The sequence below is a fragment of the Telopea speciosissima genome, chromosome 5, assembly GCF_018873765.1.
Source record: "Telopea speciosissima isolate NSW1024214 ecotype Mountain lineage chromosome 5, Tspe_v1, whole genome shotgun sequence".
Classification (NCBI taxonomy): Eukaryota; Viridiplantae; Streptophyta; class Magnoliopsida; order Proteales; family Proteaceae; genus Telopea; species Telopea speciosissima.
Window position 1 is genome coordinate 43403546 of NC_057920.1, and position 60948 is coordinate 43464493.

Genomic DNA, 60948 nt, shown 5'->3' on the forward strand with positions numbered 1-60948 from the left:
CGAAAGTTTGAAATCATCCAAGAGGGCGAAGGCCTACTCTCGAAGGGTCAACTCTACCGAGGTACCAAGCAAGAAAGTGAGAACTAGTCAAGTCATCTCCTCTGGTGACGACCTAGTCGAAATCCATTCCTCACACGATGATGCCTTGGTAGTAACAATGCAGGTGGAAAACTTCGATGTGAAAAGGATTCTCATTGATAATGGAAGTTCTGTAAACATACTTTTCATAGAAGCCTACGATCAGATGAAGCTGAGCAAAGAAAGATTGAAGAAGGTGGACTAGCCCTATAAGGTTTCACGGGGGCAACCGTAAATGTAGAGGGTTCAATCGACTTACCACTCACGGCAGGAACTAGAGACCAATAAACCACTATAATGGTCACATTTCTAGTGGTCGACGTGCCCTCTGTTTATAATAAAATTCTTGGACGAGTGGGGCTCAACGTACTGAAGGCAGTGCCGTCTAAGCCCCACCTAAAGATGAAGTTCCCCACCAGCGACGGAGTTGGTGAATGCAAAGGAGACCAGCAAGTGTCATAGAACTGCTATGTGACTGCTCTACGGGGAAAAGAGAAACCAGGTGAGGTACTCCCTATCGAAGATCTTAGGGATGGGAATACCTAAAGCCAAGCAGCTGAGGATCTAGACCTTATTGGTATCACAAAGGGAGACGACACCAGACAAGTCAAGATTGGGTCGCACCTCCAAGGCACCTAACGTGATGAGATGATAAATTTCCTACAGACAAACTCGAACATCTTTGCCTGGTTCGTTACAAATATGCCCGGGATCCCCTGGAGTGTAATCGAACACAAGCTAAGGTGTCGACATGACTAGAAAACCAGTGCGACAGAAGGGAAGGAACTTCACCCCCGAGCTACAATTGAAGATCAAGGAGGAAGTTAAAAAATTATTGGAAGTCGGGTTCATCAAGGAAATCGAGTATCCCGAGTGGCTTGCAAACGTGGTCATGGTACCCAAGGTAAAAGGAAAGTGGAGGATATGTATTAACTACACCGACCTCAATAAAGCCTACTCAAAAGACACTTACCCACTGCCAAGGATAGACCAGTTGATAGACGCCACTACGGGCCATGAGCTGTTGTCATTTATGGATGCCTATTCGGGATACAATCAGATCAAGATGCATGGGGAAGACATCCCAAAAATGGCATTCTGGACTGGTGATAACCAATACTGCTACAGGGTTATGTCGTTCAGATTGAAGAATGCGGCAGCCACCTATAAATGGCTGGTGAACAAGATCTTCAAAGACCAAATCGGCGAAACATAGAGGTGTGTGTAGACAATATGCTAGTGAAGAGCATGGAGCGAGAAAAGCATATAAGTGATCTTGAAGAAGCCTTTTAGGTCCTGAGAAGATACAACATGAAACTGAACCCCTCAAAATGTGCCTTTGGAGTCACCTCGGGTAAGTTCCTAGGGTCCATGGTGTCGAAGCGGGGGATTGAAACAAATCCCGCCAAGATTGAGGCAATCCAAGGAATGACTTCCCCCAGACAATCAACGAAGTGCAAGAGCTAATAAGGTGCGTCGCCGCACTGGGCTGATTCATGTCCAAATTGACTAACAAGTGTCTACTGTTCTTCAAGACCTTGAAGCATTCCAAGCAATTTTAGTGGATAAATGAATGGAAGGAAGCCTTTCAACAACTCAAAGAATACCTGTCATCACCACCAATGCTGGCAAAGCCCGAGGCAGGGGAAGAACTGCAGTTATACCTGGCGGTCTCCCCAGTGGCAATAAGTGCGGTTCTCATCCTAGAAGAGAAGAAAAGCCAAAGACTAGTGTACTATGTCAGCCAAGTACTGTTGGATGCAGAAACGAGATACCAGAAGGTGGAGAAAGTTGCTTATGCACTTGTCATGGCCGCTCGAAAACTCCACCCATACTTCTAGGCGCATACTATTATGGTACAAATAGATCAACTGCTACAGAAGATCCTACAAAAGCTAGAACTCTCTGGTACATTGGTGAACTAGGCAATAGAACTAGGTGAGTTTGACATCCACTACAAACCAAGGACCGCCATCAAATCCCAGGCATTGGCAGACTTTGTGGTCGAAAGCACTCTCCCAGAGAAAGGAGGAGAGGAGGAGGAACAAATAGCATCCTGGACCCTCTTCGTCGACAGGGCATCAAATTCTTAAGGAAGCGGAGCAAGGCTAATTCTGACCAGCCCAGAAGAGTTCAATGTAGAATACGCCCTACGATTTGTCGTCCCAGCATCCAACAACGAGGCAGAATATGAGGCATTACTCGCAGGGATGAGACTGGCCAAGTTGCTAATGGTCAAAAGTTAATCGCCTGTAGTGATTCGCAGCTTGTTGTAAGATAGGTGAATGGGGAATATGAGGCCAAGGAACCCAAAATGGCTGGATACTTGAAAATGGTGAAAGAAATAATAGTCGATTTTAAAGAAGTTCAAGTCCGCCAGATCTGCAGGGAAGAAAATGTAAGCACCGATACTTTGTCTGAATTGGCAACATCCTACTTTACTCACTTAGCGCGAATGGTTTATGTCAAAGTGCTGCCACATCCAAGCATTGAATAAGGGTCAGCGGACCTTCTGCGCTGACCTACTGATCGCAGAAGAGCCATGCTGGATGGATCCAATCATCAACTATCTACAGGGGGCACCCTACCAGAGGATAAGGAAGAAGAGAAAAGGATATGGGTCCGAGCAGCCCATTACACGTTGATAGATGGAAACCTGTACAAGAGGGGCCACATAATGCCCTACCTTAGATGCCCAAGACCATCCGAAGCTGAATACGCCTTGCGAGAGGTACATGAAGGGATTTGTGGGCAACATCTAGGGGGGAGAGACCTGGCGCAGAAGATTATAAGGCATGGTTACCACTGGCAACACCTGTTACGACACGCAATGGAGTTTGTCAGGAAGTGCGTGAAGTGCCAAATGTATGCACCAGTGTCACACAAGCCCGCAACTCAACTGAGGTCGATTGCCAACCCGATACCCATTGCTATTGGGGGAATGGACATCCTCGGCCCTTTTCCTGTAGCATCTCAGCAGCAAAAGTTCGTAGTAGTTATGATTGACTATTTTACGAAATGGATAGAGGCCGAATTACTAGCTATCATCACCAAGAAGAACATGATGAAATTTTTTTGGGAGTCGGTGATATACAGATTCGGCATATCCCAGGCATTGGTGACCAACAATGGTAAGCAATTTAATAATGCTGACTTCAACGACTTCTACAAGACCTATGAAATTGAGCACAAAAATAACTCGGTTGGATACCCACAAGCGAATGGCCAAACTGAAGTAACAAAAAAGGACAATCCTTGATAGGATCCAGAAGAATTTGGATGACGCCAAAGGGCTTTGGGCAGAAGAGTTACTCAGCATCTTATGGGCTTACAGGATGACCAGTCACGCTGCTACAAGAGAAACACCATTCAGGCTCACATATGGCATAAAAGCAGTGATTCCAGTAGAAGTCGGGCACCCCTCGCCCTTGGTAGCACACTACACTGAGGAAGCAAACAATGAAGATTTGCAGGCGAACCTAGATACCATGGAAGACGTGCGTGAAGGAACCCAGCTCAGAATGATGGCATATCAACAAAGGGTGGACAAGCATTACAACTCTCGTGTCAAAGATAGATTTTTTCAGCCTAACGACCTTATACTAAAAAAGATAGAGGTTTCTGAACCAAGGCATCAAGGAAAGCTCGCGCCCAACTGGAAAGGACCCTATAGAGTTACCAAAGTAATCAAGCCAGGTACTTACCACTTGGAAACTCTGAGGGGAAGGAGATACCCTATTCCTGGAACTCGGATAACCTTAGGAAGTACTACCAGTAGCAGCTCAGAGATTGTCCAGCCACTCAACCTAAAACTATTTCTTATTTGTATTTTTCTTTTCGTTCAAGTGGTTGTTTTCGGACCAATGCACATGCTTGCATGCCTATCTTATCCCTTAAGTAAAGCAAATTGATCATTGTTCCCATCATTGTCAGAATGTGTAGTGTAAATACGCCGAGCTGTCACCCCGGCTAAAGTCCTCAAAAGGGCAGAACACGCTGAGAGGTCACCCCGGCTAAGCCCTCGAATGGCAGAACATGCCGAGGGTCACCCCGACTAAACCCTCGAACAAGCAAAACACGCCGAAGGGTCACCTTGGCTAAGCCCTCAAATAAGCAAGGCACACCAAGAGGTCACCCCGGTTAAACCCTCGAACGGGTAAAACAAGCCAAGGGGTCAACCCGGCTAAACCCTCGAACGGGCAGGACACATCGAGAGGGCACCCCGGCTAAGCCCTTGAATGGGCAGAACACGTCGAGAAGACACCCCGGCTACATCCTCAATCAAACAAAGCGTACCAAAGAGCGTAAAGAAGCAAGCATAGCCATATAAAGGACGAAATAAATACCCACGCACAAAGAGCGAAACAAAAAATTCCATTGATCAAGGTCTATGTCTACTACAACCCCCTGTGTAATTACTATCACGGCACCACTGCCCAGATAGAAGTCGCCATACAAGGTGATGTTAACGCACTGCTCATTTACTACAGTCAACTTCGCGATGTCGCTGAAAGGTACAACCCAACACTCCCACTGCTCGAATGAACCCTAGAGCCCCAGTCAACAACCATATGGAATTCCTGGCCTACCTATCATCCACGCTGTATTCCATCGGACCCCTCCGTGTGCGAGATGGACCTTGCGACACTCTCGCGATCTATGCAACAATGACAAGCACAATGAATTACTATGGTTATGCTGAAGCCCAGAACCCAACTCAAAGGCATTATAGCCGATTAATTGAAGCATGTTGCGCAAGCCATATCATGCCAGCCCCAATCGATATGAACAATGTCTGGGTCGTGTTGGACCGAATGTCGTGTCCCAATTGAGATGAGCTTGATTGATGGGAGTTGACATTGTCTACCAGTGTCACTGAGAATGAAGCTAGTCAAAGCACTCATTCTTGTCGATCCCGTTAATGAGGAGTTCCCTTTCCAGCACATCGGCCTCACTCTTGAGTACGTCGACGATGTGGATGTCGCTACTCGCTACTGCCCTTGCCGATTGCAGCCTGGGAATGCACCGAGCAGGTCTGCCAAGTCACACCCAGCCTCGTGAACGGCCAGATTACGCTAAGCAGGTCTGCCCAACCACGCCCAGCGTCGCAGACAGCCAGAACGTGTCGAGCAGGTTTGCACAGCAACGCCAAGCGCCGCGGATGGCCAGAACCAACCTAGAAGATCTGCCCAGCCAGACGCCTAGAACCAGCGGAGCAGATCTGCCCGGCTAGACACCCAAATGGGCAGGACCAGACGAGCAGACCAATAGCCAGGAAAAAAAAAAGAGGAGAGAGAAAAAATCCACCCGATCAGGGTCAGACTAGAACACAACATATGTCAAAAAACCTGTCATTTCGAAGATCTCGACGAGCCCTACACAACTCACTACTTATGACACTGATGTACGAGCTTTTTAGGCCATCTGGGTGCGTTTCGAGGCCGAAACGGCCCTCCGAAGATTTCCCACACCACTTTCTGGCCAAGATTAAGCTTCAAAAGGGAAGAGGATCACTCCCCAGGGCCCCTAAGGCGCCCCGCAGAGTGGGGGCATCTGTTATACCAAATAACGGTCCACCAACAAGAAGACACGTGGAGGGAGACTTGGGTCATACGACTCCCTGCAGTATGCTCCATACTCCTCGTTGGACTATAATTACTGACACAGCTATAACAAGAAACAATCCCATAACTTGGGGGACACGGAACCCAACCAAACGGTCAGGTGAGAGACGTACTGAAACAAGAATCACCACTGCCTCGGTAACCCAAACCCTATAAATAGAGGGAGGGGGACCACAAAGAGGTACGTTCACTTTTCAAGCTCAGACTCTTTCAATACCCTTCTCGTATTGTTCTACCCAACTGACATTGGCATCGAAGAGTCCCCCCTTGAAGTCCGCTCTGGGTCTCTTCAGTGTCCTTTGCCTTTTGCAGGTCTCCATGTCATCCAGCTACATCCAACAACAACACATAGGATCTTTCTTCCTCTATTTAATATCATTGTGTATTTTATCTTTATTTTTAAAAAATTACAGCATGACATGTGATCAGTTTTGAATGTTTATTATCTTATAAATATACCAAATAACAGGGGAACTTGTTTAGGTGGAATAGGGTACCTATCGATTTCCTTTGATCGTAACCTGACTCAAATCCAATCTTTTAATCGTACCAATTCGAATGGAGTTACATATGTATAATGTGTCCTATACCCTAGGTGGTGATTCTCTATTCATTCTTCCCCAAGAGTATGAGATTTTCACAATGACAAGTTACCGTTTCACCCATTGCCATGGATTACATTTTAAAATTTTTCATACCTCTAATATCTATTGTTAAATAAAACTAATCATTCTTTCGCCGTAGTTGATATTTTTGGTTTACATGTTGCTCAAGAGAGAGAGAGAATACTTAATAAAATAATTAAATACTTCAACACTGAGTTTTTCTTCAGCCACTGTAAATGAAAATTCATATAGATTTCAGACATGCGTAGAAAAGTATCAAAAATATATTTTAGGGAACATACTAAAATCAAACCCTATGGATTTTTATCAAAAAATAAAAATAAAAAACCTATAAGAGTTGGTAAAACTTACGATAATGTGGTGAACCTTCTCCCCACGTGGTGACAAAAAACTTTATCCAACAATTCATTAGCCATAATCCAGAATGTTGATTTTGGGATCTAGAGCTCCAATGGCCCAGTTGCCCGTAGCAACCTGTGCAACGTGACAAGGCCGCATATGCAATAATCGCCTTATCCCCGTTTGGATAAAACGCTGGCAAAAGATAAGGTGGTCATTATACATGTAGGCCAGTCTACGCCGCATAGGTTGCTACGGGCAGCTGGGCCGTAGACGATCTGCATTGTTGATTTTGATTATTTCATATGTTCACACTGTAACGGAGAAAGACAAGATTCAAGCTTAAAAAAAAAAAAAAAAAAAAAAAAGAAGTGATGAGTCAAAGTCAAGTGAGACAAGGATAAATAACAGAGGATCTGGGACCCAATCAAAGAAACATTCCTTCATACCCTACCCAAAAGGTTAAACAATGCAAAAAAAAGTAAGCTACCACTCACCTCAGCAGCAATGATGATGGTAACATTGGAAGAAGTGGACTTCAAAGTTTGAATTAAACATCTCTGACGGGCTTTGTTCACTTGTCTTATTTAACTTCCATGCAAAAGAAAAAAGTTGGGATAAAAAAGAAATATTAAAATAGCCCACATTCCCATGAGTTAAAGTTAATGAATGGAGAAAAAGTATGAAAAAAGAAAAATCCCAAAAAGGTACTCCCTCATAACAGTGATGGGGAGGTACTCTCTCATAGCAGTGATGGGTTTCGTACTGACATACAGAATCAATATGTTCATTGCATGAAAAGAAGAGCCTAAGAGAGAGAGAGAGAGAGAGAGAGAGATGGGCACGCGTTCTTCAAATTCACAGGACCCTCTTAACAAGTTTAAAAAGGAATTTTAGGGTTTTGGGTTCTTTCTTCTTGGCGTTTCCCAATAGTATTTCAATCCATTGAAGGTGATAAACCTAAATTCACCCTGAACGGAACACCATGTGTCCAAATCCAATAAGGAGGATCGGTTCAGGACAAGAACCTAAAAATGAATAACCAAGTAAGGATTTGACCCAACCCAGCATGGGCACCCAGAGCCCGGATCGTGGGTGCGGACTCGGACTCAGGCATGACATCCTTGGCACACATCATGCCCACACACGTCATCTCCAAGCACAAGCTCCCTCGGATCGCCATCAACAAGACAACATCGCCAAGGACTCTAGGCTACCGCCTATCGAGTCACGTGGAGATCAGAATTCATATTGAATAATACTATTCATCTATTTGCTCAGAGAGATCTAACTGAGGCATCGGAGAGTCCTAGGCCGGAACCACACCGGTTCTCCTTTGTCACCCCAGAGTCTTTTACAGGTTATGGCACTCGAAGGACCGCTGAACAATTTCTTGATGCAACAGATTGGCGCCGTCTGTGGGAACGATGCTAGCCATTACCTCTACTAGCCAGTTTTCATATCTGAATCAACCATGAAGACCGGTCCCTCCACCAACAATGCCCCTAGGGAGGGGAATGAATCACCTCCTTCAGAGAGCTCACGTCGCACAGCCACTGACCATGTCTCTCAAGAGTGGGAGACCCCAGAGAACCAGCAAGTTGGGGGTGTCAACCTCAACCCGGAAGCAGCCATTGAAGGCCCCGTGGAGCTCGTACCTGATCCTAATGCACCAGCCACTGTGGGTCAGATCCTCGATGACCAACGACTCTTCCGCGAATACCTCAGGCAGAAGGCGGTGACCCACTGTCGTAGACTAGAGCAAAGCCCTAGGAGATCACCTCCGAGGGGTGACAGGTCCGAGAGGCACACTAGGCAATAGGGAGAACTCTCCCAACATCCAAGGAGAATGGCGGACCTCCCAGCACGATTGGACCAAGGGAGAACACCATCACACCGATCTGTGGTACCTAACCCTGAAGGGTCCATTCGGAGGTCGGTGTTTGATGGTCGACTAAAAGGAAGTCATGCACCAAAGCGAAGCCAAACTTACTGTGAGGCAAGCTCCTCACGGTCAAGGCAAGATTCATCACGACGTGACCCTTCCCCATCTCACCAACAGTCGAGATGGGAGGGGACTTCCAAGAGAGGACGTGAACGAGCTCATAGCGAACGACCAGCAAGGCATGGGGAACAAGCATGGGATGAAGAGTTAGACAGGAGACTCCGAGAGTTGGACGAGAAACTGGAAGGGTTGAAGAAGCAAACCAAGGGTGAGACACACTCAATCCCTGGGCAACACCCCTTCTCAGAAGAGATCATGTGAGCCTCACTACCATCCAGGTTCAGGTTACCTACCTTTGAACTTTACAATGGTACCACCGACCCTAATGACCACATCAACTATTTCAATGGCATGATGACACTATATGGTGGATCGGATGTGGTGTCCTGTCGAGCATTCCCTGCATCTCTCAAGGGTCCAGTGACCTCATGATTTTCCAGACTATGACAACGGCCAATCGGATCGTTTGTAGAGCTATGTGAATAGTTTGTGACCCGCTTTCAGAGCAGCGTCAAATAGAAGAAGACCACGGTCAACTTGCTGAACGCGATCCAAAACCCTAGGGAGTCCCTCAGGGAGTATGTCAGCAGGTTCACCAAGGAATCCTTGGAAGTCCGCGACTTAGATGATCAGACCAGCATGCAGCCCTAGATGGGGGCATTAGAGACATGGAACTAATCAAGGACTTGGCACGTCATGAGACCAAGACCATGAAAGAGCTCCTGGAGCGATGTAACCAGTTCCCCAACATGGTCGAGATAGTATAGTCACGAACAAGGGCAATTGAAGGCAAGACCCAAGACAACAAGAGGTCAGCACCAGATGACCACAAGGAGAATAAAAGATCAAGGACTGAGCGACGACAAGAGAAAAGGTCACAGATACTCATGCAGATATAAGACCATGATCTAATCAAATGGCCATGACCCATGCTGGCAGGACCTGAGAAGCGTAACCCTCACAAGTACTGCCTCTTCCACAAGGACTAGGGCATGACACAAAGGAATGCTATCAACTCAAGAGAGAGATAAAAAACCTTGTGAGAGCAGGGAGTCTGGACAGATACGTGAAGGGTAGACACAATGGTCGTTCAGGCCAAGGAGATCGAGGTTGAGACCGAGAAAGAGAAGAACCAAGAAGGGAAGAAAGAAGAGCAGATCGAGATAGATAAAAGAGACCGCACTGACGAGAGAAGAGATGTAGCAGAGCTAGGTGGCATCGAGGGAGGACCGGGGCAAGAGTCAACCAGAAAAGCCAAGGCCCACGCCAGGTTCGTGGGAGTAGTAGAGAAGCCAAGCAAAATAGCAAAGACCGAGATTGTGATCTCCTTCTTGGATGCAGACTTGAAAGGCGTAAGCTTTCCACATGAGGATGCCCTGGTAGTATAGGTGGAGATAGTCAACTGACCAGTGCATAGGGTGTTGATTGACACAAGGGCGTTCATAAACTGTCACTGGAAGCCTACCGCCAATTCGGGTTTGGAGATGATCAACTCAAGCCAGAGCCCACCTACCTCCATGGATTCTCAGGTGCCATAGCCTCCATCAGAGACACTATAGAGCTACCTGTCACCTTTGGAGAACACCCTCGACAGGTGACCATCATGGTAAACTTCATGGTCGTCAGGTCCGTGGTGTCATTCAATGGCCTCCTAGGGCGACCATCTCTAACGGCCTTCAGAGGCATCGTATCTCCAATCCACCTAAAGATGAAGTTTTCCACTGACAATGGAGTGGGTGAAATCCGAGGTGGTTAGATGAAGGCCAGAGAGTGCTATCCAACCTTCGTGAAGAAGAACAATGGCAACACCCGAGGAATGGCACTGTGCATGGAGAACCTGGTCAGTGACCAGAGAGATGAACTAACAGAGAAGAGAGGAAGGCCATTAGAGGACCTTGTGCCATGGCCACTTAGCAAGGATGACCCTTCCAAGGTCATACAGGTCGGCTCGTTATTGAGCATTAAGCAGAAGGAAGAACTAGGGCACCTCCTCCAAACCAACATGGGTGTCTTCGCATGGTCGACTGCAGACATGCCAAGCATTCCCAGATCCATAGCAGAGCACAGGTTACATGTAGACCCAACCAGGAAGCCCGTCTAGCAGAAGAGGCAGATTTTCACCCTCGACTGACAAGCAACTATTAAGGAAGAGGTTGAGAAATAGAGCAAAGCAAGATTCATTAGAAAAGTGAAGGAAGATTAAAAATAAAATAAAATAAAATAAATATCATGAATGAGCGCCATCCATCAAAGGACGCCGCCCAAAAGCAAGATAGAAAAAGTAGGAGAGAGAAAAGAAGAAAAAGAAGAAAAGAAGAAAAGAAAGAAGAAATAACTCATACCAAGCACAGATAAAGGCCACGAGTAGGCGTGGATCGAGGTGGCTGGACACGAATCACCAGGCACGGATCGAAGGATGCCAACCCCTGGGCAAGGATCGATGGACGCCAACCCCTGGGCATAGATCGAAGGAAGATAACCCCAGACACGGATCGAGGAAGCCAACCCCAGGCGAGGATCGACGAAGCCAACCCCTAAGTACGGATCGATGGATGCCAACCCTTGGGCGAGGATCAAAGGGTGCCAACCCCAGGCGTGGATCGATGGAAGCCGACCACGGGGCACGGATTGATCACCTGGATCATCACCCGCAGGGCTCGAATCGCGGGCTCGAAAGCAGCTTAGCTACCCACGAGTAGCACGCACCTAAGAAAATGGCAGGCACAAGCAAGCAACACGTAGTGCAATGAGCAAGACTATGGTCACTAGACCAGGCAAGCACTTGAGGGCACCAAAAAGCAAAGACCAAGTTCAAAAAAGGTTCGAGGCCAGTAGACCCGCAAGCCTGGCATGTTCGAGGTTTGAGGTTCGAGGATCGTGGTTCAAGGTCCGAGGTTCGAGGTTAGCGGTTCGAGATTGGAGCAAAGAGGTGTCTGTGGCCAAAGACCAATTCAAAAAATAAATAAATAAACATGCTACAGCCAAGGACCATAGGTGACAAACCATGGTCGTGGTTCATGGTTCGGGGAGTTTGAGAAGTTTGAGATGGTTCGAGTTCTAAGGATGGAGAATGTAACTGCTGATGCACTGTCCAAGCTAGCCAATGATGAACTCAGAAACCTGGTCAGTGCAGTGTATGTGGAAATATTACATGAGCCAACATACCAGGAGAAGCAAGTTAATGAGATCGAGGAAGGGCCTAGCTGGATGGACCCTATACTCGACCACCTGCAGAACGACGTCTTACCAGAAGACAAGATCGAGGCAAGGAAGAAAATGATGAGAGCTGTAAAGTACACCGTCCTGGATGGAGTGCTATACAAAAGGGGGGCCACAGCACCACTACTTCGGTGCCTAGGACCTAAGAGAGCACAATATGCCCTGGTAGAGGTACATGAAGGGATCTGCAAAAGCCACATGGGAGGACGAATCCTAGCATACAAAATCCTCCGACAGGGACTCTACTGGCCAAGAATGCAAGAGGAAGCCATCCAGTATGTCAAAGCCTGCGAGCAATGTCAGTTGTTCGCCCTAGTATCCCATCTACCCGCCACCAAGTTGACATCGATCCTCAACCCCATTCCTTTTACCATGTGGGGGGTAGACATCTTGGGGGACTTCACACCAGCATCAGGCAACCGCAAGTACCTGGTGGTCGCCATAGACTACTTCACCAAGTGGGTGGAAGCCAAGCCACTAGCAAAAATTATAGAGAATTAAATGGAGAAGTTCGTCCGTGATGACATCATCTATAGGTTCGAGGTACCAAAGATCATAGTCTCAGACAATGGGAAGCAGTTCAACAACCCCAACTTCAAAGCTTTCTGTCAGAGTTATAACATTGACTATCGGCCTGTTTCGGTAGCATACCCATAGGCCAATGGTCAGGTGGAGGTGACAAATCGAACCCTATTGGATGAAATAAAGAAAACACTTGAAGGAGCCAAAGGGAAGTGGGTTGAAGAATTACTGAGTGTTCTGTGGGCATACCGCACCACAGTAAGGACACCCACAGGAGAAAGCCCATTCCGCCTAGCATATGGCATAAAGGCACTAGCACCAGTAGAGGTCCTCGCCATGTCCCATAGAGTACTGCACTTCAATGAAAGAACTTACATAAATGGATTGCGAGCGAACCTAGACTTCTTGGATGAGGTGCGTGAGAAGGCACTGTTGAGGAACGTAGCCTACCAACAGCAAACAACCAAGTACAATAATGCTAGGGTACGTGAATGGTTATTCCATTAGGGGGACCTAGTCCTAAGGAGGACAAGTGCATCACAACCAAAGAAAGAAGGAAAGCTATCAGCAAATTGGGAAGGACCCTATATAGTTTCCAAGCAGATATGCCCAAGGGCATACCGCTTGAAAACTCTGGGGGGCAAGAAGGTCGACCGTACTTGGAACTCAGAACACCTGAAGAAGTATTACCAGTAAAAGCAATAGCAGTAGAAGCAACAACACCATCGATAGTAGCAGTCAAGTAGAAGCAATAGCAGTAGTAGTAGCAGTAGCAGTAGCAGAAGATGGCATTACTGTTTCAAGGGCAATTTGAAAATTTTTGTTCAAAATAAAGAATTGTTTCAAGAATACTTGTCTTCTTCTACCACTCAATCGAATCACCATCACCGTACCAAGGCGTTATGCCCCCGAGGCTTTATGCCTAAGGCGTTATGCCACTGAGGCTTTATGCCACCAAGGTGTTATGCCACCGAGGCTTTATGCCTAAGGCGTTATGCCATCGGGGCTTTATGCCACCAAGGCGTTATGCCACCAAGGTGTTATGCCACCAAGGCTTTATGCTTAAGGCGTTATGCCACCGAGGCTTTATGCCTAAGGCGTTATGCCACCAAGGCATTATGCCACCGAGGCGTTATGCCTAAGGCATTATGCCACCATGGCGTTAGGCCACCAAGGTCCATGGACCACCGAGACAAGACATCCCTATGGACCGCCAACTACATGGGGTTACACAGATACGAGGACTATCAAGGCAACAAGGATCAAATGCATGTCATATCAATATCACTAGAGGAAAAATTCAAGTACATATAACCCCGAAAAGACAAAAAAGCAAGTAGCACAATCCAAAAGTTCTCATCCACAAAGTTATCATCTAATAAGTCAACATCCAGAAAGAACCTTTATGAAATCATGGGGCATCCAAGGGAGGAGCAGCCTCTGATCCAGAAGGAGACATCAAATCAGCATCAGCAGGAGGAGTAGCACTCTCCTCTGGTGCGACCACACCCTCCTCTGTCATCGCAATGCCATCCTCGGGAGGAACACGAGCCACTACTACAGTCTCAGGAAGTAGTGTGGTAACCTCTGGGAACCCCGAGAAATTATAATCAGGGGTCCTCTCTAGGATGCGACCCGCCACGTCCCTGATGCCTCCATCATATATCTCCTGGTTGAACTGATGAAAATGTGCAGTGATCTCAGGAGACCGCCAATACATCACCACTGCCCGCTCCCCAACCTCAGACAACTCTACCTCGTGCCTCTGCCTCAAAGCGTGAAGCTCCTCCTCTAAGGCGTGAACTCTAGATGAACTCTGAGTCGCTGCAGCGGTAGCCACCCTGAGCTCCTCTGACACACTTCGCTCACGTGCCACAGCCTCCTCGCGGGCAGCCCTAAGCCCCTGGACCTCCCTCTCCATGTTCTACAGTGCACGCTTTATCTGAAGCTCTCAAAAAGCATGACCCTCCAGTCGAAGCACAGCCTCAGTAGCACGATGCTGGACCTACAATCAACAAGGTAGACAATAAACATCCCAAGCACAAGAGAAGCAATGACATAAAGAGAGTGAGAAGAATAACTCACAAAAGCCATGTCCTAATAGAGGCGTTGTGAGAGCGTGGCGTCATTGATCCCCTGGAGGACTGAAAGCTCTGAGGGAAGCCTACCCAAGTCCAACCACTCTCGACTCACACCACGAGTGGCCAAGGTCGCTCCCTCCAGAAGATCCCACGCCAACACCAAAGGAGAAGAGGTCGGCGGATCAACGACAGTGTCAATAGGAGCAGAGGCCACCCTTTTCTCCTTAGAAGGGGGTGGGGCAGCGGACCCAGGGGTGGAAGCAGGAGGAGACGTTCATGGAAGAATAACACGTGGCCCAGTCCTCACCGAGCTGAGGGGATCAGGACCCCCGCTCCTCTTGGTCCTAGTGACCACAGGAGGAGAAGAAGAAGCTAGGCGTACTACACCAGAAGAAACACCCCCAGCAGCAGCAGCCTGAGTGATCCTCTTTTGCAAGTTAGAGCGAAAGATACTAAGATCCGGCCTGATGTTCACTGCACAACAACATCCAATCAGGGACACAAGGCAAGTCAAAACAGGAATAAATAGAAGGAAAGTACAGAAGTAAATATTAAAGAAGTCAAGTATCTTACTAGGACTCAACTTCTAAAGACACAAGAAAGCCTCAGAATCCAACTGATGGACATCGAACAGGTTGCATCCCTGACATCGCTGGAGGAGTCACACTCAAAGTTGCTCAACTCAAGAGGGCGGTTCACCCTCTTGATATTAATAACCTCCCAGGTAGACCGCAAGGCACAGTGGGGGACCGTGGCAAAGAAGATGCGATCCCTCCAGTACTTCACTGAACTGCTGATCCCCACTAGGGGATCGAGCGCAGCAAGAGATCCCCTAGGGAGACGACGGGCGAAGTGGTAACAACCACCCCCCTTCTTCAACATGTAGAAGTAAGAGAACAAGGGAATAAGGGTCATTCAGGCAAAGAACACATAAAAGCCCCGTATGACCCTCCAAGAGTTGGGCAATACCTGCCTGGGGGTAAGGCACCAATGCTCCAACACAAGCTCCACAAAGCGGGAGACAGGGAAACGAAGACCATGAACAAAGAAAATGTGGTACAAGCAGACCTCATCTCCTCGGTGGGAGTAAGCACGGCCATCCGGTCCAGGGACACGAAGCAAGACCTCAAGGGATATATGGAACTCCTGGCGGAGGGAAACCAAGTCTAAAGAAATCAAGATGCTAGCAATATGGGCCAACTTGCTCCTAGGGTCGCCAACAGAAGTGGAAGCTCGGGAGGCCTGACGACCTCTACTAGGTGCAGAATCTCCAGAAGCCTCTTCCCCATCACTAGCAACGGGGGAAGGTAAGGAAGCAGAAGTATCCGTGGGGGAGGATGACCCCGAAGAAAATGCCTCAACAGATCCAACTCCAACCGAAGTTGGATCAGAGTCATCAGAGGAAGACATGAATAGAAAAGGAAGACAATGGGTTACTTACTCAGAATGAAGACCTCCGAAGACCAAGCAACCGTGAAGAAGAGAAAGGAGATAACTTGCAACCACCAATGCAGAACCAATCAAAAAAAAAAAAAAAAAGAGAAGAAAAGAAGAGAAGAGCAATACACACCAAACACGGACAGGAGCAGATCGATGGGCGCAGATTGATGGAAGCCCACCACCTGGGCGCGGATTGATGGACGCCAACCACCTGGGCGTGGATAGATGGAAGCCCACCACCTGGGCACGGATCGATGGGCGCTGACCCCAAGGTACGGATTATGGGCGCAAATCCCAGGGCACGGACCACCTGGGCATGGATCTCCAGGATGTGGATCACTGCCTGGAAGCCAACCCCTAGGCGTAGACCGCTTGGGCCGAATCGCCTGGGCGTGGATCGTCACGGGAAGCCAACCCCTAGGCGCAAATCGTCAGGCGTGGACCGTTTGGGCAAAAATCGCCTGGGGGTGGACTGTCACTGGAAGCCAACCACCTCGGGCGCAGAGGCGCGGATCATAAATGAACGTCGAAGCAGCAACAAGTGCAAGCCGATCAAGCAATGGTTAAACGTCACCAAGGGCAAGGCTAGTGTCTAAGAACTAAGCAAGATGCCCTTCATTGTGACCAAAGATCAAACATTTGGGGGGCACAATCAAGAGACTCAAAAGCCAAGACTCAAGTAAAAAGTGGAAGAAGAAAAAGCCACAGGGGAGAAAAAGTTAGAAAGAGAGAGAGAGAAAGTGAAAAGTGAAATGAAGGCAAAAGTATACATATCTACAAAAAGAAAGAAAAAAGAAGAAAGAGACAAAAAGATGAGAAAGGAGGGATTTGAACCCATAACCTCTCCCTCACTAAGCAAATTGCAAGTGCACCCTCTACAAGAAGATTATTCACAACACACACCTCAATTGATACAAGAAGACAAAGAGTACTCTCTTGAGCACGTTGTTCCAAGAGAGTGGAGGGCAAGTGATAAACCTAAATTCACCCTGACCAATCAGGGAACGCCACGTGTCCAAACCCAATAAGGAGGACCAGTTCAAGACAAGAACCCAAAAATGAAGAACTAAGTAAGGATTTGACCTAACCCAGCATGGGCACCCCAGGCACGGATCGTGGGCGTGGACCCGAACTCGGGTATGACATCCCCGGCACACGTCATGCCCACACACGTCATCTCCAAGCACAAGCTCCCTCGGATCACCATCAACAAGACAACATCGCCAAGGACTCTAGGCCACCGCCTATCGAGTCACGTGGAGATCGGAACTCATATTGAATACTACTATTCATCTGTTTGCTCAGAGAGATCTAACTGAGGCATCGGAGAGTCCTAGGCCAAAACCACACCGGTTCTCCTTTGTCACCCCAGGGTCTTTTGCAGGTTACGGCACTCGAAGGACCGCTGAGCGATTTCTTGACGCAATAGAAGGGGTATGGTAAACCATCTTATCCTTCACTCAATAATTATTTTTTGTTAAAAATATATATATATATATATATTATTAGTATTATTAATTATTATTATTGTTGTTGACTTATGTAATACACGCTATAAGCTTTTATGTTTTCAATAAAACTTTCGATTATCAAAATAAATTAATTATTTTTTCTATGAACTAAAAAGAAAAAGATAAAAAAAAAAATGGAATTTAAGAAGAGAGATAAACACATGAAAGATTCATTGCATCATCATGATTTTTGTCTCATTATATTTTTTTTTCTTTTCTTTGCATCCAAACGTAGCCTATTAATAATTATTTGTACATAATGAATAATTCATATATATATTTTTTTGGTGAAATAATGAATAATTCATATACTCTTCTTTTTCTTTTGTCATCATTTTCTTGTGTTTTCGCTCATGGAAAAATTACATGATTACACATAATTAGTGGTCTCCTTTTATAAAACTATCCACTTATTGTTTCAGTTAAAATTGTTTTGGATTTGAGTTTGCAAAACTACCTAAAATAATATTCCTTCATCTTTTATCCCCCCCCCCCACCTCTCCTTCTTCTTCCTACCATCCTACCCACCATGCCCTTATGCCCACACGCTCCACTCTTTGTTGCACCCCAACCTACGCCACCCATCTCCACACCCTTCAACGAAGAACTTGTTGGATTTAACCACCAACTTGGTTACCCAATTACGTAGTGGAATTTGGATTGGGTATTTTACCTATGCATTCAAGTTTGAGATCTTTTTCCATAACAAAAAATTAATATAGAAAACATAGGTTATATGAGAACCGCAAGTGTAGTTCTTCCTCCAGATAATAGTTCTTCCACACTTGAGCAACGAAGGGATTTGAAGAAGATCAACTCTCGAATCTCCAAATCAAAGTAAGTAATCAACTCAAACTATTACCAACAACTTGAGATTCAAAACCTCAAAGCACCACACCACAATCACACTTGATGAGAGAGAGACGGGAGAGAGATAAAATTCGGTCAGGGAGGGGGAGCAAAAAATCCGGCCAAGACTGCTCTCCCCCTTCCCTTTGTGCTACTATATATAATCACAACCTCGTAGGTTGTGTTGAATTCCTTTATTCACTTTCCTAATATGAATAGGAAACTATTGGTAAAGATAGCTTTGACTTGTACTCCAACTTGCTTCTAAAGAGGGAAGAAATAGAATCTAAAAGGGACTTTGTGATATTTCAATTATAGTCAATTATATTTATCAAATACAATTAATAACTATAAATAAAATATTTTTAACCTATTTTTAATTTCTCAAATAAATGTCATGCACAATTAAACTCTTTAATTTGCACATAGGACCCTCCACTAAACAATATCTCATGATGGACTATAGGATATGTAATTAAATACTGTCAAACTCCAATCCATTGTACATGTCTTTAATCAGAGATCATGTGATCATAATCGGACAACTAAAAAGCGATTAAACAATATCTGAAATAATATACTAATATGTTTAATAAATAAAAAATTAATTTTCTAAACCATTTATAAAAATGCCACTGGATCCAGATTTCTGTTGGACTAATTACATGCATTCTCTCTACTTGATATTCCTCAATCAATGATAGTGGATTCCATGTTGACCATCTCTTTCGTTCACGATGCGCAATCACGAATCCAGCACACTAATACATAGTCCATGTGACATCAACCGTTGGTGTACCAAAACCTGCAATGTAACATTGTAATGATAAGGCTCTCTCAGGTCACAGGATCACTAGTGATGGATACACATCTCTCCATAATACGATAGGTAGTAACCCATGTGAGAATTTGTACCAGCTTCTTTTTTATACACACATTATGTGTACTAACATTTATACCCTGAAGATAACTTTTCTAGTGACATACAATGTAACGACCATGTGAACAAGATGTCTGGTCCTATCCCTAGTCAAGAATGGTTTTGGGTGGATACCCATGGAACAAACTTATAAGCATAACTACAACATCACCATTTTAAGTGATCTCTCTAATCAGAGGGTACTTCCACTACACGTGCTTGTTTCTCTAATGGGCCCTAAGCTCTTTTGCTTGGGCAATAGCCTCCTTATCATCACAGTATAATGGTATAGACCCTTTCATAAGATCAGAAACAACACCTATGCCAGTCAGAAACTTTCTCAACCAAACAGTTTCTTTGGCTGCTATGTACTTAGCTTCAATGGTAGAATCGGCCGTAGATTTTTTGCTCCTCCAAATAATTGATCCTCCTCCCAACATAAATATCATGCCAGAAGTAGACTTCTGGTCATCCTTATCGGTCTGAAAGTTTCGAGTTTGTATACCCCAATATTGACATTTGATCAGTGTCATAGACCAAGAAGTGATCCTTAGTATTTCGTAACTAGTTAAGGATATTCTTTACAGTAGTCCAATGTTCTTGTCCTATATTAGACTGATATCGGCTCACAATCCCTATCGAATAGCAAATATCTAGTCTAGAACATAAATTGGAGGGGGTTCGATCCTTGGAGAAGGTATTGAAAGGGAGATAGGGAGATAGAAGAAGAAGGAGAAGATCAGAGAGGGGAGAGGGAAACTATGTAGCGGAGTTGTCTGTCAAAGCTTGGTTTCTCTGAAAAAATGAGCTCTCTATATATAGAGGGAGGTAGAGGTCGGATTCCAAAAATTTTATTTCAAATCTGAATAGTGACTGCTGACGTCAGTGCTAACATAGGGCAGCTAGTACTATTCAACATTGTTCATGGGTCCATGATGACATAGGTACACATAGGGCGGCGCGTACTGTAGCATGCGTCATGGATGATGTCAGGGATGATGTCAGTCATTGCTGAGGCTGATGTCAGAGCCGTGATCGGGAAAAGAGGGACCACCAATAAGGGCATCGACGGCGGCTTCCTGAGCAGCGAGTTCAGTGGCTTCGGCGGCGGCCATGGTTTCAACTGCTTCGGCAACATCGGCAAGGAGAGTGCCAGGGATGTCGAGGACGGGAGAGAATGTTTGGAGCTGGTCGATCAGTTGGAAGGTATCGGCAGAAACTTCATCAGGGATCTCATAATCCATCATGAACTGGGTGACGAAGAGACGTCGTCCATCGGAGACAATGTAAAGCTATGAGAGACTGCTTGTACAGATCTTTGGCATGAATATGTAGGTTTGCAATGTTCAGTGCTTCGGCTTCATCTGTAATGAGAGAAGGTTCCTGTACGGTGTAACAGGCGGCAGGCTGAAGATGCCAGATTTGATAGGGCTGGAAGAAGCGTTCGCATTCACGCCAGCCAAGGGTGCTGTGGATGGTGAATTCAAGTCCACCAGAGAATCTCCAATTGACGACTGCATGGGCGATCATTGTTCTGATCATCATGGGCAATTGGTTGAGGATGACAGTATTGTCACTTGAGAAGACAAGTTGGCCTACAAGTCCCCATTCAACAGCAGAGATACTCCAAGGTTCGGAGCCTGGGTAGAAGATGAGTCTGTACTGGTTGTGAGATACAGTTCTCATAATATTTTTAGGGAATTCCAGCAAGAAATTTTTATAGCACTGGTATTGTTCTTCATCACAATGACATTGTATCATTGGAAAAATTTCTCGGGGGAGGATATCTTTAGCTTTTAAATATAAGCAGATTTTGTATGTTTTATGGAAAAGAGCATCTTTTAAATGATCTTCAATACAATCTGCAATCTGAAGAAAGCTTTGTACTTTCTCAGGGGAAGTAACATCGTCCCAATCAGTTTGTCTAATTGAGTCGAGTACAATAGACTGAAGGCTGAGCTGCTTGGAATAGAAAGTGCCAAGAGCTTTTGAGAAGGCGGTAAGACCAGTACGGAACAGTTTTTTCTGACCGGCAACTTGCGTCTTCCACAAGGTGTTTATCTGATGGTACCACTTGGTAGGTATTCCATCATGATGAAAGAAATCAGTTGTGTTTGTCACAGACTGACCAAAAGAAGATGGAGCAATTGCCGCTGGTAGTTGTTGTACTACCTGGGAGTAGCTGGCAGGGGTCATGTTCCATAAATAGAAAGGATCATGACTGTCCTGTTCTTGACTATTTCCGGGGAAGAAATAGGGACTAAAAGGTTGAGAATGAGAGGGAGAGAATTCCGCTGTTGTGGCAGGAACTCGAGTGTAACGAGGAGTCGACCCTTGGGTAGGTATCGTTGCTGTTACCTGGGGTTCTTGAATGAGAATACCGCCACGGGGGGTAGGGAGTAAGCCAAGAGAAGAGGCTTTTTTGCCTTTGCGATGTGGTGTCGCTTTGGCTTTACCTTTGCCTTTGTCGGGAGGATGCCGAGGATTCATGGTCTGCTAACATAATCAGCCAAGAAATTGTCAGTACCTTTAACATGCACAATTTCATATTGATATTGATTAATTAAATTAGCCCAATTAATCCATCGAGAATTAGTTTCTTTATTTTTGGTTTTCAAAAAATCTCGTACAGCTTGGTTATCAGTACAAATCAAAAACTTTTTAGGTAGAAGATAAATTCTAAACCGTTGAATGGCATTCACAATGGCAAGAATCTCTGTCTCATATATAAGATAATTAATTTGAGCAGGGGTGAATTTGCCAGAATTATATCCGCAAATTTGCTCGTCAGAGGGGTTTTTTTAGAGGTCATGCTTTCAGGACACAGCCCCAATGTTCATTGCTAGCATCTGTTTTCAGAATTAGGAGATCACCAGCAAGAGGGAAATAAACCGAGGGACAAGATTTGGTAATCTCGGCTTGTATAGAGAGAACCGTCTGTGTGTCAGACTTGGTCCAAGTGAAGTCAACATCTTTTTTCAATTTTAATAAAAGATTTTGTTCCTTTTGAGAAAGGTCTTTTATGTAATTGCGTCCATAGTTAAGAATACCTAGGAACTGTTGTAGATGCTGTTTGTCACGTAAGACAGAAGGGAAATCCTTAATTTTAACAAGGATATGATCTTGGAGTTGGAGTCCATGATCGGTTAAGATGAGGCCTAGAAAGTCTATTCGAGTTTTTTCGAGTTCAATTTTCTTAGGGGAAAGAATTATTCCATGTTTGAGGAATAAGTTACCAATGATACGAAGGTGTTTCGTATGTTCAGCAGGAGAATTGGAGAAGACAAGAATGTCGTCAATATACGCCACACAAAAAGGAAGGTCACCAATGATGGAATCAATCCAACGTTGGAAAATTTGAGGGGCAGTACAAAGTCCAAAGGGCATAACCATCCATTAGTAATGGTGATTAAAAGGAGTGGAGAAAGCTGTGAGAGGTTTAGATTCCTCAGTAAGCTTGATCTGCCAGAAGCCAGATTTTAAGTCAAATTTACTGTAAATCGAGGCCTGTTTGGCACGGTGGATAAGAACGTCCTTTCGAGGGATGAAGTATCCGTCAAAAAGAATGTTTTGGTTTAAACGTTTATAGTTTATAACCATACAGGCTTTGCCACGTTTTATTTCCGCATGATTGCGAATCATAAAAGCAGGGCAGGAGTGAGGACTTGTTGAGGGTTCAATAAGTTGGAGAGCCAATAATTCGGGAATCTATTTGTCAAATTCTTCTATATCAGCTTTGAGATAGAGGATTGGTTTGACTCGGATGATCTTATGGGGAGCATCAAGTTGGATGGAGCACCATCGAGGGCTTTTATCCCACCAAAGAAGAGGTTCTTCACTGAAATTAGGAGCCAAAAGGTCAAGGAGCCAATGGGTAACGACGAGGTTGACAGTGTTTGGCCAGATTACGTTTAGAGCAATCCGTTCAGGGGTGAAAGCTGAATCACATAAGGATTTGTGTGAAGTCAGGAGAGGAAGAGTAACATCACCAGTTGGATGGCGAAGTTGAACAGAGGAAGAGTGCAAGATGAAGGGCAAATACTTGTGAAGAAAGTTTGTGCCAATGATGAAGTCACCATGCATATTAGGAAAACAAGTGATTTTTGGGATTAAAAATTCCTTGTTATTGAAGAAGATTGGGATGTTTAGAGCTTTGTACTCTAGGGTCGTTGTTGGACCTGAAACGCCACTGATAAAGGTTGGCTGTTCCATTTTTTCCCAAAAATAACCAGGGATTGTAGTTGTCTTATAAATACAACTGGTAGCACCGGTATCCATAAGGATATCAAGGTCATAAGGTTTGAATCCAGCAAAATCAAAATGTCCTTTAACATAGGTGTAGTTTTTAGGATTTTGATTGGATTGGAAAAGAATATCGTCGTCAGTAGTGACATAACGATGAAAGATGTTTATGACAGTAGTAGAATCTGTGTCATGAGAAAAATCAGATGGTAAGGGACTCTTAAAAAGTCTACCAGAAGGAGGTATCCAATTAGGGTTTGTTCCAGGGATATTGCGTGGAACATAGGAATTGGAAAAGCGAGAAGAAGAGCCTACAGAAGTGGCAGATGAGCCAGAGGGGGCAGTTCTAATCGAAGGGATGTTGGCAGTCTAAGACAAAGAAGGACTAGGACCAGAGGGTCGTCTTCTGAAATAGAGGTTGTTACCTGAAGATTGTATTTCAAAAGTAGGAGGTGGAGGAGCAGTGATATTTTGAGGGGTATCTAAAATATCAGAAAGCATCCATTCCTGGGGAAGTTGGATATCTTGCCAATTGAGCAAACGAGGTTGAATCTCGTGTTCAAAAGGTCGGGGTTCGAACAGTTCGACGAACCGTTTATCCGGAAGAGGTAATAGTTTAGTAGAAGTAACATTCGTTAATTCATGTACACATTTCCAACTCCTACTGCTGAGGCACATAGAATTCTCTTCATCTCCCAAATGTCCTCTTAAGATTGAGGGCACTGGGCTTTGGATAAACTAACTCAATGTCTGAAAGGAACATTTACTTTCTTAGAATTTTCCATTTAAAATCTAGCCAGAATCTTTAACTATGTAAGTGGATAGTAAAAAGCCTAACATCCTTCTCTTGCGATCTCTCACAAGTTTAATTCCTATGATGTAATTGGCTTTGCCTAGATCTTTAATTGAAAATGTAGTGGACAACCATATCTTCACAGAAGATAACATCCCTGCATCGTTACCCATCAACAATATGTCAACTACGTACAATTAGAGATGTAAATGGATAACCAAAAATTTGAATCCGATCCTCATCCATATCCATTTAGGGACATCCGTATTCGTTTAGAGATATTCAGAAAAAATCCGAATACTCCAATATAAATCCATCCAAAAAAAATCCAAATACTTAATAATAAAAAATTAAGTAAATATGATCTTAAGGGTTTTTTAAGATTCAACAGGTTCTAGAATATGAGGAAAAGAGAATCATGATCTAAGAGATATAGATTGAGAGTGAATTGTGTCCGCTATGGGGAAGAAGGTCCGGGTTACATAAGGCAGATATGTAAATGGATGGTCAAAAATCCGTATTTGATCCGCATCCGAATCCATCAGAGGTATCCGTATTCGGCCAGGGAATATCCAGATCCAATCACATTCAATCCGTATCCAAGCCAAATCCGATCTGTTTACATCCCTACGTACAATACTAGAAAACATACCGCACTCCCGCTGACCTTCTTATAAACGCATGGTTCATCCATGTTTTGATCAAAGCCTAATGATTTAAATGCATGATCAAACCGGATGTTCCAACTCCTAGATGCTTGTTTTAGTCTATATATAGACTTAAGCAACTTGCACAACTAATTCTCTTGACCAATCGCGGAGAATTCTTCTGTTGATGTCTATAGATTTCTTCTTCAAGAACCCATTGAAGAATGCAGTTTGCACATTGATCTATCAGATCTCATAATCAAAGTGTATGTCAATAGCTAACAAAATCCTGATGGATTTCATCATTATCACTGGTGAAAAGGTCTCATCATAGCTACCCCTTCCTCCTGGGTGTAGCCTTTTACAACGTGTCTTACTTTGAATCTCTCAACTTTTCCATCAACACCTCTTTTCCTCAAGATCCACTTGCATCCAATGGGTTTAATACTTTGTGAGGGATCAACTAGAGTCCATATGTTGTTTGAAGACATTGAGTCCAATTCAGAGTGCATAGCTTCTATCAATTTGCCAGCATCTATGTCCTTCAGAGCTTCCTTATAATTGTTTAGATCCGTATCTGAATCAGTGAAAACCATGTGGAACTCTTCTACTTTGTCTTCTTCTATAAGAAGAGTAAACCTAGTAGAGAGTTTGTGAACCCTCCCACTACATCTAGGCTTTGAAGGTGTGGGGTCAGTAGTAGGTGTAGGGTCAACACTATTACTGGGAATCGATGTTACTTCGTCATTTGAAAGTTCTTTTCTGATCACTGGATTTGAAATTTTATAGAAAAGATCATCCTCAAGGAAAGTCACATGTTTGCTCACTATGACATTTTGTTCACTGGGGTCAAAGAAATAGAATCTAATGGTACCCTTAGGATATCCCAAGAAATAGCATCTATTAGTCTGTGGTTCTAACTTATCCATCTGTTGTTTACATACATGCGCAATAGAACCCCAAACCCTAAGATGTTGAAGACTAGACTTTCTCCCATACCACAACTCATAAGGGGTTTTGGGTACGGATTTAGTGGGAACCTTATTAAGTATATAGATTATTGTTTTAAGGGAATCCCCAAAAAGATAAAGGTAACTCAATAAAAGTGAGCATAGTCCTGACCATGTCTGACAAAATCCTATTATGTCTCTCTGAGACACTGCTTTTTTGTAGTGACTCTGGGTTTGTTAACTGGGTAACAATCCCTTCAGTTGTGAGATATTCTTTGAACTCATCCGATAAATACTCTCCTGCTCGATCTAATCGAAGACCCTTGATTTGAGAATCAAGCTATTTTTCTACTTCAGCTTTAAACTCTTTGAACTTTTCAAAGGTTTTGGATTTCTTACTTTTTAGGTATACATAACCATATCTTGAGTAGTTGTCGGTAAAAGTTACAAAGTATTCATAACCATATCTTGCTTGGATATTTATGGGTCTGCATACATTGGTATGTATTAACTTTAACACACTACTGGCCCTCCTGCCTTTATTGCTAAAGGCCTTTTTGGTAATCTTGCTTTGTAGGCATGATTCACAAGTTCGATACGGTTCGACCTTTAGACTTTTCTAATGATCCATCCTTAACCAACCTATCAATCCTATCCATATTTAAATGACCTAGTTTGAGCTGCCACAAGTATGTTGAATTCACTGGAGCACGCTGGCATCTCAAATCAATATTTTAAATTTCATTCATTTTAATAATAGGGTCTAGAAAATACAAACCATTTTGTAAAATTCCAAAAGCAACTAATTTATTATTCAAATAGTTTTGGTGAAAATGAAAAATAGAGTAGTGCGAAACCAATTTCAAAATAGAAATTTTATTCATCTTAAATGAGGAAACACAGAAACAGTCTTTCAAAACTAAAACAGAATAATGTAACTCTAATATCATAATTTTTAGGGAAAATTACACTACGATCCCCTGAGGTTTCTCCTAAATACAGTGCGACCCCCTATGTTTTCAAAATATACACCCGGCACCTTTAAGTGGACAGTGTTAAGTATAAAATTTAACTAACAATTTTGCCCGTCAATTAAAATAACCCTATTCTAATTTTTTATTTTTTTAACATAAAAAAGTGGGACCCATCACTATTCTTCCTCTTCTTTCTTCTTCTTCTTCTTCAACCATCACCCCACCACCATTGCAACCTTCGTCCCACTCCTTACGATTAAAGCATCACAAAGCAAGATCTTGGAACATAGCTCTTCAGGAGACAAGAATAGTTGATTTCGTTTTCAAAATAAATGATTAGTGTTTGCCGTTTTCATGGGTGAGCTGTAGAAATCGGTTTGGATTCACTTGTCGCTGACCCATCTCCTGCAAAATTGATGGTCAGTTTATCTTATCTTTCCTCACTTTCCCCTTCTTCTTTTATTTCTTTTCATGAGACTATATTGCTTTCTGTTATGGTTTTCGGATTCGAATTTATGTATAGCGGTTTATTGTTTTATTTCAACAAACATTTATCGATCGCTTGATGTTTTCAGTTGGGCTTATGGATTTCATGGCTATTCTGTGACTGATTCCCTCGAGGATTCTCACTTCTTTGGATCCGATGATGGTATTTGTGGGTCTGCCCACCTCAACTGCTTTTAGCAATCCAGGGTTTTCCTTAGAAATTAAGGTAGAGAACCCTCTTTGTAATAGCTTGAATATTTTCCTTGATTTTGAAGTCTCTCAATGGAGAATATATAAGCAATACAAGTGGTGAGATCCTAGTTGATCTAAGCTTGGAAAGAAATATAAAGAATATTGTGTTTACATGTACAAGAGATTGTATCAATACAGGGAATGACTTTATCATCACATGTGATAAATTGAGAAAGGAAAGATATATGATATAGTTGGTTCTTTCTCTCAATACACCCCCTCAAGGTGGAGAATTGGTAAGCAGAATCTTCAACTTGTCCCTCAAGAATGCAAAGAGTGTCGAAGTAAGAGGCTTAGTAAGAGTATCTACAAGCTGATCGTGTGTAGAGATAAATTGAACCTGCAATTGCCGGTTGGACACACGATCACGAACAAAATGGAAATCTATTTCCACATGCTTGGTGCGCGCATGAAACACTGGATTAGCAGAGAGATAGGTGGCACCAATATTGTCACACCATGTGATCAGTGGACCAGCCAAGGGGTAACCAAGTTCATGCATAAGGGACTCCAACTAGACTAGCTCAGCCGATGCATCTGCCAGGGCTTTGTACTCTGCCTCGGTTGAGGAGCGTGCCATAGTTCTTTGTTTCCTAGAGGTCCAAGAAATTAAATTGGGACCAAGATAGGTTGCAAATCCCCCTATGGACTTACGATCAGCAGTGTCACCAGCCCAGTCAGCATCAGAGAAGGCCTGAAGAGAGTGAACAGGAGAGCGCTTAATAAGAATTCTATGTGACCAAGTACTACTGAGATAATGAAGAATACGTTTGACAAGTTGCCAGTGGTCCTCCATGGGAGCATGCATAAATTGACAAACCCAATTGACTAAAAAGCTAACATCCAATTGAGTGAGGGTGACATATTGAAGAGCACCAACAACAGACCAATATGTAGTGGGGTCAGACATGAGAGCACCCCCTGAATCCGAAAGCTTAACTGATGTGGCCATAGGTGTCTTGACCGACTTGCAATCAACCATACCAGTGCGCTTTAAGAGATCAGAAATATATCGAGATTGGGTCAAGACTAGCCCACGGGAATGAGGAACAACTTCAATACCCAAGAAAAAATGGAGCTTGCCAAGATCTTTGATGGAGAATTCCCTAGATAGTTGTTGGCGGAGAGATGTAACCATGTCAGTGTCACTGCCTGTTATTATAATGTCATTAACGTAGATAAGAATATAGCAGACATGACGGCCCGTATGTCGAATAAATAGTGAAGTGTCAGTCTTGGAGCCATGAAAGCCAAGTCGAAGAAGAAAGTCAGACATGCGGGCAAGTCAGGCACGAGGCGCCTGTTTCAATCCATAAAGTGATTTATGCAATCTGCAAACATACTGGGGATGAGATGCATCAATAAAACCCGGGGGCTGAGTCATGTAAACCTCCTCAGTCAATAAATCGTGCAGAAAAGCATTGCTAACATCAAGTTGTCTGATGGACCACCCTTGGGACACAACTATTGAGAGAACCAGGCGAATGGTAGTGGACTTAATAACAGGGCTAAAAGTTTCACCATAATCAAGCCTAGGCTATTGGTGAAACCCTTTTGCTACTTACCGCGCTTCATAGTGCTCAAGTGACCCATCGGCCTTTTTTTTTAATATGGTACACCCATTTGCAGCCTATAAAATTCATATGGGTAGACCTTGGAACTATAGACCAAGTCCCATTGCGAAGCAAAGCATTAAATTCTTGCGTCATTACAACCCACCATTCTGGTATCTTATTTTCTTATGAAAAACAAGTCGGTTCAGTAGGAACAGTAATTACGTTGAGAGCATGTGGCATGGACCTCAGTTGCATGGGGTGGCAGGTGTGAGGTTAGGACGGTTGAGGTGCAGCCGGGGTGGGAATGGTTAGGGGTGGGTAAAGCTCATGAAGTCGACGGGTTTTAAGGAGTGGGGATTTAGGGGACGGGGGTAGGGCTAGGGATGATTGGGGAAGGCTCATCCAAAGGGGATACGGGTGTAGGGCTGGTACCCTCCACTGGGGATAAGGGTGCCTGGGTTTGTAGTGCTGGTAGTGGCGTGGGCATGGGAGGAGGGGGGAAGGAATCCGAATAGGCCAAAGGGCCACAGTGAAGAGATAATGGGAGAAGAGGGTGGGGGTCCTAGAATTGAGACAAAAAAAGGGAAGGACCCCTCATCAAACCGAACGTAGCGCGCAATGATCGTAGTGGCGTGGGCATGGGAGGAGGGGGGGAAGGAATCCGAATAGGGCAAAGGGCCACGGTGAAGAGATAATGGGAGGAGAGGGTGGGGGTCCTAGAATTGAGACAAAAAAGGGGAAGGACCCCTCATCAAACCGAATGTAGCGCGCAATGATAATTCAGTTAGTAGTAAGATTGAGACAGCGATATCTAAAATGAGAGGGGTTGTAGCCTAGGAACACATATGATAATGAGCTATAATCCATTTTATGCTTATTAAAAGGACGCAAGTACGAAAAACAGAGGCAGCCAAATACTTTAAGAAAAGAATAGTCCGGACTACGATGAAAAACAAGTTGAAAGGGAGAGACCCCAACAAAGACCGGAGTAGGCAGGCAATTAATCAAGTAAACAACCATTTCAAAAGCCATGTGCCAATATATGTGAGGAACCGACCCATGAGCTAAAAGAGAGAGTCCTGTCTCAACGATGTGTCTATGACGACGTTCAACAGAACCCTGCTACTCATGAGTGTGGGGACAGAAATACAATGAGAAATTCCAAGTTTTTAAAAATAAGCAGGTAAAGTACGGTATTCGACACCCCAATCAATCTGAATGGATATTATTTTGTGAGCAAACAGACGTTCAACAAGAGCTTGAAACTTAAGAAAGACATCAAAATAAGAAAATTTATGAATAAGAGGATAAAACCAAATAAATTTAGCGTTATCGTCCACAAAAATTACATAAAAGTGATGTCCATCAACAAAAGTAGTAGGGGAGGGACCCCAAACATCACTAAAAATAAGTTCCAAGGGAAACAAACTCCTATAATGCATTGTAGGTAAAGACAAACGACTCGCTTTGCCCAATTGGCAAGCCTGACATAGACTACTAAGACGAGATGACTGAGAAGGTAAATTATTTATTTTTATCATATGGTGGAGAAGTTGCTCTTATGGGTGTCCTAGACTACAATGCCAAATGTCAAGAGAGGTGCGAACAACATGAAGGGCGGATGGAGAACGTAAGGGGTGAAGCTTGTAGAGGCCTCCTTTACTCGGACTGGAAAGAAGAGTTGACTTGGTGACCTTCACAAGAAAGTGAGAGGGGTGAAACTCAAAGAATACATTATTATCACAAGTAAATTTTTTAACAGAAAGAAGGGATTTAGACAGAGAAGGAACATGTAAGACATTATGTAAAGAAAATAAACAAGAAGAATTGGAAGGAAGAGAAGAAGATCCAATGTGAGTGATGGGAAGCCCTTACCATTACCAACGTGCAATTGATCCTGACCATTATATTCATCGTAGTGTGATAGGGACTGAATGTCAGGAGTTACATGATGACTAGCTCCAGTGTCAAGGTACCAGGGAAGTGAGGTAGACGGTGATGGGGTAGGCAAAAGGGGTGGATTGGGAAGATGGTAGGAGGGAGGGTGGGTAGCACAGGACAGGAATGTGGGGTAGGTGTAGTGAGCAGCCGGCAAGGAGTTAGGAGAAGGGTAAGTAAAATTATTTAGGGGAGCATAAGCAGGCTGTTGACGATAATAGCACCAATCTGTGGAGTGATTTGTGCGCCGGCAAATAGAACACCAAAAATAGCCAAGTTGCTGATTCGAGAAGTCACGACCTCGACCACCACGGCCCCTACCGCCCTACCACCACGGCCACCCTGATGAGGAGAGGGAGAACCGTGAGGACCAGAGGAGGAGGAACGTTGAACAGTATTTGCAGTTGGGGAAGATCCAATGGAAGTAGCATCAGTGACCGTAAACTTATTTAGAGACATGCCATGAAGAAATTCATGGCTTAATAACATCGCATGAAGATCATCATAAGAGATGGGATCAGTCCTTATCAATAGAGAGGAAACTATGGCCTGCAACTCAACCTTGAGGCCTTTGTACATATGCAGATTAAAAGTGTTGGGGCGGAGAGTGTGACCAACAGCATTTAGTTCAGTAGTGCTGGACTTTGCACGCTGCAAAAATTGTGACACAGGTTCATCGGGTTTCTATTGAATCTCTTGTAAAGCCATGGTGAGGTACATAATATGACTTTCAGAAGGAGAAGAGAATGTAGTAGAAAGAGTCTGCCATATTGCTTGACTAGTACGCTTGCCAAGAATGAGTGGAAACACCTCCTCAGAGAGGGAGGCAATAAGGAAGCTTCGAATCAGAGAATCCCAATGACGCCAAGAAGCAGCAGCAACAGGTTCACTCGAACAGGGAATGGTTCCATCGAGATAACCAAATAAATTCTGCCCATCCAAAAAGGGCTCAATCTAAGTTTGCCAGAAGAGAAAATTCTTGGACTTGAGCTTGATTGAAACATAGTGATGGGCATTGTGAAAAGAGGGAGAAGAACCGATGGTGAGAGATGATGAAGGCTCAACCATGGTGGTGGAGAGAGGGGAGGATGATTTGTCTGCCATGGAGAGTAATAGAAAACAAAAAACAAAAGGGAGAACTCGGTGGAGTTTATGAGGCTCTGGATACCATAATAGCTTGAATATATTTCCTTGATTTTGATTTCTCTCAATGGAGAATATATAAGCAATACAAGTAGTGAGATCTTAGTTGATCTAAGCAAGGAAAGAAATACAGAGAATATTGTGTTTACATGTACATGACAATGTATCAATACATGGAAAGATATATGATACAGTTGGTTCTTTCTCTCAATACTTTGGATATGTTCTTGGAGAACCCAATCTCTGTGTACACATCTTCATGGGTTTTGGATGAGAACCAACTCATGGGTCACCACCTTGAATTTATCTGCTTGGATCGTCATGGAGGAGTGAACTAAACTTATTTAATTTCTGGATTTGATTTTGGTTTACTACACATGAGATTTTTGGTAGTATAGCACACTTTGGTTCGGTTTCTTCCTTAGTGTTGAAGGCTGTAAATTTGGGTCCGAGTAGAGGTTTTAGAAGTTTCTGCTTACATGGGCAACTCTTATTAAAGGTGTAGTGGAAGAGCATGAATTGAAGAAGATGAATAGGATGAGATGTCATCCAAATCGAACAAAACAAATAGTTCCAAGACCAGCTCTGCTCGATCAAAACACAGTGCTTTGCCTAGGAACACATCTCTCCATCATCCAAGATGGCTTTTAACATCGATCGACCCTTCTTTTTAAAAATAATTGTAGAGCTTTTGATGTTTCTAGTAGATCTTCTTCTTCTGTGAGAGACAGAGAGAGAGAGAGAGAGAGAGAGAGACTTACAAGGATAACTAGGGGAGAAAAAAGAAGTAAGGTTTTGAATCTAGTGATAAAAGAGTTGGAGAGGAATCCGCCAAGCAAAGCAAAAGCACAGGTAGTAGCCATGGCTGAAGCTCTGCAAATTTGAAAAGCTTAAACTCGCGACTCATTCAAGTAGCAGGGGAAGGGGGTGTGAAGTTTGGGCTTCCCTATGGGCAAAATGGTAAGCTCACACCCCATAAGGGTATATTTATCATTTTAAGGCATCAATGACCAACACAGGGTTGATATTGATGCAAAGAACAATGAGTTATTGTGTATATTGTTTGAAATAACATTATATGTCATATTAGTTACTCTCTTTCATTTCTTCATCCTTTTTGCCTCCATTATCCATTTAAATGATTGATTTGTAGCTTTTCAATGCCTTTGCAACCTTTGTCTCTGTGTTGTAAATTTCTCTGGCGGCTTAGTAATATACAATTTTTGTTCATGAGTTATTTGCAGCCCTGTTTTCAATGGCCCTTTTAATTGCTTAGCTAGTTGATCAACGATAAGGACATGGATTCAAGGCATAAACCATTTTAGAGATGGGACTTGCTTTATTGGGCTAGAAAAGGATTTGTTCTTTTCTTTAAGGATCTCAGGAAAAGTTAATGGAAACAATTAGCAAAGGCTTTGTTCTTTTCTTTGCTGTTGAGACCAGAAAAGGATTTGTTATTTTCTTGAAGATGGTTAGATAGCTGATGTTTAAGAGGATCAAATGGAACTTAAGTTATATTCATTCATTCATTCAAACCACAAAGTTTTCAATTACATAACACAATACAATATATCCTAAACTCATAGGATCTACATATCACATCTTCAGAATAATAACAGCAATGTTCACTAGAAATAACCCTAACATAAATCCACACATTAACTTCGTTGTCTCATTTGACTTCCCTAGAGCCTCATTTGACTTCTCTAGAGCCTTCACTCTGTACTTCAGACCATAGAGCTCTTCCCTACTCTATGGTAGCATCCTCTATTGCTCTTCTGCAATGTTTTCACTCATAATGTTGGACCCCATAATGTTTGGTGCATCATTGGTGAGGGCAACTTGACTTGGTTCACTCATTTGACCTAGATCACACCATTGAAAGAAGTTGCAGCCACCCCTAAATTTGTCATCACAATTGTAGTAGGGTCTGTTTGGATTCCCTATTGAGTTCGAGACCCTCACAACAACTCTTTTGCTACAATGACATTGCTTGAAGGGAAACTTCAAGTACCTTGATCTGCTTTCATTCACACTAATAGCAGACATATTCCCTAGAAAATTATTAACTGCAATCATTTACCATTCAATCTTAACATTTGCTGGGGTAGTTAGACAGGACATTAGGGGAAAGGGAAGAAGCCTATGTGGACATTTGAAGCATGAAAAACCTTAGGATATTCTGAAATGTAAGGGATTGGATAAATTTTAAAATCATAGGCTTTAAAGCATTACCTTTTTTGGTCTCAACAGCAGTAGAAGAAAGTTAGCAGCAGTAATAGAAGGTCTCACCAGCAGTAGCCGCATAGCACTAGCAGGTCCCAGCAGCAAAGTGCACTCAGTCTTAGCTTCTCTCAGTCGCAGCAGCAAGCATGGTGGTCACGGCAAGCATTGTGGTCGCCAATCGCCAAGAGAGAAGATAGCTAGGGTTTGGGTTAAATGAGTTACAGGGTTGAGTTGTAGATCTGAAGCTCGATGCCCTCTTTTGCCTTGCTCTAACAGTCATATGCTTAAGTGAGGTCAAATGGGTCATTCTACCCTATCAAGGGGTAGAATGGTCCATCAATGTTCAAAAACTAGGATCTGTTATAACATAACGTCTCTGTCTAATAGGAGGGACTATAGTGGTAATATTTTTGGAAATCAGGGGTACACATGGAATTAGTGAAAGTTCAGGGGGCATTTGTACCTTTGGTCATTTTTAGAGGGCATTTGAAAAAAACCCTTTTTTTTTAGTAATGAAATTTAATCATATACAACAACAACAATAGACTCGGTGTTATCCCAACTAAATGGGGTCGGCTACATGGATCCAATCAAACAAAGTAGGTAAAAACCTACTATGTGGGCAAATTATCCACAAAACTTGAGAAACTGTTATACTTTTTTTTGTCATTATTTTCTTTTGGACTGAGTTTTCGCCCACCTCACATTCACGGGGGAGAGGGGGGGAGGGCGGGAAAAGGTATCGGGAGGATATTTTGGAACATACTAAAACCCGTAGGAGGGGTCTATGAACCCTAGGATGGTGGGTGAACAGCTCTTTGGATGGAGGGAAACTATCTATTTCTTTTTGTGCAAAAGTATTCACTTATTTCTTTTAAGGGGAATTGTTTATAAAAAAGAATATTCCAGTACACAATGCTCCTATTACTACAGGTCTTGGAATGGCAAATATACATAATATTACCCTCAAATAACTTCCACAAAGCAACTCTTTTGGGACTCAATTTGTGAACATGTTTCTCATATCACCATTTGGGTAATAAAATTTCAACTGATCTATTGAAATCATGTGGAGATATAAGGAAGCGTTTGGTTACGTAAATTAGAAGAATTATATTCCACAGAATTGTGATTCTAACTTCCGAAAACTGTTTGGTTCAATTTGAACATGATTCTAAGGAATCTATTAATTCCGCATTTCAATGTTAAATGGATTCGTTGAGGAATTCACCTCATGAGGTGAATTTCAAAATGAATCCCACATTTGAGGTACCTCATATAAAAATGGTAATTTTGGGTGATTCCAACCCTAAGTCCAAAATCCCGATTTTGCTCGCTCTGCTCGTGAAGGTGAAAAGCTCTTGCTCTACTCGCAAACCCCAAGTCCAAATGCTTCCAAAGGCTCTAGCTCTCACTTGGTCATGATCCTGAGTGAAGGTGAGAAAGCTCTCTCTCTCTCTCTCTCTCTCTCTCTCTTACCTTGTTCTAGAGATCTATGAACCTTGTTGGAGTTGAACTCTGCTTATTATGTGATGCCTTCTTAGATCTATTTCCTAATCTCAATATTTTGTTTTTTAAAGCTTTTTCTCTCCACATTATACTTTCTAGTTCCAATGTATATTGTGTGTGGCAGTATGATTTTAGGGTTTGTGTTACCTACTTTGTTTCATCCAATGGTATTCAAGGATGAAGTGGGTTATGAAGTATTTAAGTTTTGGATGTTGTGATAGTGGTGATTGGTTTGATGTAAACCGCTTCCTATTTCTGGTGCCTGAAGGATCTTATGTTGATTTCTCTTGAATCGATTGACAACAATTGGGTTCCTTCTGTTAAAAAAGTCAACCAGTTTTGTAGTATATTTTATGGTAGGCATTGGTTGTGGTTACACCATTATAGAAACCTTTAGTTTGATGTGTTAATGTCTTCTTTGATGTTGCTCTTAAGGATCTAAAATTTGAAATGATGCTCGGTTCATCGGATGATTCATTGTAATCAATACTTATTCCTTCATTCTTTATTTTTTTTTTATTTGATGTTTTTCTGGCTTTTGGGAGAAATTAGAGAGAGGGCAAGGTTCCTGTTTGAATGCTTCTTTCATTTTTATAAATAGATGTTGAGAATTACTGATTATCAGCTACAAATTCATAACCTAACTTGGGTTGTGTTATGTCGAGAAATCTCTAAGAGTACTCTTCTTATCTAATCACTTGCACAGAAGTAGAGGGGACATCAGAGTGCCGGTTTGCACCAGTAGGGGACTCTCCGATGCCTAAGTATGATCTCTCTGAGCAACAATTGAGGATAATTTCAGATGGGTTGTGAGTGATTATACTTGGGTATATATAGGGCTTGTGACAGGTAGAGGCGGTTAAGGAAAGAGTCCCCATATGGTGAGCTTTTGTCTTTTGTTGGTTGAGTCCTTTTAGAGATGTGATCCCGGATTCCTAGGGATTGTGGATGCCTTTATAGTAGCTTCTTTACAAGAGTATTCTCTCATAAGGAAAAGTTAATCCATGCCTACGTGGCTCCCATCGTTGTTTTTAGTAAGTCCCTTATTTGTAACAAGTCATGGAAGTGACTCATTAAATCTTTGGTCATCACGAGATCGTAATGCTCTATTGACGTGGCATGATCTAATTGGATGGTTATATTTAGGTATAACATAAGCCCCCACTCCATCAAAGCCAATAGGTTTTGTCGGAGTAAGTGTGTACAAGACCTTAGAACCTTTGGTCGTACGATCTTGTTATTGTTGGTGACTTTGTTCACACTCTCGATTAGTGGGTCTTCCTTTTATGCTCCCTACCGAGCGGTTTTACCTATCATGCTCTCAACCGATCAGTTTTACCCTTTACACTCTTGATCAAGCAGTTTTAACTATCATGCTCTCGATCGAGCGGTTTTACCCTTTACGCTCTTGACCGATCAGTTTCACCTATCACACTCTCGATCAAGCGGTGTTGCCCGTCATGCTCTCGACCTAGCAGTTTTACCTGTCATGCTCTCGACCGAGCAGTTTACCCTTTACACTCTTAACTGAGAAGTTTCACCTGTCACGCTCTCGACCAAGCAGTTTTTCCCTTGATGCTCTCGATCAAGCGGTTAGGTGCTTTCGTATTCTTCCTTTATGTCATGATTTCCATGACCAAGGCTTAGCCTAAGCCCCAGTTGTTAGCCCAGTTGTCATGGGGTTGTGGTGCCTATCTCTTCGATGGTTATCAGAGCCACCAAAATGGGGTTTTCATGCCACGTCGGACCACTGAGTGTGTGACACGTTGGCAGGGAACGTTTCTTGGCATACATCGGGGTTCACCTCTACTTCTTCATTTGTCAGAGTGAATACCTTTCCTTGTGTCCTATTGTCCCATGGCTGAAAAGGTCTAGCATAGGACTGATTTGGCGAGTAAGTGTTGTATCTGCGGTGCATACATTCCCTAGCCATATGTCCTGCTTTGTTGCACACATAGCATTTGTTGGACGGTTCGGCCGGGGATGAGACTTGGCTCACTTGGCTTGTAGCTAGTCGGGCTGGCAAAGCTACTGTTGTTGCTTGACTCGTAGTTGGTTGAGCAAGTTGATTAAAAGTGGGGCAGAAAGGGTTTTGACCCCCCATCTGACCTACAGTACAGAGTCGAATTAGGGCTCAAACTAGTTCCTCAAAAAACCTTGTTCGGCCAACCAAAGCTCTGGCAGTTATTAGGCCTCTTGCCCAATCCGGGCAATGTTGTAGCTTTCTCTTTTTCTTTCTCCTTCATTCTATCTTCCATATTCTTCACCTTGTCGACCATCTGAGCGTAATCCCAAATGTCCATAATTGACAGGACAGACCCGATCTCGGGCTTAAGCCCCTTCTCAAATTTCTTCGTCTTGCTTACTTCCCCCTTCAAGTGTTCCAGAGCGAAATGGAACAAATCTTCGACTCGTTGCTGATAATCCAGCACCGACTTGGTTCCTTGCACAAGTGCAGAGAATTCAGCTTCCTTTCTGTCCCTAAAGCTCTCTGGGAAGTAGTTCTTGAAGAAAACCTCCTTGAATTGTTCCCAAGTAGGATTTGGATGAGCGGATTCAAGACTCGGCTTGGTAGCTTTCCACCAGGCTTCAGCCTCATTTTGTAGCTGATTACCCGCACATATCAGCTTTTGCGCATCCGTACATTCAAGCACATCAAATGCCTTCTCCAGGGCACTAATCCATCCTTCCGGCTGCATTAGCTTCGAGTTCAACTTGGAGAACATGGGTGGTTGGAGTTTCTTAAACCTCTCCATCACTTTCGCTGTAGAGTTTTTTGTTAGGTGTTGAGGTATAAGTGGTGGAAACAGTATTAGCTGGTTGGGTGGTAGAGGTGGTGTTGCACGCTCTTGCATAATGGCCACAAATTGTGTAGATATTTGGCCCAGCAGTTCTTGTTGTTGCTGCATGGTCCGTATCATAGTGGTCATGAAGGCATTCACCTCACCGGCTGCTATACTGGCTGAGGTGTCGCAGCAGTGGCTTGAGCAGCCATTGGTGCCCTTGGCAAAGTGGCCAATACTTCAAAATTTTGAGCTTCGGTTTCGTCCGACATCTTAACATTTGGGAGAATTCGAGGGCGTCTTCCTTGACGACCACCTCGGTTAGTTCTCGTGTTGACCATGGCTGCTTTTCTGGAAAAAGCAATTCGTTCAATAATCCATCACTTCTTATCGGGGTCAACAAATAGTTCCTAGTTAACATATGTACATTACCTATTCCACAGTTCCAATGAACATTATGTTGTCATCCCAGCAAGGTGTTATTATTTGTTTAATATTCTGTTCTTGTTCTTTTAATTTGTTTTATGTTAGAGGGGTGTTTTATGCCATGTTATGCATGATGTTATCTTTAATTTAATTTAAATAACAATCTACCTAATTATGTACCTTTATCTAGCAGGCAAGTCTCTGCAACTGTCAATTGGTGATAACAGTCTACACGTAAAGATATGCTATGTTACCTCTAACCTCGTCTACTAGGGATAGGTAAACGGCTCGACCCAGGGGTCCACTAGTGTCTACAAGAGCTAAGTAAACTACCAACTGGTTCTTAGCAAGGGCTTGTACTCATGTATCCGGATCAATTTCCTCCTCAGTCGCCTAATATATCGCATGTTGTTGGGGTTTCCAAGCCCGAACAACGCAGCAGGGTTCTGCCAGGGAAAAGTACTAAGTATCAGGCCACTATGGTCACTTAATCACAAGAATTAAGTATAGTGCTATAGGTAAATTAAATGGCATGAGTAGGAAGTAAATAGGTCAGCTCGAGGTTGCACAAGGTGTCTTGGTACCTACGAGGTTCAAATTTCACTCGGCAGCCTATTAGGTTCTATTCCTAGTTGATCTAGGTTACAGGTGTGATAAGGTCCACGCTCCCTAAGGTTCCATAATTACATAATACAACATACCTACAGACCTATGTTCGAGTTTGCATAGCATCACTCAACCATGGTTCATGCACACATGGCAATAGGCACATAATATTTAATATTAAAAGCACACACAATTATCACTATATATATATATACGTACTTGTTTATATAAATACGAAAATTTTGCTTCCCACATGTCTTACCTCTTACCCCCATTAGCTTACCCATAGAGATATTATACAATTGTCGTGTTTAGCCAATAGGTGAATTATTATTTAATTAATTATATTATTATATAATAAAAAAATTTATACTCACATATTTATTTAATTAATGTTTTTAGGTCTATCATGCTATTTTTAGGTGAAACCCACAAGTCCATATGCTTTTATGTCAAAACAGCAAAAATTCATTCTCTAGACGATATCTCTGGGCGTTAGGCACATCGCCTAGAGAATCGGGGCCCAAGCTATATCAGTTCGAGACAGGTCATTTTCACCCCATTTGCTTCCTACAATCCCCCAAACACCCAAGGCAGTGCTCCAAGACTTAGTGTGACCACTTCCACACCAAATCCACTCATTTTCACGGGTCCCCCATGCTCCTACACAATCTAGGGTAAGTTTCTTTGGATTTTTCTCCCATTTTGGATTGTTGTTCACGATTTTCACTCCTTTGGCTTGGATTTGTAGATTTCTCTTGCCCTAACTTCTTTTATCCTTTCCTTTTTACAGCACCATGTCTACAAGATATAGTACGGCAAGGAAATCGGTGACACGCAAGAGTCTATGGTCAGATCTCGAGCCTTCCTCGTCCTCTACAGTGCCACTGGCCTCACCTAGAGAGGTTTTTTCCTCAGAGGATCCAGAATTCGATTGGTTCTAGTTTTCTAGGTATGAGCACTCCAGAGATTGGGTCAAGTTCAGCTCCAAAAGCATAGTAAATGGGAGATTGGTACAGGTGGATGACTTCCACCAATACAGTTTGTATTCTAGGTTTAATACCCTAGGTTGGGCATCCATGTTGTCACCCACCGAGCCATGTTACCCAAACTTGGTTTGATATTTCTACTGTAATCTAGTGCCATCCGAGGCATGGGAATTTGGTTCGAAAAGTAGGGTGAAGGGTGTGGATATTAGACTTACCACTGACATCTTGGTAGAGATCCTAGGGCTGCCTGACACAAGCGAGAGGTGTTATTATAAGCTCAGGATAGACATCTCAGATATGTTTTCTTTGGAGACTAGGAGGAGGGTCTTCAAGGCCTTGACTAGTTCGGAGAGGATCCCTAAGTTTGAGGCGGAATATAAGCCTAGTGCCCAAATTATTAGTAGATGCATCTCATATAACATCTACCCAAAGGGGGGGAATAGGGGTAGTATCTCTACGTTGAGGGCTTACATCACCTACTGTCTACTAGGAGCTGGTAAGGGGGTCCAGTGATCAACCTCCCATATCTACTTCTATAGGCCATGTTATACCATGTACAGAATCCTTCTGATGGGAACCTACCGTATGGGAAGTTCCTAACCTTGGTGTTTAGACATTTTGACGTTCCCCTAGATGGAGAGTACATGGATAGGGACAGGTCTAGACCTATTAGCAAGACCTCGATCCTAAAGATGAAAGTGCAAGAGGAACCTGAAGGTGATCCAGAGGAGGGTGATGAGACGGAGCAGGGACAGAAGCAGGAGCAGGAGATTGGACTAGAGGAGCAGGGTGACATAGAGGGGATTGGTGCGTAGTTTATTGATTTGCCCTCTTATGTGCTGACTGGTGCTATGAGTTCATAGATGTCGGAGTCCTACGGGTGGTCCGATATGATGGCACAGTTCCAGGGACTCCGTACTCAGCTCACAGATATGTCTATGAGGATGGATCAGGGCTTCTCGTCCTTGGAGGGGAGAGTGGGATCCGTAGAGCGGCGCTTGGATTTCTGAGACTCTTATTACCACATCAACTCTTAACAGTCTTAGCCTCCACCGAGTGATCTTCCCCCTCAGGAGTAGCTTTCCCTGCTCGAGCTTCCTTATGTTCAATCTGACTTATTTGATGTAGTTCTTACTTCTCTCCTTTTTTTTTTATCATGGTTTATGTACTAGTTTTTTTTTTTTTTTTTTTTGTCCTAGTAGTTGTAATTTGGAAATAGTACTTCCACTAAAACCTTACGTAGTGGCTTCGGCCACAGTTAAATTTTTAGTAATGTAAATATGCATTCTATCTTTTATTTATAGTTACCCCCTCTGTAGCTTTTAGTTATTGCATGTTTTATTATTTTTAATTTATTATTTCCTATTCTACCGTCTGTGAATGTAAAAAGAGCCTCACACTCTGATACCAAGCTCTGTCACACCCCAAACCACCCCCTGGGAGGATTAGGGAGTTGACCCGAATTGTGTAACGGCAATCCGCCAAATCCCACGGATATAGAAGTTGTTAATACATTCACAAACACACATCCATAGTATTACCAAATGTAAACTCAGAATGCTGCAAAAACTATATTTACATTAAAAGATGAATGAAGTGTAGCAATACAGGAAATGATGATATATACATAACTAGGTCTGATCATTCCCTCACATACCCACAAATAGAACAGTAAGGACTAATATATATACACCAGCTGATAAAAAGAAAATATACACAGGGCGAGGTAACTCAAGCCCCAAAAACAAAGAGAAAGACTAAAAGCAGAAAGAGGGATAAACTCCTGACAAAGTCAAAAAGGAGTTCCCAAGACAAAAAGCAGCATCAGCATCCACGTCAAAACCCTTCACGGGTCAGTCCTCAGTAGTCACCGAGAACACTCGGACCATTAGCACAACCTCCGTCGGGATCCACACCAATATGGTCATAACCACCAAGGCTCTCCTCTGGGTAATGAGCCTCCCCGCCATAGTGACATCTACCTGTACAATCATCTAATAGAAAAGCATATATAACAGAGTGTGAGCCCCACTGAGCCCGTGAGTAAAACATATCATCATGCATGCATATGCAACCACCATCATATGGATCCTATATGAAAATACAGTCTAGTTATTTATTAGCCACCTAACATCATAACTAGGGTAGGTTAGTCCTACTACAATCCCCAATACATGTATCCCTGGTGTGGGCTTTTAACCCCTTCTGGCGATACACCCATTGAGTTGTCGGAGAGGACCAGTTAGCTCCTACATTCGTTCACCAAGGTCAGTCCGACCAACCCTCAGTGATTAACCTGTGAGGTAACCATCCCTTTTCTCTTTTCTTTTCTTTTCTGGCTTAAAGCCCGGCATATAGCTCATAATCACATTTCTTTTCTTTTCTGGTTTTAAGCCCGGCATATAGCTCATATATACGGTCGCTCTCACAGGCACCCAACACCTTAACCCGTGTTGATAAGGGTGCATAGCATGGGTGATGAAACTCTAACCCCATGTCTATATGGCATCGTATGAGTCGAGCAGTGTCAGCCGTATCCCATACTATGAGCTACCGCAGGCCTCATTTCCAAGCCATCTATGGCATCTAGTCTAGCATTCATAATCAGCATGGAATATTCAAATAGAGTTGTTCAACAGTCACACAATATTGCATTATATTTATAAGACTTGAATTAAACATGAATCATAATATTAATGTTTATGAAAATTAGATTCAGCATATTATTCATGTTACATGTACATACATGATGACATTCCACTCACCTTGGCTTGGTTCTATGGGATTAGTTGCAGTTTCAGTTCTGGCTGCAATCTGGCAGTGCACCTCTAGCGCGGGGTCAATTCCTAAAGTGTTAGATCAGACATGTGTTATTTAATACTCAAAACTATTTTTGGGTGTCCTAGTGTTGATCTAGGCTCACTGGTCTGACTCGGTGCTCAGTCTGACATCATTTGGATTTCTCTAGGTCTTGCACTGGGCTTTGGGTCTATGTCCCGGTGCATCATCCGGAGAATGTGGTTTAGTATGGTATTTTACCACTGTAGTACATGGTTCATGGTCCCAACAGCCTTACAACACAGTCCTCAAGTCAGCAGTGCTACAGGACCAACACAGACAAGGTTTCCAAGCCCTGCGGGGCCCACTTGGGTACCCAAGGTACAAATAAATGTGGATAGATGTGGGGAGGGGTATTTTGGTCATTTACCACCTCCTTACACTGTTTACAGTCCATTGGTGGAAACGCCCAAATTCAGATCTGTAGAATTGTCATTTTTAATTCTCTGGGCCTTGCACTGGGTGATGTGTGCATCGCCCAGAGCCTGTTTAGAACGTGAACAGGCTCAATTTCTTGGGTTTTGCACCATAGGCAATGCCATGGTCAATCCCTTATGCATGTTAGGTCACTATGGACCTCATGTGGAGTAGTTTGCAGTGGTCCACATGGATCATGACCTGGGCCCACCACTTGGCAACCAGGAGCTGCCCAAATAGCCTAGTAAATAGTAACCCAGCTGTGTTCCAGCACATGGCCTTGGATTGGGCTGCATGCAAGGGTGATCCTACATAAATTAGGGTGGTCTGAGGCTGCTGTAACACAGGGTTGGGCTGAGAGCAACCTGTGTGCATAGATCCAAGCCCAGACTGCCTGTTCTTAGTGCAACAGTGCAGTGCAGTCTGGCACAGAGATGGATTTCAGTCCCAAGTATAAAACAGTAGTAAAAATACATGAATATCCCTCAGATCTTCCATGCAACATGTTTTCATGTTGGATTTGTGGTGGTACATGGCAGCCCCAGGTGATCTGGGCTGTCCATGACCAGATATGCCTCCAAAACACTGAGATCCATGGAGAAGAATAGTAACAGCAGTATGGCAGCATGTAGAGGTATAGTTTTTATACCTGAACTTGGCTTGGCAAGCTACTGGAGCAGAGCTTGGAGGCAGGGGTAAGCTCTTCCCTCCTTTTCTTTTCTTTCTTTTCTCTCTTCTCTTCTCTCCCATGAATTGAATAGTGTCATAAGGTTCTATTTTAGGGCTGAGGTCCCCTATTTATAGACCAGCCCCAACTAGGGCCTGTCTGGCAGCTTAGGTCCATTCCAAGAATGCATTTTTTAAACTAATTCTTAGTCATTCTGGGCAATCTGGTGGGGTCCATAAGGGTCCAGAGGTATGTGGTGGTTTCGAACACTCCCATCAACCCATGGAGGGTGCCCATGGCCAGTATGGGTTGTCCCCACACACCTGCTGATTAAAATACTCATTTTTTCCACTTTGGGTGATTCACTGGGTGATGTGTGCATTGCCCAATGCATCACCCAGAGAATACAATAAAACTGTTTCTCAATGGGGCTTGCACAGGGGCTTGGCACAAGGCTTAGGCCTTACACCTACACCTCACCCAGGGTAAATTGCACCCTTTCTTAGGTGTGGGCCCCACATTTATGGGGAGGAGAGAGAATACCTGGAGTTCAAGCTGTATATTATGCTGTCTACAGTGTAGTAGCATGGAACTGCAATCCACCTCCTGCAGGTATGTAGGAGGTCATTCTCATAGGCTCAGCTACTGATGTGATGCTTTAATTGGCCAGGGTTTCCTGTTCTTCATTCAAATTCCCAGCCAGTCAGGGGCAGGTTTGACATTCTCTCTTTCTGTTTTTACTAGGTCTACCAATTGATCTCTTCAAAACAGGAGGTAGCAAGGCAGTGTCAACTAAATTCTTGACATCAAGTAGTGGATGAATCATCTCACCATTGGCCATGAGATATCTCCATGTAGTTAGATATAGATCACAATACTCCAACACTCCTACCCTAGTCCAATTACTATTTGAGCCAACATGCTTACATGGCAATCCAGTTACTACCCTGACTCCATATTCACAGCTCTTGTTTCTTAGGTTAACCAGTGTGTTTGGGTGACTGGTCACAGGTTCCTGTCCTTCAGCCAAAATTTCAGTCAGTCAGGGGCAGGCTTGACATTTTTCCCCACCTTACAAAAATTTTGTCCTCAAAATTTTCTTACCTTATAGTTTGCAGAGTTGGGGATATTTCTCTCGTATTTCCTCATCGCGTTCCCACGATGCTTCCTCTATAGGATAATTTCCCCATCGAACCTTGACGAATGCGACCGTGCAGTTATAGAGATTATGTTCCTTTTTATCTAATATCTCCATTGGTTGGTCCTCGTAGGTCATATCTGCATCCAGTTGTTCCGGTTCAGCTGAGAGTACATGTGTTGGGTTGTTGATGTACTTCCTTAGCATTGACACATGGAAAACATCATGGACGCCTTGCAAGGATGGCGGTAGCGCCAGTCAATATGCTACGGGTCCCACTCTGTTGAGGACTTCGTAAGGACCAATATATCTTGGGCTTAGTTTGCCCTTCTTGTTGAACATAACAATCCCTTCATTGTAGATACTCGGAGAAATACCTTCTCTCCAACCCCAAATTCAATATTCTTCCTCCGATTGTCGGCATAACTTTTCTATCTAGATTGGGCCTCTTTAATCTTTTCTTTGATCACATCCACCTTCTCGCAAGTTGCCTGTATCATTTCGAGCCCAAGATACTTCCATTTTTTGACTTCGTCCCAATACAACGGTGTACAGCACTTCTGACCATATAAGGCTTCATACAGTGCCATGCCAATGGTGGAGTGGTAGCTATTGTTGTAAGCAAATTCCACCAGGGGTATGTGGGAATCCCAACTGTCTTTCATTTCTAGTATACAAGCTCTGAGCATGTCCTCTAGAGTCTGAATGGTTCTTTCAGATTGTCCATCCGTCTGAGGATGGAAAGTCGTGCTAAGATTTAGTTGAGATCCCAGTGCCTGTTGCAGACTCTTCCAAAATCTTGAGGTGAATCGGGGGTCCCTGTTGGACACGATGCTGACGAGCATGCCATGCAGGCGGACTACATTTTCAATGTATAGTTGGGCGAGCTTTTCCATCGAGTAGTTTATCTTGATGGGGATAAAGTGAGCCACTTTCGTCAGTCCATCGACAATTACCCAGATTGCATTCATCCCTTTTCTGGTGTTGGGTAAATTAGTCACGAAATCCATGGTAATTCTTTCCCATTTTCACTCGGGAATAGGGAGTGGCTACAATAACCCATATGGTCTGTGTCTTTTCGCCTTTATTTGCTGTCAGGTAAGGCATTCAGACACGTACAGTGCTACGGTCTGCTTCATTCCAATCCACCAATAATACTTATTCAAATCCTTGTACATCTTTATGCTTCCAAGGTGGATTGAGTAGGGTGAATTATGTGCCTCTCTAAGAATTCAGTCCTACACATCATAGTCACCAAGCACGCACAATCTATCTCTAAATTTTAATGCCCCATCGTGGGCCAACGAGAAGTCTGGGTCCTTGTGAACTCCATGCTTCACTTCCCAAATTATCTTGGCTAGTTTGGGGTCTTTGGGCTGCTTTTCAATTATCTCTTCCCGGATCGACGGCTGTATACCCATGGCTGCAAATTGCATGGCCGTTCCTTCGATCATGAGTTCTGGATTGAACTTCTGAGCTTCTTCTATCAATTGTTCACTAACAACCAAGGAAGCAAGGGATGCGGTTTGGGATTTCTTGCTTAATGCATCCACCAGTACATTGACCTTACCAGGGTAGTATTGAATCTCACAATCATAATCCTTCACCAATTCTAACCACCATCTCTGTCTCATATTTAACTCCTTCTAGGTGAAGAAATACTTCAGACTCTTATGATCGCTGAAAATCTCACTCTTTTCACCATAGAGATAGTGTCACCAAATTTTTAATGCGAAAACTACTGCAGCCAATTCTAGGTCATGAGTGGGGTAGTTCTTTTCGTGTTCCTTCAATTGCCTTAAGGCATAGGCAACCACCTTACCTTTCTACATTGACACACTGCCTAATCCTGTTCGGGATGCGTTGATGTACACTACTATGCCTCCGATGCCATTTGGAATAGTTAGCACTGGCGTCATCACCAATCGATTCCTTTACTCCTGGAAGCTTTTCTCGTAAGCGTCAGTCCACTCAAACTTCGGACCCTACTTTGTCAGTTTTATCATGAGTGCCGAGATGCATAAGAAATTCTCAATAAATCGGTAGTAATACCCAGCTAGGCCCAAGAAGCTACGGACCTCAGTGGCATTCTTCGAAGTCTCCCATTCGAGAACAGTCTTCACCTTATCTGGGTCTACCTTGATGCCATCTTTGGTGATGATATGTCCCAAGAATCCTATCTGGTGGAGCCAAAATTTGCACTTGCTGAATTTGGCGAACAGCTGGTGTTCCAGCAACCACTGCAACATGAACTTAACGTGTTGAGCATGCTCCTCTTCACTTTTAGAATAGACCAGAATGTTTTCGATGAATACAATGACAAACTTGTCTAGCACATCATTGAACACCCTATTCATCATGTCCATGAATGCTGTCGGGGATGTTGGTTAACCCGAACGACAATAATAAAAATTCATAGTGTCCATATTGAGTTCTAAACGCCATCTTATGAATGTCGCCGTTCTTGATCTTCAATTGGTGATATCCAGACCTAAGATCGATCTTAGAGAAAACTCTTGCTCCTTATAGTTGATCAAATAGGTCATCGATGTGTGGCAATAGGTATCGATTCTTGATTATAAGTTTATTCAGTTCTCGATAATCGATGCACAGTCGCATGCTACCATCATTCTTCTTCACGAATAGCATAGGTGCTCCCCAGGGAGACACACTTGGTCGTATGAACCCCTTCTTCAACAGATCTTTTAATTGGACCTGCAATTCTTTTAATTCTATAGGTGTCATTCGGTATGGTGCCCTGGATACCGGTGCCGCACCAGGAATCAGATCGATTGCGAACTCCATTTTATGATCTGGCAGTATCTAGGTCAGATCTTCTGGGAAAACGTCAGGAAATTCTCTAACGACGTCAAGTTCTTCCAAAGGCTTTATCTTTGCCTCAGTGTCCATCACTGTGGCCAAATAGCCCTAACATCCTTCGTTCAACAACTTTCGCTCGTAGAAGGCGGATATAGTTATTCTTTTGGACTTTTTCATCGGTTCACTTTGGTAGGTGAAGATTGAACCATCATCCAACTTGAATGTGATCTTCTTCTCCGCACACATGACATTTGCTCCATAGGTGGATAGCCAATCCATGCCTAGTATCACGTCAAAGTCCTTCATATCAAACTTGATCAGACGGGGAGTTAAGTTCTTCCCGTAAATTTCCACCAAACAGGGGTTGTAAACTTCCTTCAGGCTCACGACACTATCGGTTGGCATACTAACTACTAAATCGTGCCCAATGTCCCTTGGCTGAACAGTCATCCTACTCGCAAATGTGTTGGAAACAAAAGAGTGGGATGCACCCGAGTCGAATAACACTCACGCGGGGGCGGACGAGACAATCAGGGTACCTAGGGTTTGTATACAATAAGGATGCAATTAAGTTTTCTTGCATCTATAGGTTATTTCCTACAATTTAGTAGTGTTAGGTGAACTTACATGTCATCACCTAGGGATTTACCTCTGCTTCTTCATTGGTCAGCGCAAACACTTTTCCTCGCGTCTGATTGTCCCATGGCTGAAAGGGTCAAGCGTGGGACTGGATTGGCGAGTATGTGTTATATCCACGGTGTATGCATTCCCTGGCCATATGTCCGGATTTGTGGCACACGTAGCATCTGTTGGACAACACGGCCGGTGATGAGGCTTGGCTTGCTTGGCTCATTGCAGGTCGGGCTAGCGAAGCTACAGTTGTCACTTGGCTTGCAGTAGGTTGGGCAGGCCGACTGTAAGTGGGGGAAAAGGGGTTTAGCCCACATCTGGCCGACGATACTAAGTCGAGCTGGGGCTCAAACTAGTTCCTCGAAAAACCTTATTCGGCCATCCAAAATTTTGATAGTTGCTTGGCCTCTTGCCCAGGCCGAGCGATGCTGTAGCCTTTTCTTTTTCCTTCAATCTATCCTCCATAATTTTTGCCTTGTCGACCATTTGAGCGTAGTCCTGAATATCTAAGATCGATAGAATAGACTCGATCTCTGGTTTGAGTCCTTTTTCAAATTTCTTTATTTTACTAGCTTCCCCCTTCAGGTGTTTCGGGGCAAAATGGAACAAGTCTTCGAACTGTTGTTGGTAGTCCAGCACAGTCTTGGATCCTTGCACGAGGCCAGAGAACTCAGCTTCCTTCTTGTCTCTAAAGCTCTCAGGGAAATAATTCTTAAAGTAGACTTCTTTGAATTGCTCCCAGGTGGGATTAGGGTGAGCTACTTCTAAATTAGGCTTGGTTGTCTTCCACCATGCTTCTGCCTCGTTTTACAGCTGATATCCGGCACATATCAGTTTCTGTGCATCCATACACTCAAGTATGTCAAATGCCTTTTCCAAGGTGCTAATCCACCTCTCCGGTTGCATTGCCTGAGAATTCATCTTGGAAAACGTGGGCGGCTAGAGCTTCTTAAATCTTTCCATTACCTTTGTTGTAGAGTTTTTCGCTGTATGTTGGGGCACAGGTGGTGGAAACTGTATGGGCCGATTAGGTGGTGGTGGTGGCACTACTCACTCTTGCATCATGGTCACGAACTGTGTAGACATTTGGCCTAGCAGCTCCTGTCATTGTTGCATGGTCCGCATCATGGTGGTCATGTTGGTGTTCACCTCTCCAGTTGACATACCTGGCTAAGGTGCAGCAGCAGTAGCTTAAGCAGCCATTGGTACCGTATTTGGGACGACTCGTGGTACCCTCGACGAAGTAACTGATACTTTAAAATTCTGAGCTTCGGCTCCGTCTGATAGCTCAACTTCTGGTACAAATCGAGGGCGTCTTCCACAATGACCACCTCGGTTGGATCAAGTATTAACCATGATTGATTTCTGAAAGAAGCCTCATGTTCAATATTCTCATACCCTTATCAGGGAAAATTTTACAATTTCTAGCTACCACATGTACGTTGTCATTTCCACAATTCCAGTGTAGTAATGTTAGCATTCCAGTAAGAATTGATATTTGGCAATTACCATTGCTAAGAATTTTTATATATATGAAGTGTTTTATGCCATGATATGTTATGCATGATGGCCATTGTTTGAGTTTAAAAATTATCGCAAGCATACGGGTCAATCGTAGCTACGGGTCGAACACGAGGAGATATACGCCACTCTATTTAACTAACTTAAAAGTAATGCAAAGTGAACCAAATTAAAGTGTTAAATTAAACTAATTAAACTAATAAAAATTAATGCATCCTAACTCATAAGCATCTAACAAAATTAAGGGATTAAATTGGCGTCCTAACACATGAGCATCTAACCTATCAAACTAAAGCGAAGTGAAAGGAATAAAATTGCGGCCACACATAATATCCACATAAAAATAAATAAGGGAATAAAAGTGCATCCACAAACCACAACCATAAAAAAAAATAAAAGAAATAGAGGGAGAAGAAGATAGAGAGAGATAGAGGAGAGGGAGAATGAGATTAAGGGTTTAGAGAATGAGATACCTTGATGTGCTTGAATAAACTTACCATGGCTTCCTCTTCTAAATCTCCAAGTCTTGTCATCAACATAGGAACTTAGACTAGGAAGCTTTAAACTAAAACTATTACAAACATTAAACTAGACTTATGAAATCAAAACTAAGAACTTGAAAGAACTAATCTTATGAAATCAAAACTAAAAACTAGAAAACCAAAAATCACAATTTAGAAGGAAAAGAAGAGAAGAAATTTCACTCAAAATTTAACTAAAAACTGAATTAAAACTAAACTAAAACTAACTTAAAAACTGAACTAGAACTAACTTGTTACAAGCCAAAGGGCAAGGGGTATTTATAGGGGGAAGAGAGGAGAAGAGAGAAGAGGGAAGTGTAGGAGAAATATTCCCTAAGAAAAAAGAATATTCTCTTCTCCTTCCTCTTTTGCAATACTTGACTCCCAAGAAAAAAAGAAAAAATGGAAAGAGGGAGAGAAGAGAATATTGTTTACATAAACCTTCTATTTCTAGAAAAGTAAATTTCTAATTCTATATTATGCTTCCTTTTCTTTGTAGATATCTTCTCCAAGCAATAAAATCAAAGCATCTTTGACTTTTCAACCTTCCATAGATGAGAAAATATCTTTCAAAATAATTCTATCCCAAGTAGAATTTCAGAAGTGCCCTTGAAAAGTTGGAGAGAGAGAGTGATGACTAGGATTCCACTCAAAATTAATGAAATGCCAAATCTATCCTTCAAAAAAACGTGGAGCATGGGGTGCTTATATACGCCTCACCATTGTGTTCCTTGCGAAAAATCACCCAAAATAGACCCAAATTTCGTCCAATTTAGAGTTCGAGAGCCCAAGATATCTCAAGTTGAAGTTGGACTGTCCAGAGCCTTCCAAATGGAATCTCTCGGCTAACAGAAAAGTTAACTTTTGATAATTTTGCTAAAGCCCCTCGAATCCGAACTTCCTCTTTACTTTGTCCCCGGCCGATTTTCGATAATTATAAACAAACCCCTATAGACCATTTTCGCACGTCATTACGGAAACGGCCATAACTTCTTTGTTTCAACTCGGAATCAAGTGTCGTTTGAACCGTTACGAAGCTGACTCGATGGGCTACCCATCCATACTATTAACACCTCAAAATTATGCTAAGGATCCCACTATAATCACATTCAAATTTGATTGATTGACGTGATTCTTTCAGTGCTCAATCCAAACTTTTTCTCAACTCCTGGGCACTTCAGGTTATTCTTAGCATCTTTTGCTCCATTTTCATAAAAATTCACCTAAAACCTAAAAAGCACAAGAAAGCACCAAAGTAACTCTGTCCAATATGGTAAAATATATGCTTTATGCCCTAAGATTTCACACATAAATGTGCTCATCAGCCATCTAAAGATTTATATTAGAGAGTAGTTATTTAATCTATACTTGTGCCTAGCACGCGAGTCTCTCCAACTTCTTCCCGATGATAAAAACCTGTATGTATAGGTATCCTATATCACTCCTAACCTCATCTTCTAGGGCAAGGTAAATGGCACGATCCTCTGCACCACTAGTGTCTGCAAGTGCCAGGAAAACAATCAGTCGTTTTTCTGCCTGTGACTGAATCTCTCGAATCCAAGCTAATCTCTTCCTCAGTCGCCTAATATAGAGTATGTTGCCGGGATCTCCAAGCCCGAACAACACAGTCAGATCCTGCCATGGAGAAGTTCTAGGTATTAGGTTTCTATGGTTACTTATCTCATGATCATACTTAACACCATAGGTGATTGAAATCATAGTCAGGAAGTTAAATGGATCAGCTCGAGGTTGCACACAATGCCATAGTGTTCTATTGGATCTAAGACACCACTCAAGTAGGGGTATGCGCACTGTATAAATTTTCTTATTTCGTTCTGTATCCTATTGTGTTTAACCTTGGTTTGGCTAGGCTACGAGGAAGGTATGGCCTACATGCAGGCTTAGTGTTATATGTAATGTCTAAATTCCCATAATTCCGCAACCACACATTACCATTCATGCCTATATATCTATGTTTAAGTTTTCACACATCACCCACACAGAGGTTCATACGACAAAGGTTATACACATTACTTCATACATAATATCTATGCCCAAATAGGTTGAAAAAAGAAAAATAAAATTTTCCTTGTCTTACATCTGCCTATTTACTTATCCTACATTATATGTATATTTGAATGTTATTTATCATTATTATTATATTATTTTATTAATTTTTTTTTTTTAGTTTACTCACACTATCACACAAATGCCTTAATGGTCTTAATTATACCATTACCATATAGGAGACATAAGCCCATGTGTTAAAAATGTCATATCTGTTGAAATTCCATGCTTTGGGCGTTTGGCTCAATTGCCCAATGCATCGCCCAGAGAATCGGGGCTCAGGTATAGATAGTTCGAGAGCTCACTAGTTCACTCCAAATTTTTTTTTTGAGAGCTCCAAACCACAAGGGCTATGCTCCAAAGGGTTCCTAGGCTATTTTTCCACCAATTCCAACCATTCAATCGAGTCTCCCACGCATCTACACGAGTCCTAGGTAAATTTCTTCACACTTTTGCTGTTTTTAGTATTGTTGTCCCCATTTTCTTCCTCTTTTTGTTGGATTTTCCTATTTCATGCCCTAATTTCTCTTCCCCTACTTCTTGCCTTGCTACATCCATGTCTACAAGTGGCAGACACAGCACGGCAAGGAAGGCAGTGACCCGCAAGCGCCTGCGGTCAGACCCACTGCCATCCTCACCATTGGTAGTACCCTCTCCATCAACCAAAGAGAATTCCTCATCCGAGGAACCGAAGTTTGACCAATTCTAGTTCTCCCGGTATGAGCACACGCTAGATTGGGTGAAGTTCTATACTAAGAACACTGTGAATGGTAGGGTGGTGTGAGTCGATGACTTCCACCAGTATGGGCTCTATGCCAAGTTCAATGCCCTAGGTTGGGCACCGATGCTATCTCCTACACACCCATGCTACCCAAACCTGGTTCGATATTTCTACTATAACCTTGTACCGGTCTGGGGTGCAAGGGTTTGGATTAGAGAGCAGAGTTAAAAGGGTAAACATAAAGTTCACTACAGCCATGTTAGCAGAGATTTTGGGACTGCCTGATACAAGCGACAAGTGCTATTATAAGCCTAGGATGGATATTTCTGATATGTTTTCTTTGGAGACTAGGAGGACAGTCTTCAAGGCTTTGACTGGAGCTGAAGGAATTCCAAAGTCTGAGGGGGATTACAAGCCTACTGCCAGGATTATTAGCAGGTGCATCTCCTATAACATCTATCCCAAGGGTGGGAACCGGGGTAGTATTTCTATGCTCCGGGCATACATTACCTATTGCTTGCTGAGGGCCGGCAAGGGGGGTCCAGTAATCAACCCCCCTTACTTACTGATGCAAGTATCATGCCTAAAACCCATCCGATGGGAACCTACCCTGTGGGAGATTCTTGACCCAAGTGTTCCTATATTTTGGGGTTCCGCTTGCTGGTGAGTACGAGGGAGGTGATAGATCGAAGCCTATCAGTAAAACCTCCATCTAGAAGATGAAGATGCAGGGGGAGCCAGAGAGCGACTCAGGGTTTAAGGAGGAGATGGAGGAGGGACACGAGGCAACAGAGGGAGCTGGGTTAGGTGAGCAGGAGGGTGATTTGGTGGATCCTAGTACACAGTTTGGAGATCTACCTTCCTATGGCCCGACTGGAGCTTCTAGTTCTCACATGCCTGAGTCCTACGATTGGTCTGACATTATGGCATAGTTTCGAGGCCTCCACACTCAGCTTGCCCAGATGTCGACACGGATGGATCAGGGTTTCACTTCCCTGGAGGAGAGAGTAGGTTCCCTGGAGCAACGCCTCGATTTCTAGGATTCCTACTACCGGGTTGACTCTCGACAGGATCGGTCTCCACAGGGTGATGATCCTCCACAGGAGTAGTCCTCCAGCTTTAGTTTCACATCTAGGATTTGGTCTTTTTATTCCAGTCTTACTTTATGTAGTTTTTTTTTTGTCATGGTTTATGTACTTTTTTTTTTTATTTGCAGTTTTTATCTTTTGTTTATTTTCCTACTGGCTGTATCTGGAAGTAGTACTTCCAATAGAACATCTATGTAATGGCTTCCGCTATGGTTTTAAATTTTTATATTATAGCTTATTGTTAATGTTCTGTCTTTCTTTATTGTCTATTATTCACATTTGCCCCTGTTAATTTAATTATTATATGTTTTACTTTCTTGCAAGTTGTTAATCCTATTTCGTTGTCTATGAATGTAGAAAGAGCCTCTCGCTTTGATACCAAGCTCTGTCACACCCCAAACCACCCCCTGGGAGGATTAGGTAGGTGACCCGAATTGCACTGCAGTAATCCGCTAAACCCCAAGGATCTAGAAGCAGTTAATCCATTCACACATACACACAGAGTAATACAAAATGTAAAACACAGAGTGTTGCGGAAAGCTATACTTACATTAACTTAAAAAGGAAAAAAAAGGAAGGAAATACATCAATAGTGTTTTTAGTTTATTCTCTCTCTCACTCCCAAAACATCAGCAGCGCTTCTAACTCTATTAGACACAGCTTTATACAAAAGAATATAAACAGGGCAAGGCAAACCGAGCCCCAAAAACAAAGCTGTAAAACAAAGGGGGAAACTCCAACAAAAACAAAAGGAGTCCCACAGTCAAAACAGAGTCAGCTGCACCCCTCATAGGTCCTCATCAGCCACCACCGAAAATACTCGCACCAGCGGTATGACCTCCGTTCGGGTCCATACCAGTATCATTATAACAACCATAGCTTGCCTTCGGAAGATAAGCTTCCCCGCCACAGTAACATCCACCTGCAGGATCATCTAACAAGAACATATATAACAGAGTGTGAGCTCCACTGAGCCCGTGAATAAAATATCACCATGCATGCACATGCAAGCACAACCATATGAGTCCTACATGAAGTGCAGTTCATTTTATTCACTACCCACCTAACATCACAACTAAGGTGGGTTAGTGCTACTACAATCCCCAATACATGTATCCCTTGTGCGGGCTTTTAACCCCTTCCCTCGATACACCCATTGAGTTGTCGGAGAAGACCAGTCGACTCCAATACCCCTTCCCAAGGTCAGCCCGACCGGCCCTCTGGATTAACCTATGAGACATCCATCCTTTCTTTCACATATATCTCTCCTTTCTCAGGCTTATAGCCCATAACCACCTTTCCGATGCATAACATTTCTTTTCTTTTTCTTTTCCTCTTTCATATGGTCACTCTCACAGGCATCCAACACCTTAACCCCTGTTGGCAAGGGTGCGTAGCACGGGTGATGATACTCTAGCCCAATGCATCTATATGGCATAGTATGAGTCGGGTGGTGTCAACCGCATCCCATTCTACGGGCTACCACAGACCTCATTTCCAAGCCGGCTACAGCATCTAGTCTAGCAATTCACATACAGCATTCATTGCTCATTCATAGTGTTCACCAATCAAGCATTCCTTTATTAACAGAATTCACAATAAATGAAATAAGAAAACAATGTAATAATATTATTATAATTTGTTTTAACATATTAGTCATGTTACATTTACACACAAGGTGTAATTTCACTCACCTTGTTCTGGTTCTACTGGTTCAGCTGTCGGTTCTGTTCTGGATGGTGTCTGACTGTGCACCTCGAGCACGGGATCAAAACCCAATTTATCGGATCATAAAAGTGTGTCAATTAATATTTAAAGTTACATTAATGTCCTAGGGTTGGTCTAGATTTAACTGGACTGACTTGTGTTTACACTGGTATTTTTTTGGATTTCTCTGGGTCTTGCACTAGGCTTTCGGGTCTATCTCCCAGTGCATCATCCAGAGATGTGGAATTTATCTGACTTGGTACCCTAACAGCATAGTCAGCCAAAACATGGCCCAAACAACCATCCAGACCTATGCCAAGGTCAGCAGTCCACCTGAAACCAATCTTGGGCATGGTTACTTGGCCCTGTGGGGCCCACTTGAGTGCCCAGGGTATGGATGACAGCAAGGACAAGTGGAGAGGGGTATTTTGATCATTTACCATCCCATCACACTGCCCATGGTCCACTGGTGAAGGTCCAAAAAGGCAGATCACAATCTAAGCCCAGTTTATATCTCTAGGCATTTCACTGGGTGATTGGGAATTCGCCCAGAGCCTGTTTGACACGGGATTAGGCTCTTTTTGTTGGATTTTGCAATTGGGGCTGCTATGATTTCGATCTAGGATGCATGAGGGATGATCATGGACCATAATTGAAGTAAAATCCATTGGTCCAATCTGTTTTGGGTTTGGTTTTTCCATTTGGAAGCTAGGAGGTGCTCTGACAGCATAGAGAAGGTTGTCCAGGCTGAGCTTAGGCTCATGGATCCTGATTGGGCTGCATGCAAGGCCTGTTTTACGTATGTTTTCATGGTAGGACACTAATCCTATGCTAAGATATGCAAGGATCACCATGCATGCAAAGATCCATGCCCAGACTGCCCATTCAGGGTGCTACTGTGCAGTGAAATCAAGCACAGAGACTGACTTCAGTCTCAGCTGCAGAAACAGCAGCATAACTGGATATATTATGATCAGATCTTACATGCAATGGCTTTGCATGTTAGATCTGATGCTTCCCAAGCCATCCCAGTGATGTTCTGGGCATTACAGGTCAGAGGTACTACCATAAGAGCAAAGATCAGAGAACCAACACAGAGAACAGCAGCATACAGAGATTAGGATCATTACCTGGAGGTTGTATGCAGCTGGATCAGTGCTCAGTAAGCAACACAGGTCTCCTCTCCTTCTTCCCCCCTTCTCTTTCCTTTTCTTCTTCTTCCTTCTCCTTCTCTTTCTCTTTCTCACTTTCTCCCTTTCTATCTCAGCTACAGCAGCGAGGACGAAATAGGAAACTACTCCTCCTATTTATAGAATTGGGCTGACTAAGGCCTGTTTGGCCTTAGGGTCCCTTTCTCAAAAATGAATTTTTAAGTGCATTCTGGCTGCACTGGTGGGGTCCACATGGTTCCAGGGGTGGGTAATGGTTCCTAAAATTCTCATCTACCCCTAGAGGGTGTTCATGGCCTGTATAGGTGGTCCCCACATGTTTGGAGTCCAATTAAATAGTTTCAGCCACTTTGGGCAATTCTCTGGGCCTTTGGGCAATCACCCAGTGCATCACCCAGAGAATATAGCATTGTTGTATAGGCCTTGTGCTTGCACAGGTGCTTGGCCTATTGCTTGGGCATTGCACTAGCACCTCATCTAGGGTTTGACACACATTTGAATAGGTGTGGGCCCCACATATATGAATAGGAGAGAGAGAGAGAGTACATGGGATTGATGCAGTACATCATGCTGTGAACAATGTAATTGCATGGGTCTACAACCCATCTTCTGACAGGTATGTAGGAGGACATCCTCGGGGATTCTCCACTGTATTCAACCACTAGAGTGATGCTCCATAGTGTGTTTGGGTGACTGGTCACAGGTTCATGTCCTTCATCCAAAATTTCAGTCAGTCAGGAGCAGGCTTGACATATATCATTTATTTCCATGAACTCATCAAACATCTTTATTATGTCTCTGTCACTCTGCATCTCTACATCTTTCATGGATGTTGTACATTTCACTGTAAAGTTGACAGATCTTCCCTTGAGTATATTACTCAAAACTGAGTTGTATATATCCCCAATCATCTCAAGATAACCAAACCTATCCACATCTACCAATTTAGATTCAGCCCTCACATAATGATACACCAACATGTAAACCTTATTAGCCATTCAACAAATTTATGCCTGTAATCATAAACAAAATTCAAGTGCTTAACAAAATATTAGATTTAAGCATTAAAGCATATAGTTTAACAGATTTAACAATTTAACAAATCAATGTCTTCAAGCATGAACACAAATAGTTTAAAAAATTAGTGGCTTCAAGCATGAACACATAAGTGAAGGGTGGGGGTTGGAACAGACAAATTCAAGTCTTTGGGTTGGGTTTAAGCAACCTACCAAGCCAGCCAAACATGCCCAGTGTCAATATATCCCAACCAAAAGCCTAATGCACTAACCCATTGAGTCTCCCCAGAGTCACTCACAGTCCCATGAAAATGAAGAATTATATGTGAAATAGAAGGATACTGAATGTCACATGGCCAGTGAACATCTAACAATAAAGTTGATCTTGGTGACATGATAAGTAAAAATTTCAAGTGAAATTAAAGGGATGTTGCATTAAAGCTCAGCAACTAATTGAACCAGAACATGATCCCAAACTCCAAATATGATCCCTAAACCTCCAGATTAAGCAATAATCACATAAAGAAATATGATCCAAACCTTTAGATTAAACCAAAATCATAACAATTTGAACCAAATGAATAACAAATTACATAAACCCTAAACCTATTTAACATTAATCCTAAACCTATTTCACCGAAATTAAACTTTACATTACAGATTCACAAAAACTAAAAAAAAAAAAAAAAAAACCTACTTTATCATCGTTTCAGTATACACAATAACCACAATGAAATAGACCTTCATTTGTTATGGGTTTTCACTTACAGTATAGATGAGGTCCTCTGATAGTGAAAGTTGTAGTAATGAGATGAAGACTTGCAGGTTTTCGCTTCAATCGTCGGTCCTTTCTTCTCCAAGAACAGCAGCGAAGATGAAGTGTAAGAGTAAGAGGAGATCAGTTCACTCACCTGGTCGCAAAGATGAAGTGCAAGAGCGAGAGGAGATTAGTTCCTTCACAGGCCGTGAAGATGAAGTGTAAGAGAGGAAGATGAGTTGCAGGGTTGAGTTGCAGATCTGAAGCTTGAATCCCTCTTTTGCCTTGCTCTAACGGTCATATACCTAAGTGAGGTCAAATGGATCATTCTACCCGATCAAGGGGCAGAATGATCCATCAATGTTCAAAAACTGTGATGGATCAATTATAACATAACATCTTTGTCTAACAAAAGGGACTATAGTGGTAATTGTTTGGAAAGCAGGGGTGCACGTGAAATTAGTGAAAGTTCAGGGGAGCATTTGTACCTTTGGCCATTTTCAGGGGGCATTTGAAAAAAAACCCGAAAAAAAAAATATAAATGACAAAATTTAGTTCACAATTAAATATGAAGAAGAATCCACATAATTCACAATTAAATATGAAGACGAATCCACATAATACCCAGTTATAACCCAATGTAAGAAATGCACCCATCAACCCTCCACTTGTTTTGTGGCTGAAAGTACAACACAATAAATCTACTTTTAGATGCGAGCCATACAATTGAGATGTGCCACAAATTTGACATGCAGAAAACTCAGACGATGTAGGAGTGTCAACAATCAGACCGATCCAAACTGAAACCGATCAACTAAACTCCTTAGCCATTCAGTGTTGGTTTTAATTTTTAAAACCCGCTAAAAGACCAAAATCAACCAGACCGATGGATAAAATATACCAGAACCGACCGTTAGGACTGAAACCGGGAAAGAGAACAGATAAAAACCCAAATAAAAAACCCGATAAAACCAATACATTTCATTTTTTTTTCCTTTCCATAAATGAAAAAACGGAGCCAGACCAATAAAGAACGGGTATAGGAAACTGACAACAGAGACCAATAACTACCAGTTTGGTTTTGTAGCTCAAACATCTTATTGGTCCAGTTTCAGTCTAACCATTTCATACCCCAAGA

The 60948-nt window shown here is 43.0% G+C and overlaps 1 protein-coding gene and 1 long non-coding RNA gene across 2 annotated transcripts; both read right to left on the reverse strand.

Annotated features, from left to right (window-relative positions):
• Nucleotides 1-28071: 28071 nt before the first annotated feature.
• On the reverse strand, nt 28072-28833 carry LOC122662994 (uncharacterized mitochondrial protein AtMg00810-like). Its single transcript, XM_043858699.1, has one exon. The coding sequence runs from the start codon at nt 28831-28833 to the stop codon at nt 28072-28074; it is 762 nt and encodes a 253-aa protein (XP_043714634.1).
• Nucleotides 28834-36383: 7550 nt separating this feature from the next.
• Nucleotides 36384-57604, reverse strand: LOC122661219. Its single transcript, XR_006332849.1, has 3 exons — nt 57594-57604; nt 49570-49573; nt 36384-36554 (listed from the first exon to the last, which is right to left on the reverse strand). It is a non-coding gene; the product is annotated as an uncharacterized LOC122661219 (long non-coding RNA).
• Nucleotides 57605-60948: the final 3344 nt, after the last annotated feature.

Coding starts and splice junctions, on each gene's coding strand:
- LOC122662994 (XM_043858699.1), bottom strand. CDS start 28,833: ATGTCTGACTTTCTTCTTCGACTTGGCTTTCATGGCTCCAAGACTGAC.